The following is a 71,323-nucleotide window of genomic DNA, read 5'->3' on the forward strand; positions in this document are numbered from 1 at the left end:
ATATAAAACAAAGTACTGTAGCAAAATAACACATGGGTTATCTCCCAAGAAGTTCTTTCTTTATAGCCATTAAGATGGGCTCAGCAGTTTTAATGGTCCACTCGCAGGAAATAGTATTCGAAGCAAAAGAGAGCTTCAAGAGGCAAATTCAAAACAAATTTAAGTCTAACATGCTTCCTATGAAGAGGAATCTTGTACACAAATGAATTCATGAAGAACAAAGTGACAAACATAAGAGGATAAAACACGAGTAACTTCAAGATTCTCAACATAAAGAGGGGAAACTTAATATTATTAAGATGCATATAACCATGTTTCCCTCTCTCATAATAACTTTCAGTAGCATCATTGATGAAATCCACAATATACCCATCACTTAAAACATTCTTATCATGGTTCATATGCATAGAGGTATCATTAATTTTGGCATAAGAAGAGTTCTTCTCATTAACAGTAATTGGAGCAAGATTATTATCAAGAATTTGAACATGGTAAACAAGTTGCATATTAAGGGAATTGTTTTTGGTAATCCAATCATGACTATGATAAGTTTCATAAGGATAGTTATAACCTATATCATAGCATTCTTTATAATAATCATCAAAGGTCGGAGGCACAGTGTCATCATAAGAAATAGAATAGTTATCTTTCACAGTTGGTTTATCTGTGTCCATACCATTATTGTTATTAGAAGGAGATGTATCAAACACATAATGATCAGTAGCAAAAGGATTTTCAAACACCTCTTCCCCAAGCTTAGAGATTTCTATATCATTATGGGAGGAAGCATGGATAGCACTGACACTATGGCAATTATTATCATTTTCAGAATTAGTTTCCCAGAGATTTGTAATATCAAAAGTAGTGTGCTCATTCAAATCATGATCGCTAATGTATGTAAAGGGCATAGGAAGATCATCGTATTCAGATTCATTATCACAATAATCATTAGGAGCAACATACTTACGGTTACCTAGCGTTATCTCATTCACGCGGGGATACGCCGTTACCTCTTTCTTTTTATTCTCCTTCTTCTTCTTCTTCTTCTTCTTCTTCGTTCCCTTCTTCTTCTTCTTCTTCTTCTTCTTCTTCTTCTTCTTCTTCTTCTTCTTCTTCTTCTTCTCTTCCTTCTCCTCGTTCCCTTCTTCAGGAGGAAGAGGCTTGAAGGGTGGCTTGTCCGCATAACCTGATTTACTTTCAGAAACAATAGAAGAAACTTGGGAGGATCCCTCCTTTTCATTAATTAGTTGAAAACACACAGCGGTCCTATCATATTTTGGCAAGGTGTCATCTTCTAAAATATTTTGTATGTAAGTATTTGTATGGCTATAATCAATGCAATAAGAAAAACACCCATGCAGGACATCATCAATATCAAGATCACTCATATGTAACAAAGAGATTTTTCTCGACAGTTCTTCACACCCCAAAAATAAAGTAAGTTCATCATGCTGATTAGGAGTAATTTCATCATCACAATACAAATTTGCAGCACTCATTGGGTTCAAATTATCATTGGAGGAGCATTGAAAATTAAAATGACCCGCTTCATGGCAAACTTCACAAATAAAAGGATAGAGGGCACAAACTTTTTTACCAAGATCATCTAGAGCCCTAAGCCACTTTCTAGTTTTTTCATTAGCATGATGGATACAATATTCATCTTTGATTTGATTAATTCCAGAAGGTCTATGCATTCCACAAAAATTAACATGCTTATAGGAAATAGCATTCTTAGGAATTTGAGCATGCTTATTGCAATCATTAACAACAATTTCATTCTTCATGCAAGCCTCTTTAAAAGGTTCATGATACTTATCAAAATTCTTTTTAGGCAATTCAAAATGAGAAGCAAAAGCTTTATAAAGATTTGCAGCAACTTGAGAGTCAAGACCATAAGTAGCACTCATATTTCGGAATTTATCAGTATCCATAAAAGCTTCAATGCATTCATAATCATAATTTATACCTGACTCTTTACCTTCATTGTTCTCCCATCCTTCAGAGTTCTCCTCAATCCGATCAAGAAGATCCCACCTAGCTTCAACCTCCTTGCTTGTGAAGGATCCCTCCGAACAGGCATCCAGATAGTCCTTGTGTTGTCCTGAAAGCCTCGCATAAAAATTGTTAACAATAACATTATGGGGGAGCTCATGAATGGGACATTTAAGCATTAGTGACTTTAATCTCCCCCACGCTTGAGAGATGCTCTCTCCATCACGAGGATAAAAGTTATAAATGTGATTCCTATCAATATGCACTTCATAAGGAGGATAAAATTTAGAGTAAAAGAGAGATACAATTTCCTCCCAACCAAGAGAATGACTATTCTCCAACAATTTATACCAATGCGCCGCTTTACCAGACAGCGAAACAGAGAATAGCTTCTTCCTCACTTCATCCATAGAGATACCTGCACACTTGAATAACCCGCATAATTCATGCAAAAACAGTAAATGATCTCCAGGATGGACAGTTCCATCCCCTTCATAGCGGTTATCCATAACACGTTCAATAATTTTCATGGGTATCTTGAAACAAGTACTTGCAGTAGGTGGATTTAAAATATCAGAAGCATCATTAGAGTTATCACATATGGGAGATAAAGCATTATCAGAGCAAAATATTTCTTCAAAAGCTGAAGAGCAAAAAAGATTATTTTTATATAAACTAGCTTCCCCAAGCTTAGACTTATTCATAGCATTAGCAGTGATTGCGTTCATACTAATAACATTGCTACTAGCATGCAATTGAGGCTCCATAGGTTCTTTAATTTTCGCATCACACAATTCATGTCCTAACTTAGGAAATAAATCAAAAAGCTCATAGTTGTATTCCATTGTGCCTTACTAGTGTAAACAAGAAACAAAAAGTTGCAATTGCAGGATCTAAAGGAAATAGGTTTGAGCAAAACACAATGGCGCCAGAAAAGTACTGTTACCTGGAACCGGAGTACGAGTGCCTTTTACCTTTCCTCCCCGGCAACGGCGCCAGAAAAGTGCTTGATGTCTACGGGAGCTTCTATTCTTGTAGACAGTGTTGGGCCTCCAAGAGCAGAGGTTTGTAGAACAGCAGCAAGTTTCCCTTGAGTGGATCACCCAAGGTTTATCGATCTCAGGGAGGAAGAGGTCAAAGATATCCCTCTCAAGCAACCCTGCAACCACAAAGCAAGAAGTCTCTTGTGTCCCCAACACACCTAATACACTTGTCAGATGTATAGGTGCACTAGTTCGGCGAAGAGATAGTGAGATGCAAGTAATATGGATGAGTATGAGTGGTAATAGCAATCTGAATAAAATATGGCAGCGAGCAAACATGTAACAAAACAGTAAACAAACGGAGATTCGATGCTTGGAAGCAAGGCCTAGGGATCCTGCTTTCACTAGTGGACACTCTCAACAATGATCACATAATAGGACTACTCTACACCCTCTTGTTGGATGATGAACACCATTGTGTAGGATTACACGAACCCTCAATGCCGGAGTTAACAAGCTCCACAATATTCAATGTTCATATTTAAATAACCTTAGAGTGCAAGATAGATCAACACAACCAAACCAAGTACTAACATAGCATGCACACTTCTACCATCACACTATGAAAGGAGGAATAGGTCGCATCAATACCATCATAGTAATAGTTAACTTCATAATCTACAAGAGATCACAATCATAGCATAAACCAAGTACTTCATGATGCACACACTGCCAACATTACATCATGGAGGAGGAATAGACTACTTTAATAACATCACTAGAGTAGCACATAGATGATATTCAACTAGATCACATAAAGAGAGAGATGAACCACATAGCTACAGCGGAGCCCTCAGCCCCGGGGGTGAATTACTCCCTCCTCATCATGGAGACAGCGATGGCGGTGAAGATGGCGGTGGAGACGGCGGTGGAGATGACTCCGGGGGCAATTCCCCGTCCCGGCAGGGTGCCGGAACAGAGACTTCTGTCCCCCGAATAGGAGTTTCGCGATGGCGGCGGCGTTACAGTAGCTTTTCTGGAGTTTCGTCAATCGGTCCTGCGTTTTTAGGTCGAAAGGGGTTTTATAGGCGAAGAGGCGGCGCAAGGGGGCGCCTGGGGTGCCCTCCCCATAGGCCGGCGCGGCCAGGGGCTGGCCCGCGCGGCCCTATGGTGTGGGGGCCCCAGGCCTCCCCTCTGACTCCCCTTCGGTGTTCTGGAGCCTCCCGGGAAAAATAAGATCTTTGGCGTTGATTTCGTCCAATTCCGAGAATATTGCCCGAACAGCCTTTCTGGAACCAAAAACAGCAGAAAACAGGAACTGACAGTGTGGCATCTTGTTAATAGGTTAGTTCCGGAAAATGCATAATAATGACATATAATGTGTATAAAACATGTGAGTATCATCATAAAAGTAGCATGGAACATAAGAAATTATAGATACGTTTGAGACGTATCAATAGCCTTGACAATCCTGCATCAGCATTCTCCATGCCTTCGCGAACTTCGGTTCCATGAAATTCTAGGAAGGAGAGTGCGTCCAGGAGAGGATCATTGTCGGGATCTTCAAGCTCAAAGTCTTGATTTGTCTTTCCTGCCGCAGAAAATATATGTTGATCGACAGCAGGCAAAGAAAGTCAAATAAAAAAAAGATATAAGGAATCGACAAAATTACCAAGGAAGCGCCGATTCTGCGCGTTCAAGCGCTTGATGATCGCCTTTTCACGAGTAGCCTGGGCGGCCTGGTGTTCATGCAACGCAGTTTCGGCGTCATCAAGTCTTTTTTGCAGATCCTCGACACCAGCAGCTTTTGCCAGGGCTTTCTCAGCATCTGTTTTCGCTTGGATAGCGTCAAGTTCAGCCTTCTTGCGAGCCGTTTCACTTTGCTCCAGTTTCTGAGCAAGAGTGTCGACAAACTTGTTGGCTTCTGAAAGTTTCTCTGTCAAGATAGTAAAAGAATCGTCAAAAATACGACAATACAGGAGCAAGAAGTTATAAACAAGGGCTATGAAAAAAGTTATTACCTTCAGTCTTGCTAGCATATTCACGGTACCCGACAAATTGGGCACCGATACGAACAAGCTCTTTGATCATAGGCTGGAAAAGAAGGACAAAGAAAGAAAACGTCGGTATGAGAAAAATATGAAGGCATAAAGAAGCAAACAAGGGGAAATATAGTAATAAGCAAATTAAGAACTTACTTCGTCCAAAAGAGGATTCGAGGAGCTACCCAATTGGAGGGTAGGCTCCGCGATCGTTTCCACCCTTGTCCTTTTTGGTGAAGGGACAAGAGGGCTTGAAGGTGGAGTGGGAGCGCCAACGTTTGGTTGAGGAGGCGAGGATTCCTCTCCTTCGACTGGTGTTTCCGAAACAACTAAAGTATGTGACGTACTCGTTCGAGCAGCCACATCAAGAGTTGGTATTTCTCCCTCATCATCAGTGCGATTAAAAAACGACAGCATAAAAAGCAAGATAGACAAAAATCTTCGAGTACAAAAATAATAAAAAAAAGAAGGGATGACTTACGAGCTGATGAGGGATCCAAGGTATGGATCATAAGCTGCCTTCTGACGTGAAGGACCAACTTCTTCGGCTTTGGAGGTGCCGGAATCCTCGGCATCATTCCTTTTCCTTTTGTTCCTCGGAGAAACAGCAGGAGGAGGAGATTGTGCTGATGTAGTGCCTTCGGAGGCAGCTTCCTTTTCAGAAGATCCCGCAGATTTTAAAGAATCTACGGGTTCATTCACAAACGAGGGGGCATCTTGGTTGTCGTCGGTGATAATAGCCCTTTCCTTGACTTCTCCACCTTCAGGAAGGGGAGGGAGCGAGACGAGATTTGGATGGTTCTATACAAAAAGCAGGGAAAGATGTTAAAAGAGTAGGAAAATAAAAAAAATAAGATAGCAAAGCAATAGCAAATCAAGCGACAAAGCTTACCTTGGGAAGTGGATTGGTGGCGCTGAATGGTTTTACGCGACAAGAAGAAGAGACAGGATCTTTTTTGCTGAGAGACGAGATTTTTCGGACAAGTTTTTCTAAATCCTTGACCTCTAAATCCATCGACAACCGATCTACGTCCGTGTCGCCAGAATATTTCCAGAGAGGGTGTTTGCGAGCTTGAAGAGGCTGCACTCTGGTTCTTAGAAAATAGGCTGTGATTTGGATACCTGATAACTCTTTGCCGCGAGTATTTTGCAACTCATGGATACGAGCCATCAGGGCTTCCGTCGCTGTTCTTTCTTCTTCGGTAGCCTCTGCGTCCCAGGAGCGGCGGCGAAGAATTTTCTCGGCACCATCAAAAGGAGGGATGTTGTCTTCAGCACATCCATGGTTCTTCTCCTGAATGTACAACCATTTCTTGCGCCACCCTTGAACCGAATCAGGGAGTTTGACGTCGAAGTAATCAACGGTGGGGCGAACGGAAATTACAACGCCGCCTATATTATAGGCGACATTGGGAGAGCCATTACGGCGGCAGAAGAAAATGCGCTTCCATAGCGCCCAGTTAGGCTGGACGCCAAGGAAGGCTTCGCAGAGGGTGATAAAAATAGAAATATGGAGGATAGAATTGGGCGTCAGGTGGTGAAGTTGCAGACCATAAATGAAGAGCAGTCCGCGGAGAAAAGGATGAATGGGGGCGGAAAGACCACGGATGAGGTGGTCGATAAAACTTACCCGATACCCCATTGGAGGGGTTGGGTAGCTTTCTTCACTAGGGAAGCGCAGTGCGTTGGGCTTCTTATTGAGCCCCAGCTTCTTCAGAAGATTGATGTCCTGAGCGGAAAACTTGGACCTTTCCCACTCCGCGGCTCCCAGATCTACGGCAGCCATGGAGGATTCCGGCGTGCTGTGCCTGGTCAAACGACGCGGTGGCATCAACAATGGCGCAGGAGTGCAGCTTGGAAAAGATGAGCTTGAGGAATTGAGGAGCGCAGGAGGTTTTTTGCAGAGGAGAGCACAAGAACGGCGCGAGCAGAAGTGCTCGAGGAAGAAGAAGAAGATCTTATATAGAGGGGCGGCGAAACTGCGGACCGTTGGATGGAAAAATCGTGCAGCAGATGATAGCCACGTAGGAACAAGGGTAAAAAAGTATTTTTACATTAGAGGAGTTACGGTGCGTGCGCCAAGAAAAGCGGAGGACGTGTGTCCCCCACTTGCACGACGTGTCAACGTGGTGGAAAAAACGGACCCACAAGGCAGAGAGAGAGTGGTACTTAAGCTTTATAGACGGAAAAATTGCGACTATTAACAGCAATGAAGTAACTTTGACCAAGGGAGAAAATTTCGACAAGAAAAATAAAAGAAGATTGGCGACAGGAGAAGTTATTGAATACTTCGGGAGCCTTTGATCAAATACAAGTTTTTGCCCAAATGCTCGGGGGCTACTTTGAAAAAAGTAAAATTCGAGTATGACAATACAGAATTTGCGGGAGCCTATGATCAAATGCAAAGCTTTTGTTCATAGCCTCGGGGGCTACTCCCATCGGGAGCGCTGTTCGCGCACCCGAGAGATAAAAAAAAAAGAGAGAGAAGAAGAAAATTTCGAGAAGAAATGACAGTATAGCGACACGGTGCACTAAAATGTTGAGCCTACAACCAAGCACAAGTCCTTGGTTGTAGCCTCGGGGGCTACTCCCATCGGGAACGCTGTTCGCGTGCCCGATGAAATTATAAAAAATAGAAAGAAAAAGAAGAAAGAAGGAGCATATTTCGAGTTATAAAGATAACTCTACATATACTCCCATCGGGAAAGCAATATAAGTCATCCGTTGACTCGAACAAATGTGCTATTCCAACAGCCGAATAAGCACTCGACAATATATTCTCAGAACGCCAAAAGTTGCGAATAAATTCTGAATGCTGCAAAACACTGCGAAGGTAAGACCCCAGATCCGTTCTGTGCGGCGTGGCGCCGTCTCTGACGATGGTTTGCTACTTTTATCCGTATCAACAGATACGAAGAAAAATCCTAACGGACGCGTTAGGTACTCGAAAAATATGACTGGGACTCGACAGAATGGTAAGACCTTAAGCGGCACCTGTCGAAGTTTACACCAGTATCCCGAGATCATGTCCAGGGACGTGATCTTGAAGTAGGTTTTCGCGGATTGCCACTAGAGCAGTTAACTAGTACCTGATCCGTCAGATGAACTAGCCCCAACTACCAATATCCCTGTACAATATAGAAATTCATATGCAAAGACATGTGAAAAGGTTCAGAGTTGTCGAAAAAATATAAAAGTGGAGATTTTACCTGACTCTACGATTCAAATAAAATCTCGGGGGCTACTGATATAGGCATCCCCAATGGGCCTGCCGAAGATAGTACCCGGGGTTTACTGAAGGCCACGACCAGAAGGATGAGAAGATTTCGAAGCCCAAGATGCTGTTTTGGAAAGATAGAGTTGTAATAGGAAGTGTCAATTGTAATCTGGCGGGACGGGTTAGAAACCCTATCGTACTCTGTAAACCTGTGTATTACGAATCCCTCGGCTCCAACTTGCATATAAGGGGAGTCGAGGGACAGAGAGATCATCGAATCATTGTTGAGCAAACCCTAGTTTCTATTTCGTCGAGTACTTTTCGGCTGAAACCTTCGAGATCTACTTGCCCTCTACATCCAACGAAACCCTAGTCTACTACTTGTAGGCATTGACAAGTTAATCCCTTGTCAACCGCTAAATGGTTTAGCTTCCGCTATAGCTTCAATAGCTTCTGAACGGGGTGTCCGCTAAATCAAATAGCCTGCTATTTTTTTCCTTGGATATAACATGGGACAAAGGGAGTATGTATGTTCTATGGTTTGCTGTTTTTTTCATGCATATTTGTTGTTTTCTACTGAATTTCCCCCACTAGGGTCTGACATTTTTTTTTTTTTTTTTTTTTGCATGGACTAGGGTCTGACATTGCCAAGCGAGAGAGCAGACTTGCCATTCTATACGGGTGATAAGTTAAAACTACTAAAAAATGTATATAATCCTCTAAAACTAGGAAATCCACTTCGGCTCACGAGTGAATATGAACTCGTTGCGTGAAAATACATTTTAAAGTGTCAAAAAATTCTAAAATAAAATTTTGCATGTATATCTGGACTCGTACACAAGTTTTCAGGAAAAAAATTTATTTCTACATACATGACATTTTTTCGTCTTTTTTGTACATACCACATAAAATGTTGTTTTCCCACAAAAATTTGTGTATGAACATAGAATATCACGATGTACACCAGAAATTTTATTTTAGAATTTTTTAACATTTTTAAAATTGTTTTTAAATTATTTTGTATAATAGATGCATATGCATGCTCTTTAAATCACATAGACCATAAGTATGGGGGCTTAATTTTACATAGTACTGGCAGTAGTAATGACTTTATTCCAGCAGTGTGTACATCATAGTTACATGTGCTAGCTTGATGGCCTGATTCATGGCTGCGACATCCCAGGTCGGGGAAGACAACAGTTTAGCACATCTTTAATCATGGCTTCTTGGGCGGCGGAGTGAGTGCCGCCTTTAGTTTCTGCACCGTCGGCACGTCGGTCTTGAACGACTTGGCGAGAACGGTGTCATCGACGCCGGTGCCGAAGACGGTGACGGGCACGGACACAATGCCTGGGGCGGCACTGCCAAACGCCGAGAGCGCAACAGCTGGGCCGGCCCCCTTGTTGTTCTGGTAGTGCACCAGCCCCTTCGGGAATACGAACATGTCTCCGATGGTTAGATCTTGCGTGTAGAGCTTGCCAGCCGTGTCAATGAAGCCCACGGAGAGCGCGCCGTCAACGACGAGCAGAAGCTCGGCGGCGCGCGGGTGGGTGTGTGGCGGGTTCACGGTGCCCGGCGGGAACACGAGCCTAGCGTAGGACACGCTCTGCCCGTTCAGGGCCGGGAACTCCGCCGCGCTGGCCTTGGTCGCCGCGAAAGCGGCCACCGGCATCGTGTAGCCGCGGAAGCCAGTGAAGGTGAAGTAGTCGCCCGTGATGTTCGCTGGCCCGCCGAGCATGGTCGGGGCGACGAAGTCGGTGAGGATGTCCGGGTCGCCCGCTACAGCAGCCATTGGCGCCGAAGCCAGTGCAAGCACCGCCAGTGCCAAGGAGTAGTAGCAGCTGACTGACGCCATTAGCACAAATGGTCTTATGCTGATGCAAGCTAGCTCGTGGTTGTGGCGATGGAGAAGGCTTGATGGTTCATCAGTGAGGCAGCACACTTTATAAGCAGGTGTAAGCACCAAAGAGATGACGTCTTCTTTGACTTGTTCTTCAGTCTCTTGTTCGACAGCACAAGAGAGGTTGCATAGAGAATAACGACCAATTTGCTGGCAAAGATACTTGCAAATAAAATAGCAGGCCAATTTGCCCCGAGTTGCTAACTTGGGAAATCTTTCTGCTTAAGTACTTGCTGATGTACAATTCTGTATGTTTGTTTTGTCAGAAAAAAGTTGTATCATGCCGTAACTTATCTGAGAAGTAAAAACATGTCTGGATTACATCCGAAGCACACCGATTATATCAACAAGATTTAAATTGTTGGCTGGCTGAAACTTGACTTGCTAAAAATGATTCGGAGATCTGAACTGAACCCAATAGTAAAGTTTCATTTACTTATGTGAACTCACAGAAATGATGATTCATCATGCTCAATCCTACATATATGACCATATCCTCCCAAAAACCAGGTACCAATAGCTTCTGAAACATGAGCATGGACATCAGAAAATACAAATACAATCTGGCAATTTAAATAGATCTCACTGCCCTTGAAAACATCTTTAAAACCTGTAACCAATTCAGAACCATTCAGAATTACTGCCAAGACCCACAACACACACACACACACACACACACACACACACACACACACACACACAGTACCTCGCTCTCGCAAATGATAAATAAACTGAAATATAGCATCAACATCCAGTACTAGACTATTATAACTTCCACTGAACACATCATTGATCATGTCATCCTGACGTCTATCCTTTCCAACAGGCCAGGAAGATAAATACGCAGAGCAGTGTACTAGGGACAGGAAGAAACTTACAAACAATGCCCAGGGTGTAACCAGGCAGTTTTGAGGATGACCAACACGCACAGAACAGTAATGGGACAAGAAATACCATAGCAGCATTGTCTCAATAATACGGAAGAGGAGGGATTGGAGGTGGAGGCAGCGCTAGGTTTTATTTTTTTTAGACTTGTAAGTAAAGTTGGCTACTGTAAATGAAAAGGACCAAAGCATGATAAACAAAAAGGATAATTCGTCAGCATGATAATGTAGGTGTTCAGTTTTTATATGCTTATTATTCAGTGTCGTTCAGTCCTAGCGGTATCATGGACCATGGATATCGACCACGTTCTCTACCATCGTGTCTCTCTGAATTTTGAGAACTGAGAGAGATTGAGGGCAACAAACAACAGTAGATACATATACATAGATAAATATACAGTGCACGTTTAGTAGGACCATGGGATACTTGGTTAGGCAACAATGCCCATGGTGTCGCCAAGCATCTAGCAGCGTTAAGTTTTGAGTTGACTGAACGATCAACATGCACATGAAACTATGAAAGTGAAATAAAAATCATCGCAACATTGCATCAATATAATAGTAAGTCGAAAGCAACTGCTTATGGCAGATAATGTTCTCCAGAGCAAAGTAGCAAACACAAGTTGATCTCAATCCACGATAGAACTGCCTACTGAGACAGACAACGCAAAGCAACTAAATTAAAGACTGAAAACCTAAACGACAAAGAACTGCATCATCAGAGCAAGCTTAAAGGCCACCGCGGAGGCGCAGGACGAGGTGGAGAGTGGACTCCTTCTGGATGTTGTAGTCGGCGAGGGTACGGCCATCCTCAAGCTGCTTGCCAGCAAAGATGAGGCGCTGCTGGTCCGGCGGGATGCCCTCCTTGTCCTGGATCTTCGCCTTAACGTTGTCGATCGTGTCAGAGGACTCCACCTCTAGGGTGATGGTCTTGCCGGTCAGGGTCTTCACGAAGATCTGCATCTGGAAGAAGGAGATATGGTTTAGGATCGCATCTTGTACAAGTTGGAAAATCGAGGTACAGATTTGGCGTCACAAACAAAATCAGTATGAAAAGCAAAGGGACAGATGTGTTTTATAGTTCCTAAAAGGCATATTAAGTATTAACAAGCAGGCTACTGCAGCAGAGACAAACACGCAGATCAATTCTTCGTGCAAGAGGGTATATGGACATAGGTAAATCGGTTGCGAGTTGCGATTTTAGTGCTGAACTACCTATAGATAACTGTGCAATCCTAACATATTTCCTTTAACTGAAATTAGTAGTCGCGCACCAGATGGCTACGATCACGACGAAAAATAAAATTAGGACCATCATTATCTTTTCTTTCATGCATGTAAATCTTTACACAAGCTCGAGCAAGATGAACAATGTTAAGTCGTCACTCAAAAACTTACGCGCAGGATTAAGAGCAGCCTAGAAAAACTAGACCCTAATTGACGCGATCAAGATGAATAAACTCCAGGTCATGGGCAGGATTAAGGAGATACTGATAATCTAATCTAAAATCGCAAACAAACCGACGAGGATCGATCATGAAGAACTGCAATTGTTTACCTTGGCTAAACGGCGATTGGATCTGGATTTCTCTTCGATCGGTTGCGCAATCTTCTGTGGAGAATCCCTCGAGGAGGAACTCTGCAATTTATAGACGCCGGGCTCGTCGGTGCGAGGCGATTCCGGAACGGTTACCGCCACGTCGCACCGCCTCTCTCGACGTTGGGCCAGGCCCGTGAGAAGCCCGCGAGGTAGTTTGGGCTTACAGGCCCTGACAACGTCCGTAGCATGATTGGGCCCATCCGACGAGCCCAAGTCGGGCAGCTGGACACGAATCGATCGGACCGCTCGCCGTCGCCGCATTTCTTCCCCCGCCCGCCCGGCCGCGCCGCCCTCTCCCGGCGCTGCCCACCGCACCACCGCCTCCCCTCCCCTCCCCTCCCTCCCACTCGCGCCACCTCTCGCCGCCCACCCCAGCACCGACGTCCCCCCCTCGGCCGCTTGCCAGCGCCCGGGCTTCCTCGGAGCCGAGGCCTGCGGCGGGGCCTGTCAGATCGACCGGCCGCGGCGCCGCCATCTAGCGGAAGGAGGCCGGCGCTTCGTCGATCGGTTGCGCCTCTCCCATTCCCTCCCTGCATCGCTCCCCCTGTACCGTCGCTCCCTGCCACCGACTGCAGCGCCGCAAGCGAGCGCAACGAGACCGGCGGCCTGCGGGCAAGGTAAAGTATCCCCCTTGCCTCATTTTCCTTTCCCATTTTCTGAAGAAGCGAGCGCAAGCAGTCCTGCTTACGGGAAGTTGTAAGCCGAACCAAACTCAGAAGAAATCTCGCGTCTCCTTCTACAAACACCAGGGATGCTTCTTTCTCGCACTTACTGATGTCAACAATGTGAACTTGCAGGCTTTGATCTGAGTGCTCGCAATGGCGTTTATGGGCCGGATAGCTGGCGCTCAACTCTGCTCGGAGCTCTGCGGCTCACTCGTAAATCTGAGGACGTACTCATCCAGGGTGGACTGGAAGCAGCTGAGGCCAGTGATTCTCAGGAGGATTAAGAACCGGTCCAAGGATTATCCCGTCAGGCGAATGATCCCGGTGGCCCAGGAGGTGGTCCGGGCCAGAGAGATCCTCACTCAAGGCGTCTCGATCCTGCTCAGAGCTGTTCCTGTACATTCATGCAAGTAAGGCCAAGCAATATCAAATTAGTCAGTTCTTGTCTTGATTATGGAGCGAGACAATCAATTTGGTGTTCTAGTTTGTTGCTGAAATATGCTTCTTTTGTAGTATGTCATTTTCCTTTTCGGTATGCCAAAACGGCTGCAGAAATGCCAAACAGTTAAATAAACATAGGTAGAAAATTGGTGATCATATGCTACTCGTGCTGTTGTGTTCCTAATGCTGTTGCCATGTTTGCCTTTTTAATCCGACCGAATTTCAGTTACTCAAACAGTCATCTTCAATGTGCATGTTTCATCTGATTACTTGATCGTTGTGAACATTTCTGCACTATTCAGTTGCCTTTCGTGATGTTGCTTTAACTAGTGCGTTATGTGTTTACTCCTCCTGAAGCTTTTCTGTCCCAAATGCCACTGCCATGTTTGCCTTTTAGTCCGAGGGAATTCTAGTTACTCAAACAGTCCTCTTCTATGTGCATATTTGATCTCATTAGTTGATTGGTGTGAACCTTCTGCACTATTCAGTTGCTTTCTGTGTTGTCGTTCTAATCAGTGCTTCCCGTGTTTATTCGTGATGAAGGTTTTGTCCTGAAATTCATGTTGGAGCAATGGCACATCAGATGAAAACATGCTACGGTTTCAAACGTATGATCAAGGATCAACCTCACAAATGGGTTCCAGGCGGCTTGAATAACATCCTTGTCCCTGTTGAGGCATTCCATCTTGAAAACATGTTCCAGGATGAGATAAAGCATGACCAGAGGTTTGACTACAATCGTGTCCCAGCTGTACTCGAGCTCTGCCATCAGGCAGGTGCAGAGATACCTGATGGAGTTCTGTATGGACGTGATCAGCTATTTGTGGCAACTGAAGATAACAACCAAAATCCTGCTCCTTTGCTACCTGATGAACTTAGATTGATAGGTCAGAGAACACTGGAAGCATGGGAAAGGCTCAGATTAGGTGTGACAAAACTCCTATTGGTCTACCCTTCCAAAGTGTGCGAGAACTGCTCTGAAGTGCATGTTGGGCTATCAGGGCACAAGGCAAGGATGTGTGGAGTATTTAAGTTTGAGGGCTGGCGGGGAAAACACATATGGAAGAAGGCTGAAGTGGATGACCTAGTACCCCAAAAGATTGTGTGGCATCAGCGGCCTCATGACCCTCCAGTTCTGGTGAACAGTGGACGGGATTATTATGGTCACGCGCCTGCTGTTGTGGAGCTTTGTGTGCAAGTGGGTGCAAGAGCGTCACCGCGATACAATTGCATGATGAAAGAGCATGGCTTAGCAGCACCTATTCAAATGGACCAGACCACGTAAGAAGTTGATGGGTTGCTTAGTTAGATCTGCCATGATGACGATGTTAGAACTGTACATATCAGACAACAAGTGACCCTTTTGGATGTGGATCAAATCCAAGTTCACAAAGATTGTACTTTAGCGGAATTCATGTTGATCAATGAGGCAGATAGTAATCCACTTTGAAGATTATTTCTGTTACCGGAACAGGAGGTTAGAACATAAGCATAGTTCATTGTTACTATTTATCTTAGATTCCTCAGATGATATCAGGCAATTTCTTTCAGTGGGCAATTATCTGCACTGTAAATTAACCAGAGCAGATTATTTTGAGGCCCTTAGTTATGCTGGTTCATTTGGTGAAACAGAGGGATGGGCAGTTTTGTTATGAGCAAGCTATGCAAAGGGAGCATAATTTGTCATAAGTTTTGTAACATCAAGTGTTATCATAGTTTTTGTGGATACCCTTTTTCCAAGGGGATTACTGGATTGTTGTTCACATAACATAGATGTTATACCTCTATTATTTTGTAATAGCCTTATCGGCAGTTTTGTTATAAGAAAGCTATGCAGGGCGAGTTCACTTCGTGCAAGTTTGTATTCCGTGTGAACAACAAAAATAATTTATATGCCATGACATTCTGTATTAAAATTTGCTGGCATCGCAAAGCACTATTTCTTGAGGTGTAGTTTGTACACACAGAGGTCAGGAGCAGCAGCGCTGAATAGCAGCTGCGGGAGTGGGAGCTGCTGCCGGCGGTCGTGAGGAGAATCACATCCATCCACCTCTGCGGATTCTTTGTCCCTGAAGACAGGTACATGCTTTCTCTCTTGCTCTCTGTCTCTCTTAATCTCTCTCTCACAGCAACCTTGCTCTGCAGGGAGGAGCACAGACTGTGCAATCTCTTCAAGGTGAACTGCTCCTCTCCCTCCTCGAGGTTGAGGTAAAAGTGGTTCCAAACTCCCCCTCTTTGATTTAACCCCTGGAACATCTCATCTTTGTTTGTACAGATCCGTTCTATCTTTGCATAGAAGGTGTTTGATGAAAATCCTAGCTGTTTGTAAACCATAATGCTAATTATTTCAGAAGTCATCTCATAACCATAAAGCCAATATCGTTAAGAATGAACTTACTGAGATATTCTCTTGAGCCTGCTCTTCTTTGCTATGATATTATGTGGTTTAGGTGGTGAACTTGTATTTTATGTAACTGATTGAACCTACTACGGCTATGTTTTACGTACTACTGGTTATCCTTTACTTCATAGTTTCCATTATATATATGGAGTAATTTGATGTATAAAACTGATTGTCCATTTAATAATAAATAGAGTTATTTTACTTGAAATTAATCTGATGAAGACAGTGCACATAAGGGAAAGGCAGGGGAAAGGTGCAACGAGTTTTTGCTGCTTTGTGAAAAAGAGATCCGCCATTATTCTAAACTTTCTTTTTTAATGCGTCGTCTTCTTTGAGGAAAAAACAGAAGATTCATGGAGCGATGCATGGAGATTCATGATGGCCTTGTTCATGTGAAAGGTAACCCCCACACCTCTGAACATCGTTTATTCAGTTACCGCTGCGGGTACCTAGAATTCGATCATCTGGATTCCTCTTATTTGGATTGTCGCTATGGTATTTGATACTACTACTGTTCTGACTCCGTCTTAACTGTGACAACATTTTGAGTTATTGTCTTATTGATGTTGGTCTTTGAGCTGCAATTATCATTTTCAGGCCTCAGAAAAGTGGAGTCACTTAATATGAGATATTGTAACTACATCACGGATTCAGATATCAAATATTTATAAGGTAGCAGCACAACTTTTTTTCCTGATATTATCTTCTTTGGTATATCATACAGTGTGCGTCAGACTTATAAACATTCTCTGAATATGATGGAACTTTGAACAGCAGATATAAGGAACCTATACAGCATATCCTGTTCCTCAAATCTGAACAGCACTTCTCTTTCTGCAGATCTCACAAGTTTGAAGGATCTGCAGTAGTTTTCTTGTAGAATTACAGATCTGGGTGTTTCTTACCTCAGAGGTAAACAATGACTATAGCATGCCTCTTTCTTTGTTAGATGTTGGTGCTTTTATTTTGAGGTGGTTGGATGATCCAAGCACCAGTCGTACATTTTGGTGTTTTATGGTCTACTCATGATCTCTATGTAACTGTTTGACGTATATCTGATCCATAGCTTCTCATGGTTTATATTTATCATCTGTTTTATGTAGGCTTGTCTAAGTTAACTCAGCTAAACCTGTAGCTGTCCAGTGACTGCTGCTTGTTTAGAGGCTATCTCAGGTCTTGCAACTTCCCTAATCCCTAATAAGGGTTTACCTAGATCCACTGGGCTTGCTTGCTTCGTTAGCTGAGACTTGTGGTCTTTTGGTTTGTTAACTTGTCAAATATTTGGTAGAATTTTTTTTTGGGCGTGTTTCACTAGATTTTTGTACTCTTAACGCAAGAAGATTTGTGAGCATAATTACATGAAATTATACTGAAAAATGTCCAGTTATGTACAATTTCTTCCAAAGTTATGTTTAGCCTTAAGGGGCCTGTTTGGATTTCAGATTTGAACTAGTTACCAAAAAAACTTTACCAAGAACACTATTCTTCCAAACAGCTTCTAACGTTTATCGTTTGCTCTGTCCATTGTACATGAGGTCTCCTTATAGTGCAGAGTTTTTTTTTTTGACAAAGATTATAGTGCAGAGTTAAATGCCATCTGAAAATAACAAATCAGGTGTTTCTCATCTGAAAATGGATTCAGATCAGGTCATTTCTATATCCACGTAAACTGCTTTGTCTTCCATTGTTCTTTTTTTTCTTCGAGGTGCCCAAATCTTGGGTGATCATTGGATTTAAATTGAACAAGCAAGAAATGGTTTATTATTAGATATATTTCTATGGTCTTGCTAATAGTCATAAGCAAAGTTGTGATGCCATCTTGGACTTCTTCAAATCTTGATCTACTATTTCTTCTACTTGAGGGATTCTGAATTCATTACCACTAATTATCGTTCTTTCCAAATTCCAATGCGTCCATAGTTCCATTATTTGAGTTTGATACAACAACAACAAAACCTTTATTCCCAAACAAGTTAGGGTAGGCTAGAGGTGAAACCCATAAGATCTCGTAACCAACTCATGGTTCTGGCACATGGATAGCATGCTTCCACGCGGCTCTTTCCATGGCTAGTTCTTTGGTGATACTCCAGTCCTTCAGATCTCTCTTTACGGACTCCTCCCATGTCAAGTTTGGTCTAACCCATCCTCTCTTGATATTATCAGCACGCTTTAGCCATCCACTATGCACTGGAGCTTCTGGAGGCCTGCGCTGAATATGGCAAAACCATCTTAGACGATGTTGGACAAGCTTCTCTATCAGTGCTACCCCAACTCTATCTCGTATATCATCATTCCGGACTCGGTCCTTCCTCGTGTGGCCACACATCCATCTCAACATGCGCATCTTCACCACACCTAACTGTTGAACATGCCGCCTTTTAGTCGCCCAACACTTAGCGCCATACAACATTGCGGGTCGCACTTCATCCATCCGGCTTTGACCCGGTGGTTCACATCTTCATCAATATCCCCATCCTTGTGCAGGATTGACCCCAAGTATGAAAGGTGTCCTTCTGAGGCACCACCTGCCCATCCAGGCTAACCTCCTCCTCCTCCTCCTCCTCCTCGTGCCTAGTAGTACTAAAACCGCACATCATGTACTCGATTTTAGTTCTACCAAGTCTAAAATCTTTCAATTTCAAGGTTTGTCTCCATAGTTCTAACTTCCTATTGACCCCCGTTCGACTATCATCGATTAGGACCACATCATCCGCAAAGAGCATACACCATGGGATATCTCCTTGTATATCCCTTGTGACCTCATCCATCACCAAATCAAATAGATAAGGGCTCAAAGCTGACCCTTGGTGTAGTCCTATTTTAATCGGGAAGTCATCGGTATCGTCATCTCTTGTTCGAACACTTGTCACAGCATTATCGTACATGTCCTTGATGAGGGTAATGTACTTTGTTGGGACTTTGTGTTTCTCCAAGGTCCACCACATGACGTGTCGCGGTATCTTATCGTAGGCCTTCTCCAAGTCAATGAACACCATATGCAGGTCCTTCTTTTGCTCCTTGTATCTCTTCATGAGTTGTCATACCAAGAAGATGGCTTCCATGGTCGACCTCCCAGGCATGAAACCGTCATGAAACCGTCACGCTTGTCATTTGTCTTAAGAGGTGCTCAATGACTCTCTCCCATAGCTTCATTGTATGGCTCATAAGCTTAATTCCACGGTAGTTAGTACAACTCTGAACATCCCCTTTGTTTTTGAAGATTGGTACTAATATACTGCGTCTCCATTCTTCTGGCATCTTGTTTGCCGAAAAAATGGAGTTGAAGAGCTTAGTTAGCCATACTATCGCTATGTCTTCGAGGCCTCTCCACACCTCAATGGGAATACAATCAGGGCCCATTGCCTTGCCTCCCTTCATCCTTCTCAACGCCTCCTTGACCTCGGACTCCTAGATTCGCCGCTCAAAATGTCTACTAGTATCATCAAAGGAGTTGTCCAGTTCAATGGTAGAGCTCTCAGTCTCCCCATTGAAGAGCCCGTCGAAGTACTCCCACCATCTATGCTTAATCTCCTTGTCCTTCACCAGGAGCTGGTCTGCTTCGTCCTTGATGCATTTGACTTGGTCAACATCCCTCGTCTTCCTCTCTCGAATCTTGACCATCCTATAGATGTCCTTTTCGCCTTCCTTCGTGCCTAACCGTTGGTAGAGGTCCTCATACGCCTGACCCCTTGCTTCACTCACAGCTCGCTTTGCGGCCTTCTTTGCCATCTTGTACTTCTCCATGTTGTCTACACTCCTATCCAGGTACAGGCATCTGAAACAATCCTTCTTCTCCTTAATAGCCTTCTGGACATCAGTGTTCTACCACCAGGTATCCCTAACTTCGCTTCTACTTCCCCTGGACACTCCAAACTCCTCTGAGGCCAACTTACGAATACAGGTCGCCATCTTCATCCACATATTGTCCGCATCACCTCCTTCCTCCCAAGGGCTCTCCTTAATGACCCTCTCCTTGAACGTCTGAGCTATCTCCCCCTTGAGCTTCCACCACTTCGTTCTAGCGACTTTTGCACGCTTATCCCGCTGGACATGAAGTCGAAAGAGGAAGTTAGCCACCACAAGGTTATGCTGATGGACAACACTCTCTCCAGGTATCACCTTACAATCTAGGCACGCACTCTTGTCTTCTCTCCTTGATAGGATGAAGTCAATCTGGCTACTGTGGTGGCCACTACTAAAAGTCACTAGATGTGATTCTCTCTTTTTAAAGAGGGTGTTAGCTACGATCATGTCGTACGCTAAAGCAAAGCTTAGGACATCTTCTCCTTCTTGATTCCTGATGCCATAGCCAAAGCCCCCATGCACTCCTTCAAAACCTATGTTAGATGTACCCACGTGGCCATGGAAGCCATCATTTGAGTTTGATGTTTCACGGAAAATCGAACATGTGTTTTGCTTATTTGTTAAAGTAGTCAAATGGTTACGATCTTCTGTCTTTGTTTAGCAGGAGATGGTGTGGCAAGAAAGGGCGATTGCTGGCTGCTGCTCAGCTCCATATCAGGTGGAGCGCAAGAAGATCTTTTCTCGCGTGGATAAGGCTGCGTTGATCCCTGTTTTATTCGGCTCAGTACAACAGAGCATGTACGCGCCATTGCCTCTTCCTTTTCAGCCACCCATTGAAATGTCATATTGTATTGCAATCCAGATGTGAAGAGGTAGCTCTCGGAGGTCCGCAACAAGGACATGCCAGATAAGTTCTGCTGGTCTTACAAAAGGTATCTATGAACAATTAACCCATTTGTGTGAATACTTTTATATTAATAGTTTCTTCTCTATGAGAGGTTTATAGGCCCTTAATTAGCTGTTGATGATAGCTTTTTTTCCCCTGAAACCAATATGTAGGCAGTCTTTTAGTTGAATCCCCACCAGTTTATTTTCAGTAATCAGTGTACAAATGACCAAGTTTTATGTTTATGTCTGAAGATTTTGATTCACATTTTCCTGCATCTTTTGCTTCCATTTCTATCTTAATCTTATGATCTCCTGAATATGCCAAATGCTCCTAGAATCGCATCCCTATAAAATTCTTTCTTAATGGTGCTCCATATAAGTTTCTTTCCACTAGAGATGTGTCCACTGAGAGTGGAGCACACACTAAGATGTATTTATTTGCAAAGTTTGAGTTCAAAAGTTGGACGTACTTTCAAGGCCAGCTAATTCTCTAGTTCATGCTTTGCTTGTGTGTCTATTGTACATATTGCAGTTATAGACCAGTTCTATGAATCCATTTTTTTTAATCTTGGCAATACCCACTTTTCTGTACAGGTCATGGTTGATCTCTCGTGATGAAAGGTAAAATTGTGTTGTTCCAATCAGTAGAAAATTTTCATTTATATGCGATAGCTTCATTCTTCTCTAGAATCGATTGAAGCTATCATATGCATCTTATGCCCAACAGCTAAATGTATTTTTGCAATTTACCTACAATGAGCTCGTGTATGCTCTGTGATGTGATTGCAGGTGCAGATTGATCTGAATAAAGAAGTAACTATTTATGGATGAAGGGTGGGCATGATCAGATGGTAGGTATCGTTTTCTTCGAGGTTGCCTTCAATTATAGGGAGCAAATCAGGTGGTTAATTGTTATATATGTGGATGACATACCGTGTTCTATCTTTGATAGAGCTTTGTTAGTTTTTGAGCTGGGTATTGTTTTTAACCAAATCTTAAAATTAGGAAGCTGACAAAACATAGCTCATTTTTACCTCAGTTGAAGCGATGCAACTGTTTTAATTTGTATGAATTACCAACATGCAGAGAGCAATTGTATTTATTTCGTATTTCTTATGACCCCTTTCTCTTTATTCTAATTTAGGATGGCATTTGGACGTTTTTGTCTCTGATGCTGTTTTATTTTCTCCTATTCTCTTACCTTCAGTTTCAGTTTTCTATTCTGTTGAATTAGAAAACACACCAGGTCTTACCAGCTAATTAGCTCATCTAAGATATTGGTCAAGTAAATGTGTGGATGCTAAAGAAAATAAATTATTTTTTTGCCAATTTGTGTGTATGTCTTACAGATGATTTTCATGTTTAAATAGTAACACAAGAAAGAATGTTTGCCGTCAAGTTCTTCTACAGGTAGGATTTCTGAAATAGATTGGCTCATGAACTAGCCTATTATTCCCTTTATCTTGGGTTTTATTTCTATAACTCATTGTTTACCAGTGAACTTCTTATAATTTGACCAGCTGGCTTCTTACAAATCCATTATGAAATGTGTTTCTCCATCTTTTTTTACTTCATTTCTTGCCAAGGACACATGAAAATTCTGCAATCTTGATATATCCCCAAGCTGGCCAGCAATAAAAGCTGGACCATAGCCTCATTACATAATATTCCTCTTATGCTTGCACGCTGGTGACCTTTTGTGTGACACATACTGATCGGTTGCTGATGTGGTTTCAGGTTTGTAGGGCTAAAACATTATCTGGTGAAGATCATAAGTGATAACACCACATTGACATAGTTTGGAACAGTCTTCTTATTAACTTTTAAGACTTGGGCTTTAGGCTTAAACATGGAGGTGCCATCCAAGAAAAAGCATTTGGAGAAAATGAGGAAAAATTACTTCTTTTAGATGTACAACCAAGGTACATAATCGTGATTTTTTTTTCATGATAATCACGATTTTATTGTATGGAAGATGATTGATCTTCTACTCTTTAACGATTTTAATGTATCCTTTCATTCGCAAAGGTGTTAACTTTTGGTGATGCAAGTATCTATTATGTCTACTGTAATATATTCCCCTATTTTCCTGATTGTATATAAGCCTTAGGTACCCTGTTTCCGATTTCGTGTGCTTTATCCTAAATTCATCCTATCGATTTTGTTTTGTAAAACCTAAGAAACAATAAACATATTATCATTTTCCACATAATTTTTATCATCATCAAACAGATTGTGCATCGGCATGAGTTTCACGGGGTTGTGCGCTAAGGCACACCCCTAAATCTAATACTGTGAACAAATTTCCTGGCAAGTATGCCTTTTTTGTTAAACGAAAACATACTTTGATTTACAGATGTCTATCTTTCTTTTGAAAAAAGACAAGGCAAAAACCAAATGAATTCGGGCTACTGCAAGAACATTAGAACACTAATCAGAGTATATGAAGTAAATTTTGAGAATGTTTTCACTGAATCCAGAGTGTGTTGTAGTATTTTGTAAGCTCAACATTTTGTTCTGCTTTAGGGTTACTTGCAATGGCAGTGCCGGCCTAAAAAGTTGAGCCCAGCCCAGACCAAAGCCTACCGTCTGCCGTCACCAGCCGATCTCCACTCCACGGGGCCACCTCCATTCCTCTTCTTCCCCAGAAATCCTAATCAGCTGAGCTCAGCATTCGCCGGCGACCATGGCGGGGCTCCCAAGAACAGGACCGACGCCGCTAGGCCTCGGCGTCCCGGAGGAGATCTTCAGCCTCGAGATCCTCGTGCGCCTGTCCTCCAAGGACCTCGTGCGCTGCCGCGCCGTCTGCCGCGCCTGGCGCCGTGTCGCCTCCGCCCGCGACCTCCTCCAGGCACACCACCGCCGCCAGCCCTCCCTCCCCATCGTCCTCCTCTCCAACAACCACAGCTCATCGGCTCCCGACCTCCACGCCTTCGACCACCGCACCGCCGCCGCCGGCGGCGGCGAGGCCCGACTCCAGCTTGTCGCCCGGGCTAACGACGGCTCTGACGCCGTCGGCGTGGAGGCGTCCTGCGACGGCCTCCTCCTCCTCTCGGTCTGCAACTTCTACCCTTTTGTCCAGCGCGACTTCATCTGCAACCCGACCACGCGCCAGATTGGCCGCGTCCCGGAGATACATGGCTTCTTGGCCACGGGGCTGTACCGCCATCCTCCTACCGGCGAGTACCGCCTGCTACTGCACACCAAGTCCGAGGACCTGCTGCACAAAGATCCCTTCTACGTTTTCGCGCTGGGCTGCAGCCAGCCGCTGCCGAGGTGCATCGGGCGTACGCCGGAGCTGTCAGGCTTCTTCTGCGCCCCTGTCGTGGTCCGAGGCAACCTGCATTGGAGCTGGTGGCCGGTCCCCGTGAAGGACCACGCGCTCCGTCGGATAACCGTGTTCGACACCACCGCCGAGTCGTTCCGCCTGATGCGCTCTCCGATGGCTCACAAAGGCAGAGCGTATCTGTACGAGGCGGATCATGGCACCCTTGGAACATACGGCTGGAACGACAGCAAGACCGCTGTCGATATCTGGGTGCTGCACGACTACGACAGCGAGGCCTGGTCGCGTAAATACCATGTCAAACTCCCCAAACTCCCGGTGGCAGAAATCGGGGGGCTTGAGAGTCGCCAGGCGACGGTTATACGTGACGGGAGGGACGTGTTTGTCCTCTACAGCTCTGGGCAAGCGCTGTTTCTCGTCGACACCAAGGGGACTTTGCTGGCAAGTTCGCAGCTGGATGGCTGTACCATCTTTCTCTTTACGCAAAGGATCAAGGAAAGCCTTGTTCGGCATAGCTTTTTCTCGGTGCTGCAGGGTGCTTCCGATGATTGCTCTTCAATAATCTCATGGCCAGAGGGAGGTGTTTAGTGATGAAGTTTGTGCCCTCAACTACCCCTTTCTTGATGTAGTATGAATTATGTTTGTCAACTGCTTAGCTGAATTGATGGTTGCGAGAGTTCTTATGCTGTGGAAAAGTTGTGACTGTTATCTGAAAGCATTCTCCATTTTCTCTCAACAAATTCTACTCATCTCTAGAGCTATTGCATAGAGCCAGTACGGGCGCATGTGTGCAATACTCTGAAGTAGATACTTGTTGATGTTGTTGATACTTGTTGACTTTTCTCTTATGCCATCGCTAGAAATATTGTACTGTAGATGATATAATGTTTTCTTGGACTTCAGAAGCTATGTTGCTCTTCAATCTCATGGCCGGAGAGAGGTGTCTAGTCCTTGTTGCTGTTGCTGCTGCTGCCGCTCTAGAGTTTTTGCTCCAGTTTCTCTATGAACTGTGGTAACAACAGTGCTCTCTGCATACAATTTTGGATACTTTTTCCCATTTTACAAACATAATCCAGTTACTTTTATTCAGGCTTTTGAGTAAATTATCTTGTTGATGATGCAATTGGGCACAAGCTGTTTCTTCTTGACACCGAAGGGACATTGCTGGCAAGTTCGCAGCTGGATGGCTATACCATCTTCCCATCTACGCAAAGGATCAAGGAAAGCCCTGTTTGGCATAGCTTCTTTTTGGCGCTGCAGGGTGCTTCCGATGATTGCTCTTCAATCTCATGGCCTGAGAGAGGTGTCTAGTTAGTCCTTGTTGTTGTTGTTGTTGTTTCTGCTCCAGTGTTCTTGCCCTAGCGTCTCCATGAACTGAATGAAGTTTATTGCACACTCAAAATTAATACTCTTTTGTTTATGTAGTATGAATTATGTTTGCTGATTACTTATTAGCTCAATTGATGGTTGCAAGAGGTGTTATGCTGCAGAAAAGTTGTGGCAGTTATCATTTGGAAGCATTCTCTACTTTCTCTCAAACATATAAGAAATATGCGAATTCTACTCATATCAAGAGCAATTGAGTAGAGCCAGTACTGCGCTTGTGTGCAAAATTTTGGACTTGTTTTTTTATGCCTTTGCTAGACGATTTTAGATGATCCGGTATTGCTTATGCTTATGTTTTCTTGGGCTTTAGAATCTATATTGCATCTATTATTTTTGTGGTATTCTAAACACATGGACATGCTTCAGTTCTCTTCGCATAAAAGAGTCCTATCTTTGTTCTGTTATCAAGTATACCATTTTGTTTCTTTAGGTATAGAAAATAACCTCAGAAGTCGTTTGGAAGCCAGGCTTTCATTTCGTTTGTAGCATTTTGAAATGAATACCTCATTTATATTCTAATTCTAGAAATGGACACTTGTTTGGTTGCCACTAGAATTGCAAATGACAACATAATTCAATATTGAATTTGTAAATCGCTTCCGTAGAGAAACGCAAATGACAGGTCTCAGCTTGGAATTGTGTTTACCCATGGTGTCATTTTGCTGGATTTCCTAAATGAAATAACGGCCCAATTCTGTTGCAACCAAACAGCCCACCTATGGAATTCCAAAATGAATTCCAGAATTTCAGGCCCAAATGATGGATACCAAACGACTCCTCACTGATATCTTTATATACTAAGAGACAAGGCAAGTTGCTGGAGAATTCTCATTGTAATGGCGATAGTCTCTTAACGTATAAAGGTTGATCCTGATAAAGCCTCTTTCACCCCTGCAGGGTGTTCTGAATGCTTGGTCTTTCACTTGAAGACTCTAGAGTTAGTTGGTTGATGCTTCCTTGGAAACCTTGCTGCTCTGTTGTGCTTCTCAGCTTCTGCATTATATATCATGCATTTATCATCTTTCCGGCTACACAAAGGATCAAGGAAAACCTTGTTCCGCATAGCTTCTTTTCTGCGCTGCAGGGTGCTTCGGATGATTGCTCTTTCATCTCATGGCTGGAGAGAGGTGTTTAGTCCTTGTTGTTGCTACTGTGCTAGCGTCTCTATGAACTGGATGAAGTTTGTGCCCTGAAATACTCTCCTGTTGATGTATGGATTATGTTTGCAGACTGCTTAGCTGAATTGATGGTGCTTTTCAGCTTCTGCATTATATACAGTGAAAACTAGTTTATGCCCACAAGTTCTCATTTGCCCTTGTATTGTGCATGTAAACTATTGAAGATAGGGTTATAATCAAGAAGCTATAAATGATATTATGAGCATAACAGTTAGATTATTTGTTTGTTCCCAATGTATGAGAGACCCCGGCATTGCAAAGTCGATAAACTGTGCATACATGCTTGCTGATGTGCTGGGTTCTGAATGTTTAACTGTCTTTTTATTATTGAAATCTTATCAACACATGTAAAGGCTACGGTATGCTTCTCAAATGCTTGATGAACCAGTCACATTTAAGCCAACTATTCAGTGAAGGCTCACATGCATACTAGGAGATTATAACGTATATCTTCTGTGAAGTGGTTATAATGTGCATGATATTGTTATCAACTTGGTGGCAATGTTTAGCATGTCTGTGATTTTTTATGGGAAAAAGCTGTGCAACTTCAGCATAATGTTAAGTCTGAACATATCTGTGCTGAGTCCAACATTGCCCTACCGGCACCTAAGCGTTATGCTATCTTACCTAAATAAGATTTTTTTTTTTTGCACAAGAGATGGCGCCCGGGGGGGGGGGGGGGGGGGCTAAATTTTATTCAGCTCATATGCAATTTACAGACTCGATTACAATGCCCTGAGGAAGTAGGGCAAGATCCTGATCTAATGTGAGCTGAATTAGTACAACTAAAAATAGGCAATGACTGAACTTGTCTTATAGCCTGTTTTGCACAGTCATGAGCAATACCATTGAGATCTCTACTGATATGATACACTTTTGCTTCCAGATTTTTTGATTCCCTATGGTACTTTGCTATTTGATCTCGAAGCTCCCATGGCACTCTTTTATCTGAAATATTTGCAGCCGCTGCAGCTCTTGAGAGGGTGAGATTATCTGTTAGTAAGGTGATATTGTGAATCTGCAACTTTTGAGCAATCTGGGTTGCTAGATTGAGTCCCATAGCTTCCGCAAGAAGAGGAGATTTTGCTATTGTTGTAGTTGAAGCTTGTATGCGAATTTTTTCTTGATATTTCTGTCTTTGTATGTCACAGTAGACTCCAAGGCCCGTGGAGATTGCTCCCTGTGAACCTGGGATATTTTTAGATTTCCAAGCAGCATCAGTGTATATTTTACTACCTGCAATGTGAAGATCTGTCTTCAATGTTTCTCCCTGCATGATTTTGTCCTGATCATCTTTTGTGCGAAGGTTATTGTGAAGAGATACCTGCACAACATTTAGCATTTCCAAATTATGGTTAATAGCATTTGCTATATGTTGTATCTTCCTGGGATGGATGTCCTTGTTATTAAAGAGGTAATTATTTCTGGATTTCCAAATGCACCACAAGAAAGAGAGAATATTTTCAATAGAACCATGCGGATGATTCATATCAAGAAGTTTTCGAAAAATAAGAGTTATAGAATCTTGTATGGTAATTAGTTCATCAATTTTTATATACCAGGGATTTGAAAACCAAGCAGCTCTAGCATGGGGACAAAGAAAGAAAAGATGCGCATCAGATTCCTCAGTGCCACACCTGCAACAAAGCTTACTTTTTTTTTTTGAGTATTTCCCAGCTCTAGCACCTGTTGGCATCGACTTCCTGAGAATTCTCCAACCAAAAGTCTGAATTCTAGGAGGCATTTTTTTTTTCCAAATCATGTTGAGAAGTTGAGCTGTTTGTATTGGTAAGCAGAATCCAACTGAGATTCCATACTACCAAGTCGGCCAATTTACAGATAATATTGGGAAGGTAAGATTGCTGGTCAGGTTTCATAAGATATGTAAATTGTAACACTCCTTTGTATTGGGCTGTGACCAGCTGCTGCCGATGTGCATCGGGTCTCTGCCTGACCTGGCTTGCTAATTCACTATAACCTTCCCCGGTCCGTGTTAATTTGCGTTGGACTTTGGACGGTGCAAGGAAAGATTCAGATAAGAGCGCAAAAACAAACACTACTAATAGCAGTGATAAGCAAATAGTTATATTCAGCAACTCAAAAAAAGAAAGACACCACCAATGCTTCAACTAGGTGCCAACAAAGTTCAGCAGAATTTATGTTTATGGTAAACTGATATTGTAGCTGCGCATGACTTTATGGCCTAATATTATTCAGCATTTGAACTCTGCCAAGCCCAGGATTTCAGCGGACAACTCTTTTTTACATGTGATATAAACTGACAGGACTACAGTCAGGCCTCACAAGAGTCAATTAAAAGTTTAAAACACATCCTTCAGTTAACCACTTCCTTCGAGTTGGCCATTGGACAAAAGGTGCGACATGTATTGCTGAAAAACAAACACAACTGCTGATGTAAAACTTGCAGACTACACAGGGAAACTTAATCCAAAACAAGGAGCACGTTGATGGTTGCAAGAGTTGTTATGCTCTGGAAAGTTGTGACTGCTATTTGGAAGCAACATCTCCATTCTCTACTTTCTCTCAAAACATATATGGAATATGCAAATTCTACTATATCTAGAGTAATTGAGTAGAGCCAGTATGGGCATCGTGTGTGCAATACTCTGAGGTAGATAGTCTGCTTGTTGATGTTATTTAATTGCTGAGGGACGAATGCTTTACTGCCACTGTATCAAAAGTTATAGACTTTTCTCTTATGCCATCAGTAGAATATTTTAGATGGTCTAATCTGGCTTAACTTTATGTTTTCTTGGACTTCAGAATCTATGTTGCCTAGAATATTGGGAAGGATCAACAAGTCGGTACACTATGATGCATACGTGCCTAGAGTATTGAATCAAGAAGTGAATCAGGATCCACCTGAGACTTGGGAGTTGGGACAGTGCAAGGGCATATTCAGATAAGAGCACATGAACTAACACTACTAGTAATAGCAGTCCTTTTAAGATTAACAATACTAATATCAGTGAAAAGCAAAGTAATTACATCTGGCAATAAATGAAAAAAAAAGACACCACGAAAGATTCAACTAGGTTCCACCATGAAAATTCAGCACAATTTATAGCAACGATAAGCTGATAATGTAGCTGCCCATACTTTTTGCCTAATATTCAGCATTTATGATTTCATCTCTACCACCCATCGTAACAGGACATCATACAAGTGATGTAATTGACAGGACTACAGCCAGGCTTCACAATGATCAACGAAAACACATCGTGCAGTTAACCACTTCCATCGAGTTGGCCGTGAGACAGAAGGTGTGACATGTATTGCTGAAAAAACACAATATAAACTGATATAATGCTCGCAAGCTACACAGGGGAAATAAATACGAAACAAGGAGCACAGTTGTTGTATAATGCATATATATTTGAAAAGGATTAAGAAACTTACAGCATGGTAAGCATATGGTGGTTTGCCTTGCCGGTCAAAGTGCTTTGCCATGATGGAGAATTCTATTGGACCCCAGTCGTCTATCTCAAAACAATTACCTAATGCAGCCTTATAGAGCTGCAAAAAAAAACAGATATCACTTCCATATGCAGCGACATATGGCAAGATACCTTTGCAGTGTCAGTTCAATACCTTTGCAGTGTCAGTTAGCAGCTCAGTACCAGAAGGGTAGGAGGCATAGTACTGATCGGCCCTCGAAATGCCAGCCCTTGTTCTGCAGTATGTTCAGAGGGAGCGAAAAATGTTTTCATGCAAGAACAGTAATAAGTGGCAAGATACTGCAAGTATGTCAGGAAGGGTAATTCGGCAGCGACATATGGCAAGATATTGCAAGTATGTAAGGAAGGGTAATTTGGCAGCGACATACGTATTGCTTGTGTAAGCATAGGTAACGAGGGTAGTGAAGGCATAGAATCCGGCATAAGAAGCCAAGCGCCTAAGCTTCTGAATCTTTAAGGTTTCCTTGCACTGATACAAAATATCCATCTCAAGGCAGCAGCTTGACACTGGTGTCAGAAAAAAAAAGATGAATCAGTTGGGGACAGAGACAGTTCCATACAACCAGCACTGATCCAGTAAACAATACCATTGGATTGCCAATGCCACAAACATAACTAGTAGCTGTCTGTCATAGAAGCTAACTAGGGAAAACAAAAGCATCTGCATCTATGATTCTACATATTGCTTGAAGTATTGAACAATTAAAGAATAACGCAAGTATGGATTCTAGAGTATCCACATGTAAAAACAACACTACCAGGTAAATAACTAAGGGAGAATGCCTAAGTTTGTCATTATTACAGAGACACCAATCGGTACAACCAGATCCAGCAAACAATCGGAGCGATAACAAATTCGAAACCCGAAGCCGCGCGAGCGAGGACCGACCAATCAGATCGCCGCCGTTTAAGCGCATATCAGGAGGGATTTTGCGGCGGGGAAGATGGGGGCGCACCTTGTAACCGCGGACGAGCAAAGTGGCGGCGATGAAGACAGTCGCTTGGGTCGGGCTCTCAAGGTTGAATGGGGAGGCTGCTGCTGGCCCCGCGCCAGGCGCCCGCGGCCGCTAGGTCGCCGCGAGCCCCTGCCTTGCGCAGGCACGCCGGTGCTCGGGGAAGGCTAGCGCTTTGCGAGCAGAGGGCAGAACCGAGTCGACTGACAGAATACCCCCGCAGAACAAGATTTTCAGGAACAGACGAAGTATGCAGAATAACCCCCGCGGAACCAAAATTTTGAACAACAGCGGAAGTATGAATTTCAAGCGAATTTTCCACAGCCACCACAATTTCAGAAGATTTATATCAGATCACCACAAATTATCCCCCAGAACGACATCTAACCTTACCTTTCATAAATGATGAGTGATGAGTGACAAACCAGTGCCTCGCTGGGCAAAACTTAGCTTTTTTTGTTTTTTAAAGCCATATATTTTATAAGACAATCTGGAGATTGCATATATGGTCCGAGATAAACATGCTTGTCAAGCAAACTTGCACAACCAAACCCACAAGAAGTAAAACTAAAATTTCACCCTTGAAGAAATTTCTGCCTCGCCGAACTGTAGTCCACCATTGTTCTCCGCCGCCGCCAAGGAAGCGTCGAAAAAAGAGGCAAACATACGCCATACCCAAATTTGGAAGAGCACCTTCGCATACAAAGATGCTTTCCGAGCCGATGAACCGGACCGTCGTAAGCGACGAAATCGAGACTTTGTGGCACTTCGGCTGGGGATATTCCCCGTGGTCACCAGATCCCGACACCGTCAACTTCATCCAACGCAGTCGGAGAAGAGGAACATCGCCGTCTTTCATCGTCCACACACCCAACTGCAAGACACCAAACAAACCTACAGCAGCCGACCCGACCGCCACTCGCGAGAGTGTCGAACGCCAACCACCACACACGAATCTCACCGGATGAAGAGACCGGCAAGACGACCGGGCCACCTGCCCCTCGACGCTACCGGTAGGAGAAATGCCGAGATGGAGAAAAAGCAAGGGCGCCACAAGTATATCTAAGGTGGGTTGGGATTTCGGGAATCATTTACCAGTGGTGCGCCATGTCTTGGTGCGCCATTGGTAAGTGGTCCCCAAAATTCTCACCCCTAGGAATCGTCTTTTTAGTTTTGAAAAAATAAATATAATAAAAGAATAGAAAATTTTAATCTTAAAATAGTTCAAGATGATCATGTGTTATGTGTTTTAGTTGTTAGAAAAATTAATAGAAATGAATTTCGATAAATTTTATGAAATAGCGTCATGTTTTGGTAAAAATGCTCTCGATTTTGCATACGCCCTTTGATGAAAAAGATTTTAATATGAAAATGTATCTACAGAAAAAGTTACATTTGATTTCAACTTCCTACAACTATTTACCATTTTTTAGGATCCTCAAAATCAAAAGGAAAACAAAGTTTCCTAAGGTTTTAGGTCTCCTCCCACCTCTCTGACGCCCCTCCCTCCTCTTCGGCGCCGGTCCTCCCTCATCTTCTGCGATCCTCTTATCCATCCTCTCTAATGGCCCTCCATCCTCTCAACAATCCTTTTGTCTATCATCTCCATCCCTCCTCTCCTCCCTCCTCTCTGACCAACGGCTAGGTTAGGAGCATGAACAGGAACGGGACAAATAATTCGAAAAACAAAAACGAGCAAAAACAAGAGCAACAAAAAATGAGCAAAAACATCGTAAAAAAGGTGCCAGATCTAGATCTAGATTTCAAATATTTACTAGTGGTGCACCACCCCGGTCGTGGTACATGCGAATACTTATTATTAGACCAAGTTCTACAACTAGTCATGGGTTCTTTGCACGTTCACCTATTGTCATGGAGGGTTATCCCATGTTCTTCTAGGTTTTGTCTGGCCCTCCGTTACTATGATCATCATACATAAATTTTGGGATGCTCACCATGCGAAGATTTTCAAGGACATCAACAACTTTTTAAGTGACAACTAATATAATATATGATCTTACTCTTTTGGCTCCCCGAGGTAGAGATTCGGTTCAAAAGGATCATGTTGTTACGTATGTGGTGTGATTTCTTCCATGTAATCTTGCTCATTTGTAGTAACATTTCATATGCTTCTCGTGACACCATCCTAATTTGCGTTTTACTGCATTTTTTCCACTTTACTTAGTTTTAACTAAATTTTGTTGTGGAATGGGTCACTCTACTGTAACATATACATGATTATGCCAAGCTCAAAGAGATACACAACAAAGTTACTCCACAGCTTTCTGGGGATGGTGCTGCACACATGAGATGAAAGTTTGATTGAATGAGAATGATGCAGTAATGAGTGAGCAATAATTGATGAAGTGGCAGTGAAGGTGACAAGGCCTTAATTTGCTGTAACTCATGGATCGTGTTTTCTGGATGTTTGTTCTGTGAGGTTATGTGGGGGCCACGTGCATGCATCTAGACGGCGTACGCCACGTCGATAGTATGCGATGTCGGCAGCAACCTAGCCAGTTTAGCTCCAGATGGCTACATTCATATGTATGGTATCTACTCTATGTATGCAGCTAGGTTTCGAATGAAAATTTAAAACTGACAGTAAAATGTAGTGATATGATAACCGAACGTACGTTCACGAGATTGAGATGATCCATCGGTAGGTGGAGAAGGGAAAGCTTAACTTTATTGCGGTCTCATTTTTTAGCTAGCTAGGGCCACAATTCATGCATGTACGTTCCCTTTACTGCATTGTCATATGATTTTGGTCGTAATGTCTCCTGGGTTGGTGGCAACTCTAGCTCCTCCTCTCTGAGTTGTCACATCTCAAGAGCTGCATCTGAGTGCCATCTCACTTGGCCTCCCACCTCTACTACCTCTGGTTTTATTCTCTCTAGCTGCAATTGTTTTATGAAAAAACTTTTGCATATTAATCTTACCGTGGATCAAGATGATAATAGGGCCGGGCTAGTTTTCAATATTTGAATTTCAAACAAACAACACACCTCCTAATTAATATCGATGCGTGGCCCCTGTGTGCTTCCTCCTATCGTTCTGAGACAAAGATGAACCTAGACCATACACACAAGGTTCGCCACAAAAGTCACAAACAGGTTGTTCTCTAAGGGTCCCCACCCACCTGGTGCACGCACAAAATCATCTTTGCTTTTCAAGATCCAATCTTAATTGTAAAACAAATTAAGCAATCTTTGGACGAGGACCGCTGTATTCAAATCTATCCATGTAGTACTATTTGCTTCTTCTTACGCCATCCACATCTCTCCATACACCACCTCAGAACCATCAGCGCCGCAACATGCCAACAACACGATATCCTACTCTCTTTGGCAGTGCTGGTTGGTACCATACTTTCAGGCATTATGAGCGCCTGATTATCATAAAAGATTCACACCATATCACAAGATTAACTTTCTTGAGAACCACCACTCCTCCAAATCAAGAATTATGAAGTTCTATGATTATTTTCTAGGTTACGAATTTTATGTTACAAATACGCAGTGGCACCTAGGTTCCATGGAACCCGTTTATTGTGCGAGCCAAAAATTGGTATTTCTAAAAATTTCAAACAATCTTTTTTGCATGTAGAGAATGCCCGTATGTACGTGCGTGTTTTTTTTCATACCCAAATTTGAAAGTATGTAGGTTAAATAAAAATGACAAGTTTCAGATGAACAGTCAAAAGGAAAGTCCCCCCCCGATTTTTTTGTACCTTTGTCCCAAAACCTAAGTAAAGAAGAAAACTGTTTTGACCTAGGTAGGGCTCTGGCGATAACAGAGCGACTAGGGTTTTAGACTCCGCCGCCGATCTCGATCGGAGGAGGAGGATCTTGCTTCGACGTTGAGGATTTCTGGTCGGGTGATCGGTCTCAGGTGTTGGCTACGCGTGCGTGGTATGCCCCGGTAGGCGGTTTCTAGAGGATCGTGGCCATGGTGAGCCCGGCCTCCTCTTCCAGTAGTGCGAACGATCCTGGAACCAAGAAGGATGAAAAGACTGGGGATCTGATGCAGCGTTTGGGGATTGATGAAGATGAGTTTGACGATCTGGTTTTTGAAGAAGAAGAAGAAGAAGTAGCACCGAAACAAGGGATGAAGTGGCTTGCCCTTGTCAAGGTACACTCAGCAAATCCGTTCAGTCCGATTACTTTCGAGCAACATATGCGCAATGCCTGGTCTCTTTCTCAGAGGGTTGAATTCAATCACCTGGAAGGTAGTCTTTTCACTTTACAATGCTTTTATTTGGGAGATTGGATCAAAGTTACAGAAGGGGGCCCCTGGCTATTTCAACAGAATGCCGTTTGTATCGAAGAATATGACGGATTGATGTCTCCTGACCTCATTGATCTGAACTTCTTTGAAACATGGGTTCAGATTCATAAATTACCTGTTGGTTATAGGAATGATACCCTTGTCAAGAATCTCACCGAGAAAAAGGTAGGGAAGGTCACTAATGTTGAGTTGGATTCGATGGGGATGGGAAACTTTGTGAGGGTTAGAGTCAGACTAGATGTCATGAAAGTGCTAGCCCGGTTTGTTTCTATCGTGAGAGGTGGAGCAAGGGAATTATACCAATTGCAGTATGAGAAAATCCCTAAGTTCTGTGGTGCATGTGGCCTATTTGTACATTCACACCTCGAATGTGGATCTGGTGAACATGTTGAGAAGGATCTCAAATGGGGTGAGTTCTTGAAGGCTGATTGGGATACCTGGCACGACCGAGGGATGAATTCCGCAAGAGGGAGGGGTCGTGGAGGTGCTAGAGTTGGTCGTGGGATTAGTGATCAAAGAGGCCGGGGTTATCCCATGGTCCCTTGGAGACACAATGCTCCTAATATGGGATATAAACCTGAAGACCCGGACCTAAAGGATACTGCAACAAGCCCGGGGAAGGAGAAGGACATGGATCTGGATAAGGGTAATCTCACAAACCCTCTGACGAAACGTGGGCTGATTCTTACGGATATGGACAATGTGGCTATTATTCGTAATAAACAATCCAATAGTATGGAGATTTCTACAGACAACAATGGGTTTGGCTCAGCTAAAGATGCAACTGGATTGGAAGACAAGGACAGAAACAAACGCTCAAAGAAGGATGGAGCTAACTCCCCTTCACTAGGATCGGCGGGCTCGCTTGATGGGTCCTGCTCACAATGAGGATCCTATCTCTGAACTGTCAGGGGGCGGGGAACGACCCGACAGTTCGATCGCTTTTGGATGTCCAAAGGCGCTATGTTCCCGATGTGATGTTCTTGTCGGAGACTCATCTCGATACTTATCTGGCCGATTGCTTGAGAAGAAGGTTGAGGATGGATTTTAAGATAGTTAACCCGAGTACTAACAGAAGTGGAGGAGTGATGTTGTTATGGAAGAGATAAATATCTATTCAGCAGATCTTTTCACATCTGAAATACATTGATGTCAGGGTAATGGAGGGACCAAATAAAATATGGAGACTTACTGGAATATATGGGGAACCACGGTGGGAGGATATGCATCAAACTTTGGACAGAATTAGAGCAATGCATGCTCAACATAATCTCCCGTGGCACTAGTGGAAAACGGGGCAATAGGCCCGGTCCATTTGGGCCTTTAGACCCGGTTCCTGAACCGGGACCAATTAGGCGGGACTAAAGGGGGTACCCTTTAGTCCCGGTTCAAAGATCAACCGGGCCTAAAGGCCTCGACACGTGGTGCGGCCAGGGAGCTCGCGGTGGAAGGCCTTTGGTCCCGGTTCGTGGTACGAACCGGGCCTAGGTTTCTCTGCCGCGGCAGAGAATTGCTATTTCTCTGCCGCGGCACAGATTTAGGCTGTACCAGCGTTTCTCTGCCGCGGCAGAGAAACAGGGCGTTTCTCTGCCGCGGCAGAGTTTCAGCAATGCATATATCTCATTCAAGAAACCACCAAACCTCGTCCTGAATATATATAGCCATCATCAACCGTACACGACATAGTCAACACAGTACACGTAATGCATGCATATTTACAATACAACATCTCCTGAACGAATATCCTCCGCCGTCACGATCTTCCGATAGTGCTCTCCACCTGGGGTAAGGACCTCGGTAATAAAGAATCCCGCGATTTCCTCTTGAATTGCTTTTATTTGATCCGCTGTTATGAGAGTGTCCCGCAGGCGTGTCATCTATATTTAAAAAAGGAGATCAATATATGAATGGAACTCAATACAATAGATGGTACTAATTAAGATTAATTGTGAAAATTTGTTATCGTACACGAGTGTGGTGTATTTGGGCATCCCCACCCTTGGGACAGGACATGTCACGCATGAAGGTGCAGACGTAGTATCCACATAAGTTATTCCCTTGTTCCTGCCTCATACACTTTACGAAAAAATAGTTCGATCAAACTAATAATCAAGCATCGTATTGAAAGTAAATATCATATATAAAGTTTCACGGTCATAGCTATATATATAGTACTACTTACAGGGTAATCTTTAAATGTAAGCTCCGGTTTCCATTTACCCGGAACAGTATTGATGAACCGTTTCCAAGCCCTGCCCGGCAAAAAATAATGAGTAAATGAGTAATTGATTAGTTGATGATATCTTCGAATTAGAGCAGATGAAGATGCCAATACGAAATTGATTGAAACTACCTCTGGAGGATGGCAGCCATGTCTGCCCATTCCGCATATTCTTTACGTTTCGAGTCCATGACGTTTACGACTCCAAGGTGAAGATCAATGATTAGGAGAATAAAGTGGAAACTGCACAAGCATAGCTCAATGATTACGAGAATAAAGTGGAAGGTGCACAAGCATAATGTATGTTATATATAACACTCACTTGAAGTTGTAGGGAAAGTATATATCCTCTTTGGTCTGCTTGCTTCTCTAAAAACATTACGATGTTGTCCTCTGTGTCCTTGGGGTACCGTCGAACCGTAACTTCATGAACTGTGTTTGGGTCTATGAACCCCAGCGGTGGGAGCTTGCCTCTTTTGTATTCCAGCTTCTTCATTTTGCATAATTAAATGTATAGCGTACACAAAGAATATAATGAGGATAATTGTTAGTGCAAATGAATGAGCTACAAACTTAATTACACAAATAAATCACTTACAGGCAGTAGCAACTGATGATAGCTTTGTCGAGGGCGTCTTGATTGAATAACTGAAACAGTTCTTCTAACTCAAGGTTTATCTCGTCTCCCCCCCGGAAGTAATGTTCATCTCTAAGATACACCGTGATGTAGCTTTCACATCTTCGACAGGCTTTCAGGTACCAGTCATGCAACCTTCGCATCTGAGTCCCTAGACGCGCGAGCTCGCCAGGTTTGACGAGATCAGATCCGTATCTATACTTGTTTACCACTTGAGCCGTTGGATAGTAATCTTCGTACTCAACTGATGCTCACTGAGCTCTAGCCGCCCGTTCGATCATCGATGCCGTCTCTGGATCATGATAGGGCTCCACGATGAAGTGGGGTACGGCCTGAATGTCCTGCTGTCCAAGCTGGGCGACTTTTTTTGCTTCTTTGCTCGCTCTAGAGGACTGTCCAAGAGAGCGGTCATAATCAGCTCTCAGCTCAGGTCTCTTCATTCTCGTCTCGGCAAAGTGCTTCACTGTCTGCGGTGGAATAAACATCTTCTTCGGCGCAAGAAACGCCTTTTGCTCTTGATCTGCTCATGTGGTAACAACTCGGAGTCTCGTGCCCTCATTGGAGTTGATGATCTCTTCGGAGCTGTAGGAGGTGCCGCGGACCGCTTCCTCTTTGCTTAGGTGGAGGCGGCGGAGTCTCTGACGAGGAGGAGGAGGCGGCGGAGTATTTTCACGCGGAGGAGACTGGTCATGGATAGGGGAATCATCATCGCGCAGAGGAGAATCATCACGCGGAGGAGACTGCACAGGTGGCGGAGGAGGCGGAGGTGGCCTGCTTGTTGGCTTCTCACCTGGAAACACAATGTTCTCCTTCCGCCATTGCACGGTGGTTCTACGTGCTTCTCCCAGTTCTTTGATTTCCCCATCTTCACCTGCAGGGTGCTCAAGCACCAACCCCTCATACTCTCTCAACACTTCATCCACCATCACAACAGCAAAGTCGTCTTGGACCGGACGACAATGGTAAGACCTTGTAGGTAAGAGGATGCCGACCGCCGCCTTGAAGGATAGGTTGAAAACTTTAACATGCAGCTCACAAGGACGGCTCTCAGTGAGATCATCCACGGGGGGGTAGCGAGGAGGCTCGACCACCTGGTCATCATCATCATCATTATCCACCTGCTGAGAGGAAGCCACGCTGCTTTTCCGGTGTGGTTGAGATTGCAGCGGGGCGAGGGCATTGAGCAGTGCAGGATCTACAGCCTGCCCCCGAGCCATCTGAGATGTAAGTACTTGGGTTACCATGGTTAATTGGGCTTTCATGGTGCTCATACCCTCCTCTAAGTTAGCCAGGCGGTCTGTTTCCCTTGCCTTCCTCCTCTCATGGCTTTTATCAGGAAATCTCTTCCTTTCCGCAGGAAAGCCATACTTCCACGGAACGGAGCCTGATGTGCCTCGTGTTCGTCCGCCGTGTTCTTTGTTCCCAAGGGCGCGTGCCAGCTCATCGTTCTCTCTTTCGGGCTGGAACAACCCCGCCTCCACGTCCCTATGTGCTTGTTCCAGGGCATCAATGGGAACCTTCAGATGAGCTTTCTTATAGATGCACTTCCCTGTTTCTAGATCCAACGTTCCCCCAATCCCGTAGAACCACTCCTTCCACCGTTCGATCCAACCGTGTGTCCCTAATCTGATCCCTTTACTGGTCAGTTCCGCCTCAGCTGCCTGCCACTTAGGACGGTTAGCCCTGTATCCACCTGGACCCAGAATTTGGTGATATAGCTTCAACGCAGCATTTGCCTTATTTATTTCCGACCTTCTCTTAAATTCTTCTGACTCCGTGCTGTACTTCACGAATTCGTCCCAGTGATTTTTTACCTTCTCACTGTCCGGAGTCTTCTTTAACTTGATAAGGCGGCGCAATCTTTTCTTGTGGCTCTTGAATAGTTCGTCCATCTTCTTCTTGCCAAACTCGCGGAGGGCCTACTCCATCTTGGCCTTTTCAGCGTCACCCCCTCTTCGGGTACTATGTTGAAATGTGACATGAGCTTGTTCATAATGCTGTTTTTGGCTACATCATCGATATAAAGACCTTGAGCTTCTTCCTCTGCAGACAGCACTAGTCCCTTCGGCTTGTGCCATTCTCGAACGGTGATCGGGACGTGGTCCCTAACAAGCACTCCGCATTGAGCTATAAATGCCTTTGCACCTTTCTCTGGAGCAATCGGTTTACCATCCTTTTCGATGTGGGTGATGTCGTGCCTAACACCGTCATCCAACTTTTTGGCCGGGCCTCGCTTCCTCGACTTTACAGAAGAAGTGCTCGATCCGGAGGGCTAAAAAAGAAATAGTTCATAGTCAGTACAATTTAATTAGTTAATGCATCTAGTCGATCAATAGCGGCTTAATTAATTTATATACCTCGGTGATAACTACAGTTCGGGAGCCATTATGATGATCTTGTTCCTCACCGGCGCCACTAGGATCTTCTTCCTCAATATTCTCCGCTCCCTCACCGGAGTCATTCAAATAAGTTGCGGTGACATCGTCACCGCCATCATCTGGAATAACGTCGTCGTCGCGATCATCCAGAGTACCGTTTGCTATGAGTTCCTCCATGAAATTTTCTTGAATTTCATCTCTGTCCATGCTTTCTACAACGACCTGCAAGCTATACATAGGAACCATCATATGATCAAATTAAGGATAATGCAGAAAACTGAAAATGGAGTTACATATGTAGTTCTTAACTAAGGATCGATAATATAGTGCTGAAAGCAGAATCTGCGATTACATGCATACATAGATCGGGTTCATGTTTATTTAACCCTAATACATATCAATCACTACTACAACCACTCAACCGCGCAGACCGGGTCCTAGAGGGCGCCGACCGGGTCCTGAGCCGCGCTGGGTGTACCCCCAAAGCCACGGAACAACAACGGGAGCATAGCTAACATGAGATCCCCGCATAACGCTCCATCCGGTCCTATACATGTTGTCTAACGCGTACATGTAACGGCGAACGTGCTGGTCCTCCGCTTCAATGCGCTGAGCTACCTCCTCCGGTGGGGCCGGCTCCCTCTGAAACGACCGTGGCCCATAAGACCTCCACCAAAGAATATCCGGGTCGACAACGGGACCCGGATTCCGCACCAAGGTGCACGACCCGGAAGCTAAGACCTCCCAGTGCCACCCCGGCGGAGCCCAGTCCCGGACCTCCCCCATCTGCTCCATCTCCTCTAGAAGAGTCAGACCACGGCGCGGCGGCTGTCGCGGCATCGTAGCTACGAAAACAAATCATATATATATGTACCAACGTTAACATAAATTAAAAAATAACTTCACTATATGTTAGTCGGCGCCGGCACTACCATTTGGGGGGCGCCGGCACTACATACTCTATTCTGGGGGCGCCGGCAGGGGCGCCGGCACTACCGCGTAAGGGGGCACCGGCACAACATCTTCTATTTGGGGGCACCGGCAAGAGCGTCAGCACACCACGTAAGGGGGCGCCGGCACAACATCCTCTATTTGGGGGGCGCCGGCAAGAGCGCCGGCACTACCGGGTAAGGGGGCGCCGGCGTACATCCTCTATTTGGGGGGCGCCGGCAAGAGCGCCGGCACTACCGCGTAAGGGGGCGCCGGGCGTACATCCTCTATTTGGGGGGCGCCGGCAAGAGCGCCGGCACTACCGCGTAAGGGGGCGCCGGGCGTACATCCTCTATTTGGGGGGCGCCAGCAAGAGCGCCGGCACTACCGCGTAAGGGGGCGTCGGGCGTACATCCTCTATTTGGGGGGCGCCGGCAAGAGCGCCGGCACTACCGCGTAAGGGGGCACCGGCGTACATCTCTATTTGGGGGCGCCGGTACATCTCTATTTGGGGGGCGCCGGCGTACATCTCTATTTGGGGGGGCGCCGGCGTTTTTGCGCGCTAACTATTTTACACTAACACACTAACTAATTTTCTAACTATTGTTTTAACTAAAGTTCTAACTATTTTTCACTAACACACTAACTAAATATTTTACTAACTAATTTTACTAATTAATTTTCTAACTATTGTTTTAACTAATTTTTCTAACTTAACAAACTAATCTAATTTTTCTAACTTAACAAACTAATCTAAAAAAAAGACTAAAAAAGAAAAAAAAAAGGAGATGAAGGGGCCGTGGGGCGGCGGCTCTTACGGAGGAGGAGGCGCGCGGCGGCGAGGAGGCGGCGATGGTGGCGGTAGCCGGCGGAGTGGAGGCGGCGGAGACGGCGGCGGTTGCGCGCGGCGTGGAGAGGCGGTTGCCGGCGGAGAGGATCGAGGCGGCGGAGTCGGCGCGTGGCGGTTGGGGGCAGGCGCTGCGGCTGAGGAGGAGGCGGCGTCGTGCGGCGGCGGCGGCGGTTGCGCGCGGCAGGGGCGGCGGCAGCGACGGCGCGCAAATTCGGCAGCCTGGCGGCGTCGGTTCGTCGTCTCCGCGGGATTGATCTCCGCGCGGAGACGAAGGACCAGTTATATACCCCCCCTTTGGACCCGGTGCGTGTTACAAACCGGGACCAAAGGCCCCCCTTTGGACCCGGTTTGTAATACAAACCGGGACTAAAGGCCATTTTTGCTCGCAAAAAAGGCCTTTAGTCCCGGTTTGTAATACAAACCGGGTCCAAAGGCCACTTTTTTTAAAAAAATTCATTCCCGCCTTATTTCAAATGAAAAAAAGCCACCGCACTGCCACACGTGTCCACCGCCGCCACCGCCATGCATGTACAGGCCACCGTCGCCACCGCCGTGTACTGGCCACCGTCGCCACCGCCATCGCCTGGCCACCACCGTCACCGCCATGTACGGGCCACCGCCGGCCCACCACCGCCATGTACTGGCCACCACCGCCACCGCCACACGTGTCCCTTCCCCGTGCCACGTGTCGCCGCCGCTTCCACGTGCCTCGCCCCGCCGTCACCGCCATGTACGGGCCACCGCCGTGTACTGCCCACCACCGCCACCGCCATGTAGTGGCCACCACCGCCACCGCCACACGTGTCCCTTCCCCGTGCCACGTGTCGCCGCCACTTCCACGTGCCTCGCCCCGCCGTCACCGCCATGTACGGGCCACCGCCGTGTACTGCCCACCACCGCCACCGCCATGTACTGGCCACCACCGCCACCGCCACACGTGTCCCTTCCCCGTGCCACGTGTCGCCGCCGCTTCCACGTGCCTCGCCCCGCCGCCACCGCCATGCATGTACAGGCCACCGTCGCCACCGCCGTGTACTGGCCACCGTCGCCACCGCCGTCTACTGGCCACCGTCGCCACCGCCTGGCCACTACCGTCACCGCCATGTACGGGCCACCGCCGTGTACCGCCCACCACCGCCACCGCCATGTACTGGCCACCACCGCCACCGCCACAAGTGTCCCTTCCCCGTGCCACGTGTCGCCGCCGCTTCCACGTGCCTCGCCCCGCCGCCACCGCCGTGCGACGTGTAGATCCCGCTTCCACGTGCCACGCCCCGCCGCTTCCCCGCGCCACCTGTCGCCGCCGCTTCCACGTGCCACGCCCCGCCGCTTCCCCGCGCCACCTGTCGCCAAACTTGCCGCGTCGCTGTGCTATAAAGCGACGCGTGCGCGCGGAACCACACGTCGCCGTCGCCTCCGTTCATTCGTCGCCGGGATGCTGCCGCGCCGTCGCGGCTCGTCCGGCTTCTGTGGCGTTCGAGCGCGGCCGAACGGTAGGTTCTACGCCGAGATGCGCGCCGGTGGCTTCCGGCTCACCCTCGGCACGTACAACACCCCGGAGCTGGCGGCGCGCGCTTACGACGCGGCCGCATGGCGATTTCGGCGGCCACGGTGCGACATGAACTTCCCAGACGTCGAATCGCTAGAGGAGGCGGAGTTCCTCGCGCCGACGCCGTGCCTCGTCGACGACGAGGACCGTCGCCACCACCGCCAGGTGCAGCGCCGGATCGCAATCGCCGAGCACGACGAGGAGTTGATGCGCCAGTGGAGGGCGCAGTTCCCCAACGACGTCGACAACACCGCCGTGTTCTTCGCTGACCTCCGGGCACAACGCAGGTCCAACAGGCGCCATCGTCGGGCCGTCGCCGTGTTCGAGCTCGATAACCCGAATACAACTTGGGCCGACAACGACCCTCGGTGGGACGACATTTGGACCGAGACAACCTCCGACGACGAGTAGATCGACTAGACTAGTTGTTTATCTATTTTATTGTATTTTCAATAAAGTCGTTGTGGCAGACGCTGATGATGAGAAAAGTTTCCCGCCAGATTACATGTGGAATTAAAGTACAGAACTCAACTGAAAATTAATTAAGATACATGGCCAGATAGTACTCGTGCCTAGCCCTATAGTACTCGTGCCTACCTCAACTGAAAATTAATTAAGATACATGGCCAGATTCGACTGTTCGAGTCATTCAGTCATACTCGTGCCTAGCCCTATAGTACTCGCCACTGTAGTCGTCGTAGTCGCCGTCATCATCGTCGCTGGCATCGGGGTCGCGGTAGTCAAACCTCGGCGGGAGAGCACGCGTGGGCTGGGACTGAGGGTAGCGCAGGCGGGGGCCACGGTGGGCCATGATGCCCTGGAGAGTTCGGTCGCGCCACCACAGCCGACGGCCGGCCTCGTTGAAGTTCGAAGGAGGCGGGCTGCCCTCCTCGTGCCTGGCAAGCGCCCTCTCACGCCGATTGATGAAGAAGCTCTCCCAAGTCGGGCTGTAGTCGGGATGCCACTAGGGATTCCTCCGCTGCTCTGGCATGAGCTCGAAGTAGTAGTGGTTCGTGATGGCCATCTCGCGCGCCACACCTAGAGGGACAGGAGGGACCGGTACCCCTCCGACGCTCAGCAACCAGCCGGTAGGGACGGGGTAGCCCGGCGAGCAGGGGTAGTTCGACGCGCAAAGCGCCTCCGCCTCCCGGAGGGTTAGAGATACGATGGAAGCTATGTGACCTGGTGATGAGGTTTGCAGATATGAGTCTAGATGTGATATGTAAATGGAGGCCAAGCCAACATATATATAGTGAAAAAATGGCGGGAGGACGGAGGCGGGAAGCAGTGGAAAGCGCGGGAAGAAAAATAGGCGGGAACGCAGTGGCGCCAAAAACTGTCGGTGGGATAAGGACGTGTGGGTAACCTTTAGTCCAGGCTGGTGGGTACAACCGGGACTAAAGATCCTTTTTTGTGTCATCTAACAAAACTGTCGGTGGGATAAGGACGTGTGGGTAACCTTTAGTCCCGGCTGGTGGGTACAACCGGGACTAAAGATGTCGGCAGGATAAGAACGCATGGGTGGACGCACTGCTCGATGAGATAAAGCATGTAGCGCACGACGCCCTGTCGAAGGAACAAGACAAAGTAGAAGAGGTGCCATGCCTATAAAAGGAGCATCGATACGCCTTGCCAAGCAGATCAACAAGCCAAGCAGAGTTTCATTCCCATGGATGAAGGGAAGGGTTGGGAAATCTCCCGTGGCGCAGCTTCTCGAAGATGTCGTTGGTGCACACGCCCTACGACATCTTCGGAAGCTGCTCCTCGGAATTTTTCCCTGCAAGCCCCTAAACGACTACATCTCATCTAACAGTGTTGGGGAAAGGGTTGGGAAATCTCCCGTGGCACAGTTTCTCGAAGATGTCGTTGGTGTACACGCCCTACGACATCTTCAGAAACTGCGCCTTGGAATTTTTTCCTGCAAGCCCCTAAACGACTACATCTCATCTAACAGTGTTGGGGAAAGGGTTGGGAAATCTCCCGTGGCGCAGTTTCTCGAAGATGTCGTTGGTGCACACGCCCTACGACATCTTCAGAAACTGCGCCTTGGAATTTTTTCCTGCAAGCCCCTGAACGACTACATCTCATCTAACAGTGTTGGGGAAAGGGTTGGGAAATCTCCCGTGGCGCATCTCCACTTTTAATATCTTACATACATTTACATGATTACACAAAAATAAATGGGAAATTGATTGCCATGTTGAGATACTCATTTGTGCCATGAACATTCTTCAATTAACTTGATGATGGAGCATCTTCATCATTTAATTAATCTTCTTCGGCCGTAACCATGGAGCATCTTCATCATTTAACTTGATGCTTGGATCAATGTTCACTCTGAAGGGTGGAATTTCATCAAACTGATTATAATCTTCTGACATGTCTGTCTTGTCCTCCACTCCCACGATGTTTCTTTTTCCAGAAAGAACTATGTGGCGCTTTGGCTCATCGTTTGATGTATTTGTTTCCTTATGTTTCCTTTTTCTTGGTTTGGTAGACATATCCTTCACATAGAAAACCTGGGCCACATCCTTGGCTAGGACGAATGGTTCGTCTCTATACCCAAGATTGTTGAGATCCACTGTTGTCATTCCATACAACTTGTCTACCTGAACCCCGCCTCCTGTTTTGTTGACCCATTTGCACCTAAACAAAGGGACCTTAAAAGAAGGTCCATAGTCAAGTTCCCATATATCCTCTATGTAACCATAATATGTGTCATTTGGGCCTTCATTCATTATTGCATCAAACCGGACACCACTGTTTTGGTTGGTGCTCTTTTTATCTTGGGCGATCGTGTAAAATGTATTCCCATTTATCTCGTACCCTTGGAAAGTCACTACAGTCGAAGATGGTGTCTGGGCCAGCAAATACAACTGATCTTCAATATGTTTGTTATTCAGGAGATGTTTTTGCAACCAACCGCCGAAAGTCGACATGTGTTCACGTCTAATCCAATCGTTCGACTGCCCCGGGTTCTGGGAGCGTAGAAAGTTCTTGTGGTCACCGATATACGGAGCCACCAAGGTGGAACTTTGTAGAACTGTGTAGTGTGCTTGAGTCAAAGAAATCCCGTCCCTACATATCATTGATTTCCTTCCTAGCGTGCCTTTTCCACTTAGTCTCCCTTCATGCCGCGATTCAGGAACACCAATCGGCTTAAGGTCAGGAATAAAGTCAACACAGAATTCAATGACCTCCTCTCGTTCCATAGCCCTTGGAGATGCTTCCTTACGGCCTAGCACGGTTATGAACATATTTCTTCAAGACTCCCATGAACCTCTCGAAGGGGAACATATTGTGTAGAAATACAGGACCGAGAATGGAAATCTCATCGACCAGGTGAACGAGGAGATGTGTCATAATATTGAAGAAGGATGGTGGGAACACCAGCTCAAAACTAACGAGACATTGGACCACATCATTCTGCAACCTCGGTAGAATTTCTGGATTTATTACCTTCTCGAGAAATTGCATTGAGGAATGCACATAGCTTCACAATGGGCCGTCGAACATTTTCCGGTAGAAGCCCCCTCCATGCAAGCGGACGCAAGCTGTGTCATTATCACGTGACAGTCATGAGACTTCATGTTCTGGAATGTTTTCTTCTCCATATTTATTATTCCCTTTATATTGGAGGAGAAGCCAGACGGGACCTTGATACTGCTAAGACATTCAAAAAATATTTCCTTCTCTGCTTTTGTAAGAGCGTAGCTGGATAAATGACGTCCTTTAACTCTCTCATGCAGCTTTTTGGGGTCTTTCCAACGTTGCTGGTCCTCCCATGCTTCTGGTGTATCTTTTGTCTTCCCGTACACACCCAGAAAGCCTAGCAGGTTCACGCAAAGATTCTTCGTCACGTGCATCACATCGATTGAAGAGCGGACCTCTAAGACTTCCCAATAGGGTAGATCCCAAAATATAGATTTCTTCTTCCACATGGGCGCGTGTCCGGCATCGTCATTCGGAACAGACCGTCCGCCAGGACCCTTTCCAAATATTACATCTAGATCCTTGACCATACCAAATATATCAACACCATCACGATGGGGAGGCTTCCTCCGGTGATCAGCCTCACCGTTGTAATGCTTGCCTTTCTTTCTTACGGGATGGGTAATCCTAAGAAATCGACGATGCCCCAGGTACACGACCTTCTGACCTTTTTCCAAATAATCACCTTCGAGCTCATGTAAACAGTGTGTGCATGCATTGTATCCCTTGTTTGACTGTCCTGAAATGTTACCAAGAGCAGGCCAGTCATTGATGGTTACGAAAAGCATCGCTCTTAGGTCAAATTCCTCCTGCTTGTGCTCGTCCCACACACGTACACCTGCTAGGGACCACAGCTGTAGAAGTTCTTGGACTAATGGCTTCAGGTACACATCAATGTCGTTCCCGAGTTGCTTCGGGCCTTGTATGAGCACTGGCATCATAATGAACTTCCGCTTGATGCACAACCAAGGAGGAAGGTTATATATACAAAGAGTCACAGGCCAGGTGCTATGGCTGCAGCTCTGCTCTCCAAAAGGATTCATGCCATCTGTACTTAGACCAAACCGTAAGTTCCTTGCATCCTGTGCAAAGTTTGGGAACGCTCTATCGATTTTTCTCCATTGGGAGCCATCAGCAGGGTGCCTCAACATCACGTCTTTCTTACGGTCTTCTTTGTGCCATCGCAAAAACCTAGCATGCTCTTTATTTCTGAACAAGCGTTTCAGCCGTGGTATTATAGGAGCATACCACATAACCTTGGCAGGAACCCTCTTCCTAGGGCGCTCGCCCTCAACATCACCAGGGTCATCTCGTCTGATCTTATACCGCAATGCAGTGCACACCGGACATGCATCCAAATTCTCGTACTCATCACGGTAGAGGATGCAATCATTAATGCATGCATGTATCTTTTGCACATCTAATCCTAGAGGGCAGACAATCTTCTTCGCTTCATACGTACTGGCGGGCAATTCGTTACCCCTTGGAAGCTTCCTCTTAATTATTGTCAGCAACTTTCCAAATCCTGAGTCAGTGACACCGTTCTCTGCCTTCCATTGCAACAATTCTAGTGTGCTGCCTAGCTTTTTATGGCCATCTTCGCAAGTTGGGTATAACAATTTGTTGTGATCTTCTATCATCTTGTCGAAGGCCAACCTTTCCTTTTCAGTTTCACATTCTCTCCTTGCATCAGCAATGACCCGGCCAAGATCATCATCAGCAGGCTCATCTGGTGCCTCTTGATCTTCTACTTCATTGTCTTCATTGCCTTCTACAGTATCATCGTATTCAGGGAAATTGGGATAACCGTCATCATCCTCTTCCTCTTCGTCATTGTCTTCCATCATAACCCCTCTTTCTCCGTGCTTGGTCCAACAATAGTAACTGGGCATGAAACCGGATCGCAGAAGGTGGCTGTGAATGAGACTCGAGTGAGCGTAATTTACGGTATTCTTGCAGTCCACACATGGACAATACATGAGGCCACCATGTTTGTTTGCCTCCGCCACGGCCATAAAATTATCCAGGCCCGCAGTGAACTCGTCAAACCGTTGGTCAATGTACATCCATTGCCGATTCATCTGCATGATATAATTAAGCTGATCAAAACCATTACAGAACATCACGATGTATATATACACATGCATTTTATCAATTGCAGATGAAAAGGATAAAGTTGTTAACCTCGATGAAGAAGAAAAAAGCAAGTTAAGTGTGGCTTGATTTGTGTAAACTCAAGTGGCAAATCCTCTTAAGCATTTCATCGAACACCTCTTGTGCATGTGAAGAAGAGAGGAGAGCAATACACCCCTCTTGTGAAGATAGTGAAAAAATGGCCAAGTGTGGCTCACACTTGGGCAGGGCCAAGGTTATATAGCCAGAGGGGGGCCTTTGGACCCGGTTTGTAATACAAACCGGGACTAAAGGGTTCCCCACGACTGACACGGCCTTTCGCGCCCTGCGGTGGACCCTTTAGTCCCGGTTTGTATTACAAACCGGGTCCAAAGGCCACTACAGGACCTGCGCCAGCGGGTGGGGTCGTCCTGGGCAGAAACGAACCGGGACCAATGCCCCCATTGGACCCGGTTTGGTTCAGCACTGGGACATTTGCTTGGGACCAAAGGCCTCTTCTCCACTAGTGTGGGTTATTATTGGTGATTTTAATGAAATATTATATTCTCATGAAAAGGAGGGTGGTAACCTGAGACCACATAATCTGATGCAAGCTTTCCGAAATCCTCTCTCTGATTGTAATCTTGAGGACATTGGGTTCACTGGTGATGCTTTTACCTGGAGAAGAGGCAGAATTAGGGAGCGTTTGGATCGTGCGTGACATGGGCATACCCTTCGGGTACCCATTATTACTATACCTGGTTCGGCTCGGCCCAATATGGAGACAACCCGAAGAAGTAGTCGACTAGGACTCTTGTAAAACCCTAGGCTGGTTGCATATATAAAGCCAGCCAGGACACCCGAAATAAACAGAGAGGACAACATATAGACATAGAGATAGACAACATAGCTCCGCCGATGGCGACACCCTGTAAACACATCTATGATCATATACTGGATTGCTAGCAGCACGTAGGGATCCTCCACCGAGGGGACCTGAAGCTGGGTACGTCGTGTGCCTAATCTCGTCCCCAGAATCTCCATCGTCGCTCTTCCCGAAAACCCTAGTCTACAATACGTAGGTATTGCCGAGGTATTCCCTCGTCAATTGGCGCCGTCTGTGGGAATTTGCGACGACTGGATTTTGTCATCTGGGCGGGATCCATCAGATTTATCGTCAACATCATCGGCAAGATCGAAGTCAAGAAAAAGAAGTCATCGTTATCAGCTATGTCGAGATCGCAACTGCGTGGAAGAATCCGTCGAGTTCATCGCCAACATCCTTCAAGTTCATCTTCGATAGAGTCAATTTCGTCGATATCAAGCAACAATTTTCATCGCGAATCCAGAAAATTTCAACGTTTTGACAACAACGGCACACTTCATCGGCTGTGTCCACTTCATCGACTCCATCTGTCGGATGACCTACTTTTACACCGACTTCGTCGCATCCAATAATAGAGCTAAGTATTTCCTTTTCAAAGTTGATTATCGTTTATTTTCGTCGCTCCCAACCAATCGGAAGCTGCACCATTACATTGTTACCATAAAAATAAACTTGATTACTTGGATACTATGAAGTAAAATTTATCGGGATTTTTTCGCAAGATATATATTACTTACGTGATGTACTTCAGGATTAGTGAAAGGCTTAGTGAATATAACTTTTCCGGACTCAGCGGATTAATTTTCTTCGGCTTTGGATACATATTCTTCGGCTTAGTGGACTTATTTTGTTTGACTTAGTAAAAGTATCTCCTTCGGCTCAGTGGATTTATCTTCTTTGGATTATTGGATTCATCTTCTTCGGATTCATCTTATAAGATTATCATCGTTTTCCTCTATTACCCTACGCATCTTGGGTCAGTGAAATTATTTTTCTTCGGATTAGTAGATTTATCTTCTTCGGCATGCTGGATATATTTTTCGGGTTATCATTGGTTTCTTCTTATACAATACTATCCGAGGCATCAATGGATACATCTTCTGTGATTATTACTGGAACTATTTTCTTCGGGTCAATGGATTCATCTTGTATGGTTATTACTAGATTCTTCGGATCAATGGATTCATCTTCTATGATAATCAGCGAATTCATCTTCTATGGGTATTACTGGATTCTTCGGGTCAATGGGTTCATCCTCTGTGATATAGATGGATTTATCTTCAATATATGCTCTATATTTAATGGCGTAATCTTCAATATGGATTCATCTCAAATATTTCATCTGGGATTCATCTTCATATATTATTGTCTATGGCTTCATCTTAAATGGCGTCACCATATATGACGTCGCAATTCCGTCAAATTCTTTCGACATCCTGGCTAAACACTCGGGGGCTCGACCATGACTTCGCCTCGGGTCGCAACTGCGACACAACATCTAAGTAACAATCATAACGTCACCCCAGCAGCGCTCGGAGGCTCGGCTATTTCTTCATCAACAATTTGGCGGCATCTATTATCGCTATTTGGTGGTTTCTACTTCGGTTCGACTTCTTCTATGCAGTCGAAGATTTCATCGCGCGTCGACTCCATCGTACCCAATAAAGCTAAGTGTTCCTTTATCTTACACAAAGTTGATTATCATTTACTTTTGCCGCACCTGATGCTCGGGGGCTGCGCGGCGTATATTCACTTTATATATCATTGAATCTGAGCATCTGACACCGCATGCGAAAAAGAGAGTCAAGGGAAAGATAGAAAAAAGTTTGTTTATTTGTGCAGGAGAAAGCAAAATTCAAAATATATAAGAGAGAACCCGACGAAATTGTCTACAGGGAGAACTCGACGAAATTGTCTTCAAGAAAAAACAGGACCCGAAGAATTATCTTCATTGAGGTCCCGAAGAATTATCCTCAAAGAGGATCCGAAGAATTGTCCTCAAATAGGACCCGAAGAAATTTTCCTGAAGGAGGAACCCGAAGAAATTGTCCTCAAGGAGGACCCGAAGAAATTTTCCTGAGAGAAGAACTCGACGAAATTTTCATCAAGGAGAGACAAAAAAAAAAAAAAAAAAAAAAAAAAAAAAAAGAGAGAGAAAAGAGGACAGGCAAATCTTCGGGTCCATTGACTCGTCATATTCTTCCGAGCAAGAGCATCGGTGATGTACCCGACAATATAGAATAACCAATATATTCGGCTGTCTCATCACACCCGAGAAAAATATAGAAGAACCCGCGAAATGGGTCATTGCATCAGCCAAACAAGGCACTCGCCAATATATTCTCAGAACGCCAAAGTTGCGATCAATTTCTGAATGCCGCAAATTTGCGAAGGTAAGACCCCAGATCCGTTCTGCTGGGCGTGGCATCGCCGAAGACTGCGCTCTGCTACTTTTTTCCGTATCAACAGATACGAAGAAAAATCCTAACGGACGCGTTAGGTACCCGATAAACATGACTGGGACTCGACAGAATGGTAAGACCTTAAGCGGCACCTGTCGAGTTTGCACCAGTATCCCGAGATCATGTCCAGGGACGTGATCTTGAAGTAGGTTTTTGCGGATTGCCACTAGAGCAGTTAACTAGTACCTGATCCGTCAGATGAACTAGCCCCAATTACCATTATCCCTGTACAATATAGATATGAAAGTCAAATAAAAATAGCAACGGCCTGGAGTCGATAAAAAGAGGGGCTGCGCCCAGAAGTATAGTTAAGTTCTTTATCGAGTAGTACAACTTGAGCTTATGTCCAAGTGCAAGCACTTACCCATAGGCTCGGGGGCTACTCTTATCAAGAGAGTTGTTTACCCTCCCGACGAGATACAAGTTTTTGCCCAAATGCTCGGGGGCCACTTTGAGAAAAAGAAAAATTCAACTATGACAATATAGAATTGCGGGAGCCTTTGATCAAACACAAGTTTTTGCCCAAATGCTCGGGGGCCACTTTGAGAAAAAGAAAAATTCAACTATGACAATATAGAATTGCGGGAGCCTTTGATCAAACACAAGTTTTTGCCCAAATGCTCGGGGGCTACTGTGGAAAAAGAGATCGACTATGACAATATAGAATTGCGGGAGCCTATGATCAAACACAAGCATTTGTTCATAGCCTCGGGGGACTACTCCCATCGGGAGCGCTGGTCGCGCGCCCGATAGAAAAATAACTTCGACAGCATCTACGACAATCAAGGTTTGTAGACTCAACTCGATTCTACGACTCGAGTGGAGCCTACTCCCATCGGGAGCACATGGATTTCATCAAATCCTCCAGAAATATAGTTAAGTTCTTTATCGAGTAGTACAACTTGAGTCTATGCCCAAGTGCAAGCACTTGCCCATAGACTCGGGGGCTACTCCCATCGGGAGCGCTGCCGCGCACCCGATAATTTCGAGAATTGTCGACATCATTTATGCTACACAAGATCTACGACATGGACCTCGCCTTGTATTTCTTCGACTTCGGAGATGGTTATGCTTGGAGTTTCTACGCAAGTCTTCGACTTCCCTATAAACTCGGGGGCTACTGACATGGGCATACCCTTCGGGTACCCATTATTACTATACCTGGTTCGGCTCGGCCCAATATGGAGACAACCCGAAGAAGTAGTCGACTAGGACTCTTGTAAAACCCTAGGCTGGTTGCATATATAAAGCCAGCCAGGACACCCGAAATAAACAGAGAGGACAACATATAGACATAGAGATAGACAACATAGCTCCGCCGATGGCGACACCCTGTAAACACATCTATGATCATATACTGGATTGCTAGCAGCACGTAGGGATCCTCCACCGAGGGGACCTGAAGCTGGGTACGTCGTGTGCCTAATCTCGTCCCCAGAATCTCCATCGTCGCTCTTCCCGAAAACCCTAGTCTACAATACGTAGGCATTGCCGAGGTATTCCCTCGTCAGTGCGGTAGCTAATAATGCATGGTCGGTTATGCATCCAGGAGCTAGGCTTCAGAATCTGGACTTTATCCGCTCGGACCACCGGCCCATTTTATTAGATACTGACGCTCTGCAATATCCGTCCAACAATGTCAGAGGTACAAAGAAATTCTAAGCTAAATGGCTACAGGATCCGGGCTTCCGCGACGTGGTTAAATGTGCATGGGAGACAGCCAATCAGGGGGACTCCGGGGGCTGGCGTGTTGGCCAAGTTAGGAGCCATGCACGACGATCTGTACGCATGGAACAATAATTTTCTGAAAAAGCCAAAGAAACGCCTCCGACAGGCTCAACGAGAATTGGAAACTGCTCTATCTGGGCCGATGAACAATGAGAATGAAATATTAGCAAAAGAAAAGGTGGCGTTAATTGAACTTCTGTTGGAGCAAGAGGAGGTTCATTGGCTCCAAAGATCAAGAGTGAACTGGCTGATGTAGGGGGACAGGAACACCTCGTTTTTTCATCAATTTGCGACTGCCAGAAGGAAGAAGAATCACATAATTAAGTTGAAAGATGGACAGAATAACTGGCTGGAAGGTACAGAGGCATTAAAACCGTTCATTCTACAATATTTCTCTAATCTGTTTACCTCGGAAGTGCAGGCTACCCATCCGGCGGTTCTAGAAAAAATTGTTCCCAAAGTGACCGAGGTGATGAATGAGAGCCTTTTGGCGCCTTTTTCTTATGATGATTTCAAGAAGGCTATGTTCAGTATTGGGGATTTTAAAGCTCCAGGACCCGATGGACTCCATGCGGTTTTTTACAAAATGTTCTGGGAACTCTTTGGTGATGATAGTTCCCAAGAAATTTTACAAGCCCTGAACTCAGGTATTATCCCAGAAGGATGGAATGACACCACTATTGTTCTAATACCCAAGGTGGATGCCCCTGAATTGGTGACACAGTTTAGGCCGATCAGTCTGTGCAATGTGATCTATAAAATCATCTCAAAGATGTTAGCTCTTCGGCTCAAGGCTATTCTTCCTGAGGTCATCTCTCCTATGCAGAGTGCTTTTGTGCCAGGTCGTCTTATAACTGATAATGTTCTGGTAGCTTATGAAAGTATTCATGTGATCAAAAACAAAAGAGCTGGAACTAATGGGGCTTGTGCAGTCAAGTTGGATATGCATAAGGCTTATGATCGAGTGGAATGGATCTTTTTGGAAAATATGATGAGAAGGCTCGGGTTTGCTGAGAGGTGGATAGTTCTTATGATGGCTTGTGTAAGGTCAGTAAGGTATCAAGTCAGGGTTAATTCAGAGGATAGTGATATGTTTATTCCTACTCGTGGTCTTAGATAGGGGGATCCACTTTCTCCATATTTGTTCCTTATTTGCGCGGAAGGTTTATCTAGTATGTTGCTGTATGAAGAAGGAGTTGGTGGCATAGATGGGGTTAGGGTGTGCAGAAATGCACCATCAGTTTCACATCTCTTATTTGCTGATGATTCCCTTATTCTCATGAAGGCGGATATGAACAAAGCAACTTCCTTACAGCGAGTCCTGGATACCTATTGTGCTAATTCTGGGCAATTGGTGAGTTTGGAAAAATCAAGCATATTCTTTTTCCCTAATACACATGCTTTAGTGAGAGCTGAGATATGTGAGGAGCTCCATATTGACACTGAAGCTCTTTCTGATAAATACTTGGGGCTGCCTGCTTTGGTGGGAGCAGATAGGAGTGATTGCTTTGAGAATTTTATCGATAGAATTATTCAAAGAGTCAATGGGTGAAGGAGAAGCACCTTTCCATTGATGGGAAAGAGATCCTATTAAAAGCTGTGGCACAGGCTATCCCGGTCTATGCAATGTTGGTTTTTCAAATCCCAAAAGGGGTTTGCAAGCGCATGACAGATGCAATAGCACAATTCTGATGGGGTGATGATGAAAACGACAGAAAATGCATTGGTTAGCCTGGTGGAAAATGTGCTACCCAAAACAAGATGGAGGGTTGGGCTTCCGTGATTTTCACTCCTTCAATCTGGCAATGTTGAGCAAACAGGTCTGGCATCTCATATGTGAGCCTGATTCTCTTTGTGCGAAGGTGCTCCGGGCTAAATATTACCCCCACGGGGATATCCTAAAGGCGGGACCAAAGGCAGCCTCCTCATTCACATGGCAAAGCATTGTCGCTGGTTTAACTACCTTTAAAAGAGGATATATATGGAGGATCGGTACAGGCGAGAAAGTCGACATTTTTCGTGATCCGTGGATCCCCTCGAGCGCTGACAGAAGAATTATTACACCAAGAGGACAGACCGGCCTTAGGAAGGTGGATGAATTAATCGACCCTAACACTGGTACGTGGAACGAGGGACTGCTCAGGACTTACTTTTACTCTATTGATGTTAACCGTATTCTCCAAATACCCTTAAACATTCATGGGTTTGATGATTTTGTCGCATGGAATCATAATCGGAATGGTCAGTTCTCGGTCCGATCGGCGTATCACCTCGAATGGAAGCACTGCTTTGCACCGCGGTCAGGCAATATGGCTACTCTTGGAACATCCATTCATAACCCAGTTTGGAAGACATTATGGCGGCTCAAAATACCAAGTAAAATCAAGATTTTTGCATGGCGTGCGTTGCATGGGCTGATGCCTCTGAAATCGATCCTAGCCAATAGACATGTTGGTACTAGTGGGCAGTGTCCGATATGCTCTCAGGCTCCGGAGGACATTCTACACCTCCTGTTCCAATGTCAACCTGCATCAGCGCTGTGGGAATTATTGGGTCTCGACCGTGTCATTGATGAAGCAATACTAGCTGATCGGGCTGGATCAACAGTTCTAGAACATATCCTGATGCTACAGGACAATACGCTCCAAGGTTTTACATTTGTACTAAAGGAAACCATCATCATCGCATGTTGGTATCTATGGTGGATTCATCGCCGAAGAACTCACAACGAGAACATTCCGCCTATGGCCCAATGCAGAATGTCGGTGCTAGCAATTGCAGCAAATTCTGCTAAAGCTCATGAAGGTAAGAAGGTTCAGGCGATAAGATGGAGTAAACCGGACAGGCACCAAATCAAACTGAATGTCCATGGTTATTTTTTCTCTGAGTTTATGAATGGGGCAGCTGGAGCTATACTAAGAGATTATAAGGGTCACTTTATTGCAGCGACTTCTATTTTTCTCCAGAATACTTCATCGGCTATGGCAGCGGAGGCAAGAGCGATGAAAGAGGGATTAACCCTGGCTGTTCAACTGGGATGCTCGAATATCATAGCAGAGTCGGATTCGATAAATATTATTGAGGCATGTACGGGAGAGAGGAGTTAGTTTGATGAATCTTCGGCGGTTTTTGCTGATTGCGTGGACCTGGTGACGCTCATTGGCTCTGTCACATTCCTACACTGCCCTAGAGAAGCTAATACAGTTGCTGATGAGTTGGCTAGATTTGGTATACATAGTAAATCTCAATGTAATGGGGTCGATGAACCCCCTAGCTTCCTCTTACCGTCCATCCTTAATGATGTAACAACTCTGTGATTTGGGCCAGCAAGTACCATACGCACTCTTTTCCTCACCAGGGTACCTAAGGGGACTGGGAGGTTTTTAATGAGGCGGCTTGCTAGCGGGTTATAATATATTCATGTTTCAAAAAAAAACTATGCAACTTAGTATGAAAGCAAGTTTAAGCGGGTTTTGCAGTACCTAGGTTCCAAAAAATCCCTTTACTTTTACATGGACTTCTTCTAGATCATCTATGTCATAGTGTATCCTGTTACAAAAATCTTTAACCAACGAATTGATGCACATTTTGACCACTTTTACCACGTCTAGTCAGGGTCTGCCATTGGTCGTAGCTTATTCTAATGGGTTGGCAATACATGGCCTTAACCTGGAATAGTAGCGCCACAACATACCTTTTCGCATTTAGGTGGTTGAAGTTCCTAAAAAAATAGCTATTTTGCATAAATGGAAGAGGACAACTCTCAAAGGTCTATATACTCTTAATTCGAAAAAAGTTAGTGAGAGAGTAGCTGGTTTATAACCTAAAGAAACTATTTTTTGACACCTCGAACCTCTCTGATATGCTTGTTCGGGGGATGCCACAAATGAATACGATTCAAATCACCTTAATTAGCCAGCATACCTTAGTCCATGGAACATGAATGAAAAACTCTAAACCTAGGGATGTCGTCGACCACCAATCATGGTATATCTAGCAAGTTTGCCTAGCCCTTTCCGCAATTCAGCCTTTTGGTTATGTTAGCTAGTACATAAAGATTAATATGGTACTAGAGCCGAGGGTCTCGAGTTTGAGTCATGTCTTGCAAAATTTATCTTACAAATTGTTGTTGCCCCCTCTTTGTTCATGTATAGGCATCTTGGTAATACATGAGATTGTTCTTCTTCTATTCACATGTTGCCTTTTTTTCCTCCGGTCATACGTAAGGGGTATTGAAGTGTTAATGTGTGTTGCCTAGACCTTTTCACCAGTTTTGACTTTTGATTTCGTTGGCTAGTGCATGAAGCTTAACAAGCTAGTAAGCGAAAATGATCGATTCGGTTCCTCTCCAATGAATTTTATGCCAATCATACCTGTGAAGCAAACGAAAAAATGGGAATGTGGTTATTTGGAACCTAACCCACTAAACTTTGAAACATAGCTAGCCCACTAAACTTTACAAAAAAATGTATTATTACAAATTAAAAATTGTGGAAAATATCACACATGGTTAGAAAGTTATGCCTATTCTTTCTTGTACAATATTTTGACCATTTGTAAATTGTCTTAAAGTGTAGCATACTTATTTTCACTCTGGTTCAAATGATCATATTATTTTACAAACATCTATATCGGTATGTTTGAACTGAAATATAGAACATATAGTTGTTAGGGATACTCACATGCAGTCGTTCCATGGTAAAGATCTGTCAAGGGGACAACGGCACCATAGTACACATACTGGTTTGCAGTGCGAGGTGTGAATGTATACGTAGACAAACCTAATTCAGTTGATTTGGAATTATGTGTATGCATTAATTGTGTCAGATCATATATATCGATGGAGACAAAACGCTGCAGCTAGCGTTTCATTGTATGCTCGCTTTCAGGATGAATGATTTGCTACGTACCCGTTTACTGCTGCATGATGTAGAATCATACAGTACCGCGTCTCTCTCCAGATCTCCCTCTCTACTGAATAGTATCAATCATTCTGTAGTCGGCCGGGTCCATGCATGCACATCCATCCATCCGTACGTGCAGCGCATGCCTAACGTTCAATGTGCTTTCGACACCTCAATCTCATGCAAAACAAATCATGCACACATATCAAACATAATCGTCGATCTATGTCCTTATTCTCATTCCCCATTCATCCTTTATTCGCGCGAGAACCAATTACAAACAATCAACACCACTCTCACGTAACTCTTGTCTCTTGCCATATACATCGATCGTGTGTCCATGTCATGACATGTACATACTCCTATATCCTACCAACACTACCTTGATGCAAATAGTTCAGCGAGCCTGCAGAGGCTGGGGCATATCCCCCTTTTCGAAAAAGTTCAGTGAGCCAATAATCATGCTTTCACAGCAACAGACTACATCACCTCGCTCAGTGTGAACACAGTAATTTCATTTGTTACATGGATATAAGTATGTGTGTGCTAGTCTCGGTTAACCTGGTCTACATGAACAAAGTTCCCATTCTCCTTTTGTTCCGTGCTGTAGATGAATTTCTAGCTAGGACGTCACCGTGGATCAAAATCCTTTTAAACAAGGACAATATAATCGTTACCCTGCATGCTCTAGCCCTTGCATTGCATCACACAGTACTTTAGAAACCCTCTTTGCTCCCGTATAGTTCACATTGCCCTATTGTCCGCCACAATACTCTTCTTTGTCGACAGTCAAGACTTCGCCTCTACATACAAATTGAAGGTGTATTCAATAATATGAAATGATATCCATGTCGACCGTAGGAAAATCTTATATGCATAGGGAGTATATATATATGTTGTATTACAGACGTTGTGGCATAACGTATGAATGCCAAAGCCTGATACTACGTCCGATCCTTTTCAATTGACTCAAATTTAATATAAAGTTGTACTAAACTTAAGTCAATTAAAAAGGGACCGGCGGGACTAGAATGTAGAAAATGGACTAGGATGAAGTTAGTCATCTGATTGCGACATATGACATTCGGTTTGGGAGACCTAGCTAAAGGAGGTTCACATTTTACCCGTATATTCTTTTCTGATCTTGGGCTTGGGACCCGTACTAACCGAGTTAACGGTTAAGACACCAATTTATATACACTATTTTATGTGGGTGAAACCTCTACATGGGCTTGTTAAGGTCAATGTGGACGCATCTTTCTCAGCAGAAACACTTGTAGGAGGAACGGGGGCTGTTATTCAGGATGAATGTGGACACTTTATAGCGGTGGCTACATAGTTCCTACCGCATGTGAGCAGTGCATGCTCGGCGGAAACCCTACACTAGTGGAGAAGAGGCCTTTGGTCCCAAGCAAATGTCCCAGTGCAGAACCAAACCGGGACCAATGGGTGGCATTGGTCCCGGTTCATTTTGCCCAGGACGACCCCACTAGCTGGAGCCTGTCCGGTAGTGGCCTTTGGTCTCGGTATGTACTAAAAACCGGGACTAAAGGGTCCGCGGCAGGGCGCGGCAGGCCGTGTTAGGCGTGGGAAACCTTTAGTCCCGGTTTGTAATACAAACCGGGTCCAAAGGCCCCCCTCTGGACCCCCTCTGGACCCGGTTTGTATTACAAACCGGGACAAAGTCTCCAATCTGGCTATATAACCTTGCCCCTGCCCAAGTGTGAGCCACACTTGGCCATTTTTTCACTTTCTTCACAAGAGGGGTGTATTGCTCTCCTCTCTTCTTCACATGCACAAGAGGTGTTCGATGAAATGCTTAAGAGGATTTGCCACTTGAGTTTACACAAATCAAGCCACACTTAACTTGCTTTTTTCTTCTTCATCGAGGTTAACAACTTTATCCTTTTCATCTGTAATTGATAAAATGCATGTGTATATATACATCGTGATGTTCTGTAATGGTTTTGATCAGCTTAATTATATCATGCAGATGAATCGGCAATGGATGTACATTGACCGGCGGTTTGACGAGTTCATTTCGGGCCTGGATAATTTTATGGCCGTGGCGGAGGCAAACAAACATGGTGGATTCATGTATTGTCCATGTGTTGACTGCAAGAATACCGTAAATTACGCTCACTCGAGTCTCATTCACAGCCACCTTCTGCGATCCGGTTTCATGCCCAGTTACTATTGTTGGACCAAGCACGGAGAAAGAGGGGTTATGATGGAAGACAATGAAGAAGAGGAAGAGGATGATGACGGTTATCCCAATTTCCCTGAATACGATGATACTGCAGAAGGCAATGAAGACAATGAAGTAGAAGATCAAGAGGCACCAGATGAGCCTCGCCGATGATGATCTTGGTCGTGCCATTGCCGATGCAAGGAGAGAATGTGAAACTGAAAAGGAAAGGTTGGCCTTCGACAAGATGATAGAAGATCACAACAAATTGTTATACCCAACTTGCGAAGATGGCCATAAAAAGCTAGGGCAAAGACACCGGATTTGTTGCAATGGAAGGCAGAGAACGGTGTCACTGACTCAGGATTCGGAAAGTTGCTGACAATAATTAAGAGGAAGCTTCCAAGGGGTAACGAATTGCCCGCCAGTACGTACGAAGCGAAGAAGATTGTCTGCCCTCTAGGATTAGATGTGCAAAAGATACATGCATGCATTAACGACTGCATCCTCTACCGCGGTGAGTACGAGAATTTGGATGCATGTCCGGTGTGCACTGCATTGCGGTATAAGATCAGACGAGATGACCCTGGTGATGTTGAGGGCGAGCGCCCAGAAGAGGGTTCTGCCAAGGTTATGTGGTATGCTCCTATAATACCACGGCTGAAACGCTTGTTCAGAAATAAAGAGCATGCTAGGTTGTTGCGATGGCACAAAGAAGACCGTAAGAAAGACGTGATGTTGAGGCACCCTGCTGATGGCTCCCAATGGAGAAAAATCGATAGAGAGTTCCCAAACTTTGCACAGGATGCAAGGAACTTAAGGTTTGGTCTAAGTACAGATGGCATGAATCCTTTTGGAGAGCAGAGTTGCAGCCATAGCACCTGGCCTGTGACTCTTTGTATATATAACCTTCCTCCTTGGTTGTGCATGAAGCGGAAGTTCATTATGATGCCAGTGCTCATACAAGGCCCGAAGCAACCCGAGAACGACATTGATGTGTACCTGAAGCCATTAGTCGAAGAACTTCTACAGCTGTGGTCCCTAGCAGGTGTACGTGTGTGGGACGAGCACAAACCGGAGGAATTTGACCTAAGAGCGCTGCTTTTCGTAACCATCAATGACTGGCCTGCTCTTGGTAACATTTCAGGACAGTCAAACAAGGGATACAATGCATGCACGCACTGTTTACATGAGCTCGAAGGTGATTATTTGGAAAAATATAAGAAGGTCGTGTACCTGGGGCATCGTCGATTTCTTAGGACTACCCATCCCGTAAGAAAGAAAGGCAAGCATTACAACGGTGAGGCTGATCACCGGAGGAAGCCTCCCCATCGTGATGGTGTTGATATATTTGGTATGGTCAAGGATCTAGATGTAATATTTGGAAAGGGTCCTGGCGGACGGTCTGTTCCGAATGACGATGCCGGACACGCGCCCATGTGGAAGAAGAAATCTATATTTTGGGATCTACCCTATTGGGAAGTCTTAGAGGTCCGCTCTTCAATCGATGTGATGCACGTGACGAAGAATCTTTGCGTGAACCTGCTAGGCTTTCTGGGCGTGTACGGGAAGACAAAAGATACACCAGAAGCACGGGAGGACCAACAAAGTAGGAAAGACCCCAAAAAACTGCATGAGAGAGTTAAAGGACGTCATTACTCCAGCTACGCTCTTACAAAAGCAGAGAAGGAAATATTTTTTGAATGTCTGAGCAGTATCAAGGTCCCGTCTGGCTTCTCCTCCAATATAAAGGGAATAATAAATATGGAGAAGAAAACATTCCAGAACCTGAAGTCTCATGACTGTCACGTGATAATGAAACAGTTGCTTCCGATTGCATTGAGGGGGCTTCTACCGGAAAATGTTCGACTGCCCATTGTGAAGCTATGTGCATTCCTCAATGCTATTTCTCAGAAGGTAATAAATCCAGAAATTCTACCGAGGTTGCAGAATGATGTGGTCCAATGTCTCGTTAGTTTTGAGCTGGTGTTCCCACCATCCTTCTTCAATATTATGACACATCTCCTCGTTCACCTGGTCAATGAGATTTCCATTCTCGGTCCTGTGTTTCTACACAATATGTTCCCCTTCGAGAGGTTCATGGCAGTCTTAAAGAAATATGTTCATAACCGTGCTAGGCCAGAAGGAAGCATCTCCAAGGGCTATGGAACAGAGGAGGTCATTGAATTCTGTGTTGACTTTATTCCTGACCTTAAGCCGATTGGTGTTCCTGAATCGCGGCATGAAGGGAGACTAAGTGGAAAAGGCACGCTAGGAAGGAAATCAATGATATGTAGGGACGGGATTTCTTTGAGTCAAGCACACTACACAGTTCTACAAAGTTCCACCTTGGTGGCTCCGTATATCGGTGACCACAAGAACTTTCTACGCTCCCAGAACCCGGGGCAGTCGAACGATTGGATTAGACGTGAACACATGTCGACTTTCGGCGGTTGGTTGCAAAAACATCTCCTGAATAACAAAGATATTGAAGATCAGCTGTACTTGTTGGACCAGACACCATCTTCGACTGTAGTGACTTTCCAAGGGTACGAGATAAATGGGAATACATTTTACACGATCGCCCAAGATAAAAAGAGCACCAACCAAAACAGTGGTGCCGATTTGATGCAATAATGAATGAAGGCCCAAATGACACATATTATGGTTACATAGAGGATATATGGGAACTTGACTATGGACCTTCTTTTAAGGTCCCTTTGTTTAGGTGCAAATGGGTCAACAAAACAGGAGGCGGGGTTCAGGTAGACAAGTTGTATGGAATGACAACAGTGGATCTCAACAATCTTGGGTATAGAGACGAACCATTCGTCCTTGCGAAGGATGTGGCCCAGGTTTTCTATGTGAAGGATATGTCTACCAAACCAAGAAAAAGGAAACATAAGGAAACAAATACATCAAACGATGAGCCAAAGCGCCACATAGTTCTTTCTGGAAAAAGAAACATCGTGGGAGTGGAGGACAAGACAGACATGTCAGAAGATTATAATAAGTTTGATGAAATTCCACCCTTCAGAGTGAACATTGATCCAAGCATCAAGTTAAATGATGAAGATGCTCCATGGTTACGGCCGAAGAAGATTAAATGATGAAGATGCTCCATCATCAAGTTAATTGAAGAATGTTCATGGCACAAATGAGTATCTCAACATTGCAATCAATTTCCCATTTATTTTTGTGTAATCATTTAACTGTATGTAAGATATTAAAAGTGGAGATGCGCCACGGGAGATTTCCCAACCCTTTCCCCAACACTGTTAGAGGAGATGTAGTCGTTCAGGGGCTTGCATGGAAAAGTTCCAAGGCGCAGTTTCTGAAGATGTCGTAGGGCGTGTGCACCAACGACATCTTCGAGAAACTGTGACACGGGAGATTTCCCAACCCTTTCCCCAACACTGTTAGAGGAGATGTAGTCGTTCAGGGGCTTGCAGGAAAAAATTCCAAGGCGCAGTTTCTGAAGATGCCGTAGGGCGTGTGCACCAATGACATCTTCGAGAAACTGCGCCATGGGAGATTTCCCAACCCTTTCCCCAACACTGTTAGAGGAGATGTAGTCGTTCAGGGGCTTGCAGGGAAAAATTCCGAGGAGCAGCTTCCGAAGATGCCGTAGAGCGTGTGCACCAACGACATCTTCGAGAAGCTGCGCCACGGGAGATTTCCCAACCCTTCCCTTCATCCATGGGAATGAAACTCTACTTGGCTTGTTGATATGCTTGGCAAGGCGTATCGATGCTCCTTTTATAGGCACGACACCTCTTCTACTTTGTCTTGTTCCTTCGACAGGGCGTCGTGCGCTACATGCTTTATCTCATCGAGCAGTGCGTCCACCCATGCGTTCTTATCCTGCCGACATCTTTAGTCCCGGTTGTACACACCAGCCGGGACTAAAGGTTACCCACACGTCCTTATCCCATTGACAGTTTTGTTAGATGACAAAAAGGATCTTTCGTCCCGGTTGTACCCACTAGCCGGGACTAAAGGTTACCCACACGTCCTTATCCCACCGACAGTTTTGTTAGATGACAAAAAAATGATCTTTAGTCCCGGTTGTACCCACTAGCCGGGACTAATGTTTTCGGCGCCAGTGCGTTCCCGCCTATTTTTCTTCCCGCGCTTTCCACTGCTTCTCGCCTCCGTCCTCCCGCCATTTTTTCACTATATATATGTAGGCATGGCCTCCATTTACATATCACATCTAGACTCATATCTGCAAACCTCATCACTCTGTCCCATGGCTTCCATCGTATCTCTAACCCTCCGGGAGGCGGAGGCGCTTTGCGCGTCGAACTACCCCTGCCCGCCGGGCTACCGCGTCCCGACCGGCTAGTTGCTGAGCGTCGGAGGCGTACCGGTCCCTCCTGTCCCTCTAGGTGTGGCGCGCGAGATGGCCATCACGAACCACTGATACGTCCAATTTGCATCACTATTTTGTATCATAATTTGTTATTATTCATTGATATATTTCATATTTGGACATAATACTTATGTTATTTCATCTATTTTGCATGTTTCATGATTATTGGAGGATCGAGCACCGGAGCCAGGATTCTGCTGGAAAAAGCACCGTCAGAACGCAATATTTCGGAAGATCAACTGTGGAAGGAAATTATACCAAAAATCCTATTTTTCCAGATGACGAAGGAAGCCAGAAGGGGGAGCCGAGGGGACCCAAGGTGGGCCCAGACCATAGGCCGGCGCGGCCCATGGCCTGGCCGCGCCACCTGGTGAGGAGAGGGCCCCACATCCCCTCTCGCCTCCTTTTCTTCGCGAACTCCTTCGTCCCGAAAACCTAAGCCATAGAGGGTACCTCGCGAAGAGTTACAGCCGCCTCTGCGGGGCGGAGAACACAAGAGAGAAAAGAGCTCTCCGGCGGGCTGAGATCCGCCGGGGAAATTCCCTCCGGGAGGGGAAAATCGACACCATCGTCACCGTCATCGAGCTGGACATCATCTCCATCACCATCATCATCATCTCCACCATCATCACCGCCGTCTCCATCACTGGACATCGTCACCGCCGTAGCAATTTGGGTTTGATCTTGATTGTTTGATAGGGGAAACTCTCCCGGTATTGATTTCTACTTGTTGTTGATGCTATTGAGTGAAACCATTGAACCAAGGTTTATGTTCAGATTGTTATTTGTCACCATATCACCTCTGATCATGTTCCATATGATGTCTCGTGAGTAGTTCGTTTAGTTCTTGAGGACATGGGTGAAGTCTAAATGTTAGTAGTGAACTATGGTTGAGTAATATTCAATGTTATGATATTTAAGTTGTGGTGTTATTCATCTAGTGGTGTCATGTGAACGTCGACTACATGACACTTCACCTTTATGGGCCTAGGGGAATGCATATTGTACTCGTTTGCTAATTGCGGGGTTGCCGGAGTGACAGAAACCTGAACCCCCGTTGGTATATCGATGCAGGAGGGATAGCAGGATCTCAGAGTTTAAGGTTGTGGTTAGATTTATTCTTAATTACTTTCTTGTAGTTGCGGATGCTTGCAAGGGGTATAATCACAAGTATGTATTAGTCCTAGGAAGGGCGGTACATTAGCATAGGTTCACCCACACAACACTTATCAAAACAATGAAGATTAATTAGCCGTATGTAGCGAAAGCACTAGACTAAAATCCAGTGTGTCCTCGAGAACGTTTGGTCATTATAAGTAAACAAACCGGCTTGTCCTTTGTGCTAAAAAGGATTGGGCCACTCGTTGCAATTGTTACTCTCGCACTTTACTTACTCGTACTTTATTCATCTGTTACATCAAAACCCCCTGAATACTTGTCTGTGAGCATTTACAGTGAATCCTTCATCGAAACTGCTTGTCAACACCTTCTGCTCCTCGTTGGGATCGACATTCTTACTTATCGAAGATACTACGATACACCCCCTATACTTGTGGGTCATCAAGACTATTTTCTCGGCGTTCTTGCTCGGGGAGTGAAGCGCTATTGGTAAGTGGAATTGGTAAGGGAAATATCTACTGTTTGTGCTGATTTTATTTCTGCCTGCTGCCATAATTCATTATGGAGAGATCTCCTTTTGAATGTTTATTTGGGAAATCTGCTACTACTGCAAAGGTAGTGGATGAGGCGCCAGGTGAGGAAGAAATACCATACAAAATACCTATGAAAATTATTGAACGCGTAGTGAATAATCGTTATACAGGGGATGGAACTGTCCACCCTGGAGATCATTTACTATTCTTGCATGAATTATGTGGTTTATTCAAGTGTGCAGGTATTGCTATGGATGAAGTGAGGAAGAAACTATTCTCTATATCGCTGTCTGGTAAAGCGGCGCATTGGTATAAATTACTGGATAATGGGGATTCTCTTGAATGGAATGATATTGTGCCCCGGTTTTATTCTAAGTTCTATCCTCCAAGTGAAATTCACAAGGATCGGAATCGCATATATAATTTTTGGCCTCATGATGGAGAGAGTATCGCCCAAGCTTGGGGGAGATTGAAGTCTTTAATGCTCAAATGCCCCATTCATGAGCTTCCTGGTAATGTTATTATTGATAATTTCTATGCAAGACTTTCTTTTGAAGACAAGACCTTGCTGGATACTTCTTGTTCTGGATCATTCACGCGCAACAAAGAAGAGTTTAAAAGGGACCTTCTTAATCGGATCCAGGAAAATACTGAAGGATGGGAGATCGACAAAGATAGAGAATTAGGTATAAATTATGATTATAAATGCATTGAAGCTTTTATGGATACTGATAAATTTCGTAATATGAGTGCTACTTATGGTCTTGATTCTCAAGTTGCTGCAAATCTTTATAAAGCTTTTGCCTCTCATTATGAATTGCCTAAGAAGAATTTTGATAAGTATCATGAACCGTATAAAGATAAAATTGATTCATCTATTAATAAATGCGTTGTAGCTGAAACTGTTGATCATGTTATTCCTGAAGCTTATATTGAAAAAACTCCTTTCCCTCCTAAAATGAAGGAGTACTCTGTTATAAATAGTGCGGTTCATAAAAGTGAAAAGAAACCTATAGAACCTGAAGAACAAATAAAAGTTGAACTTCTTTGTTGCAATAGTTAAAGATCTTGTGACTGAAAATTTGGAGGAAGGTCATATTATTTTCTGTGAAGATGCTTCTAATATTGTTTCACATCCTAATAAACCCAAGCAAGCTAGTGTTCCTATGCTATCTGTTAGAATTGGTGATCACTGCTATTATGGTTTATGTGATATTGGTGCAAGTATTAGTGCTATTCCTTATGAGCTTTACACGGAGATTATGCACGAAATTGGTTCTTGTGAACTTGAAGATATTGATGTGGTTATTCAGCTGGCTAATAGAGAAACTATTTCTCCAATTGGTATTGTTCGAGATGTGGAAGTTCTATGTGGTAAGATTAAATATCCCGCTGACTTTTTGGTACTTGGTTCTGCTGCTAGTGAGTATTGTCCTATCATTTTTGGTAGACCTTTTCTAAATACTTGTGGAGCTATTATAGATTGCAAGAAAGAGAAAATTTTGACTAAATTTGCTGGTGAATCTTATGAGTTTAACTTCTCTAAATTTACCAAAACTCCTTATAAAGCTGATTTGCCTAATAATGATTTTAAAATGGAACAGCGTGCATCTATTGTTCTTGTTCCTAATAATCCTTTGCAGCAACATTTGGAGAATAGCGAGAGTGAAGTTTTTAGGAAAGAAAGAGATGAGCTTGAGGAAATTTTTCTTCGCCAACCTATTCTTAAGCATGATTTACCGGTGGAAGATCTGGGTACAACACCGCCACCAAAGGAAGATCCTGTCTTTGATTTAAAACCTTTGCCTGATAATCTTAAATATGCTCATATTGATGATAAGAAAATATATCCTGTTATTATTAGTTCTAAGCTTACAGAGTTTGAAGAAGAAAGGCTATTGGAAATATTGAAGAAACACCGAGGTGCTATTGGCTACACTCTTGATGATTTGAAGGGGATTTCTCCCTCTATTTGCCAACATGCCATTAATATGGAAGATGATGCGAAGCCTGTTGTTGAACCTCAGCGTCGTCAAATTCCTAAGATGAAGGATGTGGTAAGGAATGAGGTATTAAGACTTCTTGAAGCTGGTATTATATATCCTATTTCTGATAGTAGATGGGTTAGTCCTGTGCATTGTGTTCCTAAGAAAGGAGGAATGACTGTCGTGCCTAATGATAATGATGAGCTCATACCTCAAAGAGTAGTTGTAGGGTATAGAATGTGCATTGATTATCAGAAAGTTAATAAGGTAACTAAAAAAGATCATTACCCTTTGCCTTTTATTGATCAAATGTTAGAAAGGTTATCTAAAAATACTCATTTTTGCTTTCTTGATGGTTATTCTGGATTTTCACAAATTGCTGTTAAAACTAAGGATCAAGAGAAAACCACTTTCACTTGTCCCTATGGAACTTATGCTTATAGACGTATGCCTTTTGGTTTATGTAATGCTCCTGCTACTTTTCAAAGATGCATGTCTGCTATTTTTCATGGTTTTTGCGAGAGTATTGTAGAGGTATTCATGGATGATTTTTCTGTCTATGGGAATTCTTTTGATAATTGCTTGCGGAACCTTGATAAAGTTTTGCAGAGATGTGAAGAAACTAACCTTGTTCTTAATTGGGAGAAATGCCACTTTATGGTTAATGAAGGAATTGTATTGGGACATAAAATTTCCGAGAGAGGTATTGAAGTTGATAGAGCTAAAGTTGAAGCAATTGAGAAGATGCCCTATCCTAGGGATGTTAAAGGTATTCGTAGTGTTCTTGGTCATGCTGGGTTTTATAGGAGGTTTATTAAAGATTTCTCCAAGATTTCAAAGCCTCTTACTAATCTTCTTCAAAAAGATGTACCTTTTGTTTTTGATGATGATTGTAAGGAAGCTTTTGAAACTCTAAAGAAAGCCTTAACAACTGCTCCTATAGTTGAACCCCCTGATTGGAATTTACCATTTGAAATTATGTGTGATGCTAGTGATTTTGCTGTAGGTGCTGTTCTTGGACAGCGGGTAAACAAAAAATTGAATGTTATTCATTATGCTAGTAAAACTCTTGATGCCACTCAAAGAAATTATGCTACTACTGAAAAAGAATTGTTAGCTGTAGTCTTTGCTTGTGATAAGTTTAGATCTTATATTGTTGATTCAAAAGTTACTATACATACTGATCATGCTGCAATCAGATACCTTATGCAAAAGAAAGATGCTAAGCCAAGGCTTATTAGATGGGTACTTCTGTTGCAAGAATTTGATTTACATATTGTAGATAGGAAAGGTGCTGATAATCCTGTTGCTGATAATTTGTCTAGATTGGAAAATATTGCTTATGATCCTGTTCCTGTTAATGATAGTTTTCCAAATGAACAATTGGCTGCAATAAAGGTGAGTTCGCGAGACCGTCCTTGGTATGCTGATTATGCTAACTTTATTGTTTCCAAGTATTTGCCTCCAGCCTTTTCAGCTCAGCAAAGGAGGAAATTCTTTTATGATTTGAGGCATTATTTCTGGGATGACCCACACTTATATAAAGAAGGAGTGGATGGTATTCTGCGAAGATGTGTTC

General features: G+C 44.6%; 5 protein-coding genes across 8 annotated transcripts; 2 read left to right on the forward strand and 3 right to left on the reverse strand.

The window, feature by feature from the left end:
- Positions 1-9,453: 9,453 nt before the first annotated feature.
- On the reverse strand, positions 9,454-10,157 carry LOC127336060 (putative germin-like protein 9-2). The gene has a single exon (XM_051362821.2). It carries the CDS (start codon positions 10,090-10,092, stop codon positions 9,454-9,456), a length of 639 nt encoding a protein of 212 aa, XP_051218781.1. The 5' UTR covers positions 10,093-10,157.
- A 1,458-nt stretch (positions 10,158-11,615) lies between these two features.
- On the reverse strand, positions 11,616-12,693 carry LOC127336061 (ubiquitin). The gene is made up of 2 exons (XM_051362822.2): positions 12,580-12,693; positions 11,616-11,984 (listed from the first exon to the last, which is right to left on the reverse strand). The coding sequence occupies exon 2, from the start codon at positions 11,982-11,984 to the stop codon at positions 11,751-11,753; it is 234 nt and encodes a 77-aa protein (XP_051218782.1). The 5' UTR covers positions 12,580-12,693; the 3' UTR covers positions 11,616-11,750.
- A 193-nt stretch (positions 12,694-12,886) lies between these two features.
- On the forward strand, positions 12,887-22,164 carry LOC127336058 (APO protein 4, mitochondrial). 4 transcript variants are annotated; one of them, XR_011752783.1, is made up of 12 exons: positions 12,887-13,238; positions 13,419-13,696; positions 14,271-15,204; positions 15,695-15,806; positions 15,873-15,935; positions 16,478-16,530; positions 16,729-16,803; positions 16,972-17,043; positions 17,235-17,304; positions 20,600-20,867; positions 21,418-21,444; positions 21,613-22,159. XR_011752783.1 is itself a non-coding variant. In XM_051362820.2 (3 exons), exons 2-3 carry the CDS (start codon positions 13,440-13,442, stop codon positions 15,010-15,012), a joined length of 999 nt encoding a protein of 332 aa, XP_051218780.1. In that variant the 5' UTR covers positions 12,887-13,238; positions 13,419-13,439; the 3' UTR covers positions 15,013-15,475. The 4 variants fall into 4 exon arrangements, 1 of the variants encoding a protein (XP_051218780.1); XR_011752784.1 differs by lacking the exon at positions 21,418-21,444; XR_011752782.1 differs by having other exon boundaries at positions 20,600-22,164.
- A 1,239-nt stretch (positions 22,165-23,403) lies between these two features.
- Positions 23,404-25,616, forward strand: LOC127336057 (uncharacterized). Its single transcript, XM_051362819.2, has 3 exons — positions 23,404-24,704; positions 25,013-25,121; positions 25,200-25,616. Exon 1 carries the CDS (start codon positions 23,510-23,512, stop codon positions 24,695-24,697), a length of 1,188 nt encoding a protein of 395 aa, XP_051218779.1. The 5' UTR covers positions 23,404-23,509; the 3' UTR covers positions 24,698-24,704; positions 25,013-25,121; positions 25,200-25,616.
- Positions 25,617-29,730: 4,114 nt separating this feature from the next.
- LOC127336056 (uncharacterized) lies at positions 29,731-31,330 on the reverse strand. The gene is made up of 5 exons (XM_051362816.2): positions 31,109-31,330; positions 30,521-30,659; positions 30,286-30,367; positions 30,094-30,210; positions 29,731-29,972 (listed from the first exon to the last, which is right to left on the reverse strand). The coding sequence occupies exons 2-5, from the start codon at positions 30,637-30,639 to the stop codon at positions 29,922-29,924; spliced, it is 369 nt and encodes a 122-aa protein (XP_051218776.1). The 5' UTR covers positions 30,640-30,659; positions 31,109-31,330; the 3' UTR covers positions 29,731-29,921.
- Between the last annotated feature and the right edge of the window lie 39,993 nt (positions 31,331-71,323).

Source organism: Lolium perenne, chromosome 2, assembly GCF_019359855.2.
Source record: "Lolium perenne isolate Kyuss_39 chromosome 2, Kyuss_2.0, whole genome shotgun sequence".
In the NCBI taxonomy this organism is placed as follows: Eukaryota; Viridiplantae; Streptophyta; class Magnoliopsida; order Poales; family Poaceae; genus Lolium; species Lolium perenne.

What these genes read in the sequence shown, in the direction of transcription:
- LOC127336061 (XM_051362822.2), bottom strand. Translation starts at nt 11,984, where the DNA reads ATGCAGATCTTCGTGAAGACCCTGACCGGCAAGACCATCACCCTAGAG.
- LOC127336058 (XM_051362820.2), top strand. Translation starts at nt 13,440, where the DNA reads ATGGCGTTTATGGGCCGGATAGCTGGCGCTCAACTCTGCTCGGAGCTC. An exon ending in GTTCCTGTACATTCATGCAA is followed by an intron (nt 13,697 to 14,270) that starts GTAAGGCCAAGC and finishes TTCGTGATGAAG; the next exon opens with GTTTTGTCCTGAAATTCATG.
- LOC127336060 (XM_051362821.2), bottom strand. Translation starts at nt 10,092, where the DNA reads ATGGCGTCAGTCAGCTGCTACTACTCCTTGGCACTGGCGGTGCTTGCA.
- LOC127336056 (XM_051362816.2), bottom strand. Translation starts at nt 30,639, where the DNA reads ATGGATATTTTGTATCAGTGCAAGGAAACCTTAAAGATTCAGAAGCTT. An exon ending in TGCTAACTGACACTGCAAAG is followed by an intron (nt 30,211 to 30,285) that starts GTATTGAACTGA and finishes TTTTTTTTGCAG; the next exon opens with CTCTATAAGGCTGCATTAGG. An exon ending in CACCATATGCTTACCATGCT is followed by an intron (nt 29,973 to 30,093) that starts GTAAGTTTCTTA and finishes GTGTTTTTTCAG; the next exon opens with CAATACATGTCACACCTTCT.
- LOC127336057 (XM_051362819.2), top strand. Translation starts at nt 23,510, where the DNA reads ATGGCGGGGCTCCCAAGAACAGGACCGACGCCGCTAGGCCTCGGCGTC.